Source organism: Petromyzon marinus, unplaced genomic scaffold, assembly GCF_048934315.1.
Source record: "Petromyzon marinus isolate PM22_M1 ecotype Great Lakes invasive population unplaced genomic scaffold, UKy_Petmar_22M1.pri1.0 PM_G_Scaffold_50, whole genome shotgun sequence".
Lineage (NCBI taxonomy): Eukaryota > Metazoa > Chordata > Hyperoartia > Petromyzontiformes > Petromyzontidae > Petromyzon > Petromyzon marinus.
In genome coordinates this window covers 1,512,629-1,584,717 of record NW_027423003.1, presented here as the reverse complement: position 1 = coordinate 1,584,717, position 72,089 = coordinate 1,512,629, and the positions used below count along the sequence as shown (strand labels likewise).

Below are 72,089 nucleotides of genomic sequence, written 5' to 3'. Positions count from 1 at the left end.
AGACATTGACACACGTATTCTTGTTTCTTTCGGTAAAGTTACGTAGATAGAAGATAACAATAACAGATAATACAATTACATTAAATAAAGAGCACTTGTGTTGCGATCAAAACGACGTGACTTTTTTTGCTTTATTTACATTCATTTTTATTGTTATTTTCATTTAATTTTCTATCTACGTGACTTTACCGAAAGAACCAAGAATATTAATACCTACAGTCACCAAAGTTTTAAGTCAAAACATTCACACACGTTGACAAAGCCTCACCTTGTGTTGTTGTGGGCAGGTCGCTTCTGATAACAAGAGCGGTATAGCAGCTCAAGCGGGCTTGGCCTGGTAACAAAAGAAAATAAAAACTGCGTGAATATTTACAATAAAAAAAGTTACAAAGTGGCGAGCCGGGTGAAGACAAATTAAACTTAAGCGAGATAATTAAAGTGAACGCAACCAGGAGAGGGCAGGAGGCAAGGCCCCGCGTGGCTAGGCCCCGCGTTGTAAAGTTCCAACCTGGACATCGATTCCCATGCTCACTGCTACTCAACCGACATCCCTACGAGAGAGAGGCTCTACCTTGGTAAACAACAACCACAACCACCACAACAACCACCACCACAAGAACAATGACCACCACCACAACGATGAGAATTTCTCACCTCGGATTTCAGTGCAAGAGCGCACACGGCAGCTTCCTGTTACCTTGCGACAGCAGGAAGTAGCATGACGTCAGTGCCCTTCCACGAGCAGCTCTCTAACTGAATAAATTATGTTAATCAGGCCGGCCCACACGTAGAGGGACGGGGGCGTGGGCGCTGAACCCGTCGCAACAAACTCGCGACGGCTTTAACGGTCACATTATGTTAATGAGCCACCGGTCACTGGGCGTAGCTTTGCCCAAATAAGGATTGCCACTGGACCGATATCGGCGGTAACCCGATCGGAGGTGACGTCACGCTCAAGAGCGCGGTGGACGGGGGGAGGGGTGAATACCTTGGTGACATAACGTCACTAGCGAGGTACACCTCACCCTGGCGTTTCACGCCGATGAGGTAATTAAGAGTGGTGACGTTACAGAGTTGGAGTTTAAGTTGATTTAGATTCATTTTCCATTGCTCCCTCCCTTGGGTGTGTGAGCTCAGCAACAACGTGGACATTATTGTGTATACACTGTGTGTGTGTACACTGTGTGTACACTGTGTGTGTACACTATGTGTGTACACTGTGTATACACTGTGTGTGTACAATGTGTGTGTACATTGTGTGTACACTGTGTGTATACACTGTGTATGCTGTGTGTGTACACTGTGTGTGTACACTGTGTGTATGTGTGTACACTGTGTGTGTACACTGTGTGTATACACTGTGTGTGTGCACTGTGTGTGTGTACACTGTGTGTGTACATTGTGTGTGTACACTGTGTGTGTACACTGTGTGTGTGTACACTGTGTGTGTACATTGTGTGTGTGTGTACACTGTTTGTGTCCGCATTGAACCGAACCATCTACTTAATGACGAGAGAAAATTCACACGAAATGTCCTTTTCAATGAAGTCTTCCAGATGTAAATTGATATAAGCTTTTAATGAAGAAATAAAATCATCTAACTCAAAACACAACACAATTCAAAGATGTTTCATTTTAAAACTTCAAAACGGAGCATGGGGTACTTGCGTGAATGCGTCCTTCGTGTGCAAATGTTGTGACTTTCCTGGCCTGAGGGCCATCAATGTGTTGGACCCTTATTGGTGCACAGCGACTCAACAACAGCAGTGGGGTTTGCTTCAACCGATGGTTACGAACATCCAGACGTGAATCAGCAAGGAGCATTTCTAGTCCTTGTTAGACAAAATCTACGTCAACACGTAAGACAAAACTACAATTCGTGTTGTATAGAATGTACCTCCTCCTATACGTGTAACTTTCAAGTGGTATGCCTTGTAACTGATGAATGATCCGAGCGTGCTCCCTATTTCAAAGACAATGAGTTGCTCCAGATGCTTCATGGAACACAAAAACACCGTTTGACCTGTATCACAAGAACAACGGGTCTCACCTGAGTTCTCTGTACAGGTTACTTTCAAATACACACACACACACACTTTGTCCTAACATCACTTGTTCAATGTTTGACCCTTACAGATCAAATGTTAGAAGTATGCACAAAACCAGACAAGTATTAATTCTAAATTATTGACAGGCATATTAACAAAATTGGATTAAATTTCGATTTAAAGCTTTCGTGACTGCAATGATTCATCTTCTTTGGTTCTTTCGGTAAAGTCATGTAGAATGAGAATAAAATAATAAATTGATAAAATAAAATAATACAATAATATTCTCACGACGTTTCGGCCACAACACAAGCGGCCTTCATCAGGTGAAGGGACGAGACTGTCTGGTAGGACAGCGCAGGAGTGAAAGAGCCATGTTCAGATCACGACCTTTAAGCTGTGTGAGAGGAAACAAAGCGCCTTGTCAAAGGAATTAGCATATAATTTAGCATTGAAATGGCTGAGTGATTAGCTTGTGACAGGTCACAGAAATAGCTATGTTAAAAGTTAAAGCATACACATCCGCAGAGGCACCCCTTGACAATGGAATTAGCATAAAATTTTGCATTGAAATAGCTAAGTTAAAGCATACACATCCGCAGAGGCACCCTTGACAAAGGAATTAGCATGGAATTTAGCATTGAAATAGCTGAGTGATTAGCTTGTGACTGGTCACAGAAATAGCTATGTTAAAGTCAGAGCATACACATTCACCGAGGCACTTAGTACAAATCAAACAGAATTTAGCATTGAAATAACTAGGCCAATTTAGCATTGAAATAACTGAGTGATTAGCTAGTGACTGGTCACAGAAATGACTATGTTGAAGTCAAGGCCTACACATGAGCTATTCACAGTACTATATAGTGAACCAATAAAAAACTAAAATATAAATTACCTTAATGTTATCAATAAACTCTATATTCTCCAATCAGCTAAGCTACCAACAATAAGTTGTTATATATCACAATGCTATATGGCGAAAAAAATGGGTGGATTCTTACCCTCAACTTTAGCACCACGGATAGCTACGGGCCCCGTTCAGACGGACGAGTTCATCCATGGTCGGAACAGAGGAGGGGGAGAGAGACAACTGCGAGGCGCTATTATACTCCATGTTGTAAACCATTTCTGTTCTTAATTAATTGTATTTTACGATGACCTTCAGACCGCAGCTCTTTCGCCAGCATTGACTCTTAATACCTCTCACACCACGGTTAATGGTATGGTTTACAACATGGAGTATAATAGCGCCTCGCAGCTGTCTCTCTCCCCCTCCTCTGTTCCGACCATGGATGAACTCGTCCGTCTGAACGGGGCCCGTAGCTATCCGTGGTGCTAAAGTTGAGGGTAAGAATCCACCCATTTTTTTCGCCATATAGCATTGTGATATATAACGACTTATTGTTGGTAGCTTAGCTGATTGGAGAATATAGAGTTTATTGATAACATTAAGGTCATTTATATTTTAGTTTTTCATTGGTTCACTATATAGTACTGTGAATAGCTCAGATGTGTAGGCCTTGACTTCAACATAGTAATTTCTGTGACCAGTCACTAGCTAATCACTCAGTTATTTCAATGCTAAATTCGCTTAGTTATTTCAATGCTAAATTCTCCTGTTTGATTTGTACTAAGTGCCTCGGTGAATGTGTATGCTCTGACTTCAACGTAGCTATTTCTGTGACCAGTTACAAGCTAATCACTCAGCTATTTCAATGCTAAATTCTATGCTAATTCCTTTGTCAAGGGTGCCTCTGCGGATGTGTATGCTTTAACTTAGCTATTTCAATGCTAAATTTTATGCTAATTCCATTGTCAAGGGGTGCCTCTGCAGATGTGTATGCTTTAACTTTTAACAGCTATTTCTGTGACCAGTCACAAGCTAATCACTCAGCCATTTCAATGCTAAATTATATTCGAATTCTTTTGTCAAGGCGCTTTGTTTCCTCTCACACAGCTTAAAGGTCGTGATCTGAACGTGGCTCTTTCACTCCAGCGCTGTCCTACCAGTCTCGTCCCTTCACCTGATGAAGGCCGCTTGTGTTGTGGCCGAAACGTCGTGAGAATATTATTGTGTTATTTTATTTTATCAATTTATTATTTTATTCTCATTCTACATGACTTTACCGAAAGAACAAAAGAAAAATTGGATTACTGCAGTGAAATATACTGCATCACGTTACATCGTATTAACAAGAAGCTTTTAAAAAAAAGTTGCACAGTCTGCTTCACAGTGTATGTAAAACATACTATTGTGTCATTCAAAACGAGTAGGCCATTGCATGCTGGCGTCTGAGTGAAAATGTAGCAAATTCTAAACATTACGTACAAACTACACAACTGAGATGACGCATCAATCATCGCCCCCTATTGACAGGCTCTTTTTTCGATTTAAAGCTTTCGTGACTGCAATGATTCATCTTCTTTGGTTCTTTCGGTAAAGTCACGTAGAATGAGAATAAAATAATAAATTGATAAAATAAAATAACACAATAATATTCTCACGACGTTTCGGCCACAACACAAGCGGCCTTCATGAAGGCCGCTATTTTATTTTATCAATTTATTATTTTATTCTCATTCTACGTGACTTTACCGAAAGAACCAAAGAGGCTCTTTTTTTCGATTTAAAGCTTTCGTGACTGCAAGGATTCATCTTCTTTGGTTCTTTCGGTAAAGTCACGTAGAATCTTAGCAGCGTTCATTGCAGCTCTGTCGTCCCGACAGGTTTGTTCCTTTCACCTGAAGGCCACTTGTGTTGTGGCCGAAACGTCGTGATAATTTTTTGTGTTATTTTATTGTTTTATTTTATTATTTTATTCTCATTCTACGTGACTTTACCGAAAGAACCAAAGAAGATGACAGGCTCTTGTCCACATGCAGGCCGGTGCAGGGCCACCACCTTGTACCACACAGGGGCAGCTGCTACTTGGGGATGCTCTTCGAGCGTTTGAGATGAGATACAAAACTCCGAGTTGCTGATACGATTAAGCAAGCACCATGTAAAAGCAATTATTCTGATAACAGTGAATGCTTGGGAGCTTATTCGCTCTTGCTCCTGGTTAGAGATCTACCCAACCCACGGGCCCACAAAGACTGGCCGCTCTTACTCTGCAGGATGAACCTAGAAACTGATGTTCAACTTCACGTTCTTGTCATTAAAGGCCTGTGACAAAGGTGTATCTATTGTAGCGACATCGTCTCGGGCTTACACATCTACCGGGTCTCCACTTGACTTTGTATTGTCTAGGAGCAAGTCCACCCACACCTCCACTTCCACAAACTGCTGGGAGTTGCCTCACTCTGACTCAGTCAGAATTCTCCTCCTGCTTCACGATGTGAAGGTCCCATTTTGGAGTTGAATCTTCATCTTCACATTTTACCTTCACTTCTTCGCTCATCACTTCTTCACATTTCACCTTCACCTCTTCATATTTCACCTCGATACCTTTAAAAGTGTCCAAGCTGGGATTTTCTTCCGGTTCTTGTTTCATGAGGGATGGGCTCATTGCGGCACTTTGACTTTCACAAGCTGATTTCATACTCCGACTCCGCTCCTTGTGGATCTTCCGATGCTTTTGTGTTCTCTGGTGTTTTCGAAGATTTGATGAATCTGCAAACGGCTTCCTGCACAGAGTGCACCTGAAGGGTTTCTCTCCTGTGTGTGTTCTCTGGTGTTTTACAAGATCAGATGAATGTGCAAACGCCTTCACGCACACACTGCACTTGAAGGGTTTCTCTCCCGTGTGTGTTCTCTGGTGTGTTACAAGATTACCTGACTGTGTAAACGCCATCCCGCACATCGTGCACCTGAATGGTTTCTCTCCCGTGTGTGTTCTCTGGTGTGTTACAAGATTACATGAATCTGAAAATGTCTTCCCACACACACTGCACTTGAAGGGTTTCTCTCCCGTGTGTGTTCTCTGGTGTACTTTAAGATGTGGTGACTGTGCAAACGCCTTCCCGCACACAGTGCACTTGAAGGGTTTCTCTCCCGTGTGTGTTCTCTGGTGTGTTTTAAGAGTAGATGAATCTGAAAATGTCTTCCCACACACACTGCACTTGAAGGGTTTCTCTCCCGTATGTGTTCTCTGGTGTGTTTTAAGAGTAGATGAATCTGAAAATGTCTTCCCACACACACTGCACCTGAAGGGTTTCTCTCCTGTGTGTGTTCTCTGGTGTGTTTTAAGAGTAGATGACCATGAAAATGCCTTCCCACACACAGTGCACTTGAAGGGTTTCTCTCCTGTGTGTGTTCTCTGGTGGGTCTCAAGAACTGATGACCATGCAAATGCCTTCCCACACACAGTACATTTGAAGGGTTTCTCTCCTGTTTGAGTTCTCTGTTGCCGTGTTTAGTTTCCAGTCCGGTCCGTGCTGTATGCACGCTGGTTTCATTGTTGACTTGTCGTACGGAGCTGCTGCCTTTGCTCCATGAAACCAATTCTGCATAGGAAGCGTCAGAGGAAGCGTCAGCTGTAGACAGAAAATAAGAATATCAGTTTCGAGGCACAGAGGAATGCATATATACACAGTGACTTACACGTCTATACTTATTACTATATTCATGATGTAGTGAAAACGTTTCCCAAATTCATCACGAGAGGGGAAATGTCATAAATATGCCTGGAAGCCCTCATATCTGCAAAATGAATGTTAACCCAAAACTCCGAGCACACAATTTCGGCTGTCTGACTACAAAGGAATATTTATGAAAGCTAAATTCGGCTGACATAGCAAAGGGTGTTGAAAAAATACTATTTCTGTTGTGCAAAAATGCATTAATTAACGTTCAATTGCAACTTAGAGGTGTGAATTCAGGCTCATATGTCCTTGAATGCTGGGGATGAACAGTTCCGACTTCAGCTGCATGTGTGTGCTGTATTCACCTCCTGTTTCCATTCTTATAAAGAGTTCCAGCGGAAAACAAAAATAAACTATTGTTTTGATATAACCTCCGTGTTCAATAGAGTTAATAGACTTTACTGCAAACACAAACTTGACACTGTCACACACTGCCATGAATAAACAGGTGGCGGTGTGACCAGCACCATGCCTGGCCACCTTCATCTGCTCAACATTAATTCTTCCTCACTCCACCAAGTAATGAATCGAGGATCAATCAACATAGCCGAGGCTATCCGTGTCTCTGTCTCTCTCCCCGTGGTGAAGGTGTTCCCCTCCACACATTCAGAGTCAACAGCAGCACGAGCTTAGCGTCTTTGACCGATAGATACATTGACGCACGTATTGTTGGTTCTTTCAGAAAAGTCACATAGATAGAAAATAAAAATAACAGATTAAATTTAATAAGATAAAGACCACTTGTGTTGCGATCGAAACGTCGTGGGTTTTTTGCTTTATTTAAAAAATATATTTTTCATTTAATTTGATTGCTATTTTTATTTTATTTCATATCTACGTGACTTTACCGAAATAACCAAGAAAATTCATTCCTGCAGTCACCAAAGTTTAAAGTCAAAACATTCACACACGTTGACAAAGCCTCACCTTGCGTTGTTGTGGGCAGGTCGCTTCTGATAACAAGAGCGGTATAGCAGCTCAAGCGGGCTTGGCCTGGTAACAAAATAAAATAAAAACTGTGTGAATATTTACAATAAAACAAAGTTACAAAGTGGCGAGCCGGGTGAAGACAAATTAAACTTAAGCGAGATTATTAAAGTGAATGCAATCAGGTGAGGGCAGGAGGCAAGGCCCCGCGTGGCTAGGCCCCGCGTTGTAAAGTTCCAACCTGGACATCGATTCCCATGCTCGCTGCTACTCAACTGACATCCCTACGAGAGAGAGGCTCTACCTTGGTAAACAACAACCACCACCACCACAACGATGAGAATTTCTCACCTCGGATTTCAGTGCGAGCGCGCACACGGCAGCTTCCTGTTACCTAGCGACAGCAGGAAGTAGTATGACGTCACTTCCCTCCCACGAGCGGCTCTGTAACTAAATAAATTATGTTAATGAGGCCGGCCCATATGTCGAGCGATGGGGGCGTGGGCGCTGAACCCGTCGCAATAAACTCGCGACGGCTTTAACGAACACATTATGTTAATGAGCCACCAGTCACTGGGCGTAGCTTTGCCCAAATAAGGATTGCCACTGGAACGATATCGGCAGTGACCCGAGCGGAGGTGCCGTCACGCTCAAGAGCGCGGTGGACGGGGGAGGGGTGAATACCTTGGTGACCTGACGTCACTAGGGAGGTACACCTCACCCTGGTGTTTCACCCCGATGAGGTAATGCAGAGTGGTGACGTCACAGAGTTGGAGTTTAAGTTGATTTAGATTCATTTTCCATTGCTCCCTCCCTTGGGTGTGTGAGCTCAGCAACAACGTGGACATTATTGTGTATGCAGTGTGTGTGTGTACACTGTGTGTGTCACTGTGTCGCTGTGTGTGTCACTGTGTCACTGTGTGTGTCACTGTGCCTGGCACAAGCATCGTGACGTCACCACCACTTAGTGGCGAATGGCAGTTGTTGTTGTGTCACTATGTCATTGTGTGTGTCACTGTGTCACTGTGTGTACCCTGTGTGTACACTGTGTGTGTACAGTGTATACACTGTGTGTGCACACTGTGTGTGTGTACACTGTGTGTCTACACTGTGTGTGTGTACATTGTATGTGTACATTGTGTGTGTACAGTGTGTGTACACTGTGTGTACACTGTGTGTGTGTACACTGTGTGTGTGTACACTGTGTGTACACTGTGTGTGTACACTATGTGTACACTGTGTGTGTGTGTACACTGTGTGTACACTGTGTGTCTACACTGTGTGTACACTGTGTGTGTCTACACTGTGTGTACACTGTGTGTGTGTGTACACTGTGTGTCCGCATTGAACCGAACCCCCGGCAAGGCCATCCACTTAATGACGAGAGAAAATTCACACGAAATGTCCTTTTCAATGAAGTCTTCCAGATGTAAATTGATACAAGCTTTTAATGAGGAAATAAAATAATCTAATTGAAAACACAACACAATTCAAAGATGTTTCATTTTAAAGCTTCAAAACGGAGCATGGGGTGCTTGCGTGAATGCGTCCTTCGTGTGCAAATGTTGTGACTTTCCTGGCCTGAAGGCCGTCAATGTGTTAGACCATTAAATGGTGCACAGCGTCTCAACAACAGCAGTGGGGTTTGCTTCAACCGATAGGTAACGAACATCCAGACGTCAATCAGCAAGGAGCATTTATAGTCTTAGACAAAATCTACGTCAACACGTAAGACAAAACTACAATTCGTGTTGTAGAGAATGTACCTCCTCCTATACGTGTAACTTTTAAGTGGTATGCCTTGTAACTGATGAATGATCCGAGCGTGCTCCCTATTTCAAAGACGATGAGTTGCTCCAGAGGCAGACGCTTCGTGAAACACAAAAGTACCCTTTGACCTGTATCACAAGAACAACGGGTCTCACCTGAGTTCTCTGTACAGGTTACTTCCAAACACACACACACTTTGTCCTAACATCACTTATTCAATGTGTGACCCTCAGACAAAATGTTACATGCACGCGCACAATCAGACAAGTATTCATTCTAAATTATTGACCGGCATATTAACAAAATTGAATTACTGCAGCGAAATTGACTGCATCACGTTACATCGTATTAACAATAAGTTATTTTACAAATACGCACCGTCTGCTTAACAGTGTATGTACAACGTACTATTGTTGCGTCATTCAAAACGAATAGGCCATTGCATGCTGGCGTCTGGGTCAAAATGTAGCAAATTCTAAATACGCTACAAATAATAGATGACGGCGTTTCGATGGCAACACAAGCACTCGTCATCAGGTGGGACAAGCACAGCAGCAAGAAGAAGAAACTGCTGGAGTAGGCGCCTACTACTTCAGCAGTTTCTCTTGCTGTGGTTGTCCCACCTGATGACGATTGCTTGTGTTGTGATCTAAACGCCGTGACCTGTTATGTTTCTACCCACGTGGTGACTTTACCGAAATAACTCAAGAGTTTGGATTCCTGCAGTCACGAAAGCTTCGAATCAAGATTGCCTACAAACTACATAACTGAGATGACGCATCAATCATCGCCCCCTACTGACAGGCTCTTGGTCACATGCAGGACGGTGCAGGGCCACCACCTTGTGCCACACAGGGGCAGCTGCTACTTGGGGATGCTCTTCGAGTGTTTCAGACGAGGTACGACACAAAACTGTGAGTTGCCGAGGCGGTTAAGCAAGCACCGTGTAAATGCAATTATTATAACATAGAGAATTTCGATTTAAAGCTTTCGTGACTGCAATGATTCATCTTCTTTGGTTCTTTCGGTAAAGTCACGTAGAATGATAATAAAATAATAAATTGATAAAATAAAATAACACAATAATATTCTCACGACGTTTCGGCCACAACACAAGCGGCCTTCATCAGGTGAAGGGGGCGAGACTGTCTGGTAGGACAGCGCTGGAGTGAAAGAGCCACGTTCAGATATGGCCTTTAAGCTGTGTGAGAGGAACAAAGCGCCTTGACAAAGGAATTAGCATATCATTTAGCATTGAAATGGCTGAATGATTAACTTGTGACTGGTCACAGAAATAGCTATGTTAAAAGTTAAAGCATACACACCCGCAGAGGCACCCATTGTTAAAGGAATTAGCATAGAATTTAGCATTGAAATAGCTAAGTTAAGGCATACACATCCGCAGAGGCACCCCTTGACAATGGAATTAGCATACAATTTAGCATTGAGATAGCTGAGTGATTAGCTTGTACCTGCTGCAGAAATAGAGCTTGTACCTGCTGTAGAAATAGCTACGTTAAAGTCAGAGCATACACATTCACCGAGGCCCTTAGTACAAATCAAACAGGAGAATTTAGCATTGAAATAACTAGGCGAATCCAGCATTGAAACAACTGATTGATTAGCTAGTGACTGGTCACAGAAATGACTACACATCTGAGCTATTCACAGTACTATATAGTGAACCAATAAAAACTAAAATATAAATTACCTTCATGTTCATATTCTTAGTTTTTTCGGTAAAGTCACGTTGAAGAGAAACAACAAAATAACAAAATATATATAAAACAATAAAAAATTCTCACGACGTTTCGACCATAACTCAAACGGTCATCATCAGGTGTGTCGGTTTGCATAAATTTATTTTGAAAACGGCATATCTATTTATTTATTTATATAAAAAAATAACGTTTGCGTCACGCGCAACGATTGGCAGTTTGCCAGGACTAGTCCATCTATTTTTTTAAAAGAGGAGGGGGGAGACGAAATTTGTTTTTATGTATGCTGTCTGAAAGCCACTGTAAGCGTGAACAATCAATCAAGAACTGAAATGATTTATCAAATCTTTCCAATGATTGCTAAGATAGAATCCATCTTCTCGGTTGAAATTGTCTCTGTGCTTGTATATGTGGATAGCCTCATGAACGAATCTCTCATGGAAGCCAGATGGCTTACAAAGAACCTCCGTCTTGGAAAAGTCAATGGCATGTGAGCCTACTGAATTAGAACAATGATCTGCTACGGCCGAGGTGTTGGTCCTACCGTGTTTAAGGTCTGCTTTATGTTCACGAATGCGGTCCGAGATATGGCGTTTGGTTTCTCCAATGTAACTACTACCACAGAGGCAACTTAGTTTGTAGACACCAGGGTATTGTATGTCCGGAATCACATCTTTTACAGACGGAACCAGATCACGGATTTTATGTAATGTGTTGAAACGGACCTGGATCTTGTGTTTATTCAAGATTTTGGAGATCTTTTTTGTGATCCCAGCAATGTAGGGTAAAGTGATGGTTTTGAAAGGCTCCTCAAGAGGGTTTTTCTTCATGGTTTGAGTGATAGCTTTGCGGATTGTATAGTCGGAGTAACCATTAGCCCTAAGAGCTTGGTGTACGTGCTTGAGTTCACTGCTTATGTGTTCCTGGTCGGATATGCATTGGGCTCTATGATACAGAGTCTTGATGAGAGAATTCTTCTGTGATGGATGGTGGTGGGAATCCGGTTTCAGATAAGCATCCGTATGGGTAGCTTTCCTGTAGACAGAGTGGCTCATTGAACCATCAGGTCTCTTTTTAATTAGGACATCCAAAAAAGGTATCTTGCCATCTATTTCGACTTCCATGGTAAATCTGATGGCTGGGTGTATGGAATTGATGTGGTCGAAGAATTGGTCTAGAGCAGGCCGGCCATGTGGCCAGATGACAAAAGTGTCATCCACGTACCTCTTCCATAAGGTTGGGCGCAGAGTGGCAGTCTGGATGGCGTCAGTCTCAAATTTCTCCATGAAAATGTTAGCTATAACTGGAGAAAGGGGGGAGCCCATTGGGGTGCCCTCAGTTTGTTTGTAGAAAGTTCCATTCCAAGTGAAGTATGTATTGGTTAAACAGTGTCTCACCAGGGGGGGTACCTCAGTGTTTAGTCCTTGATGAACCAAGTCTTCAATGATTGCAATGGTGTCAGGTACAGGAACCTTGGTGAATAAGGAAACTACATCAAAACTGACAAGCAGGTCGTCTGGGGACAGGGAAATACCCTTGATTGTTGATACCAGGTGAGTAGAATTTTGTACCGCAGAGGTAGTTTTTCCAGTGAAAGGACGCAGGATTTCAGACAAAAAACGAGCTAGTTTGTAGGTGGGGGAGCTGATAGTAGAGACTATGGGACGAAGAGGTGTATCAACTTTATGTATTTTTGGTAAGCCGTATAATCTTGGTGGCCTGGCAGCAGAAGGTTTCAACGAAAACTGTTTAGATTGATCAATTAATGCGGTTGAATCAGAAATTATTTTGTTGGTTTGTGTGACGAGGCTGTTGGTGGGATCTCTTTTTATTTTTGTATAACTACCATCGTCGAGTAATTCTTTAATTTTGTTGTTGTATTCTATTTTATCCATGATAACAGTAGCGTTGCCTTTGTCAGCTGAGAGAACTACAATATCATTCCTCTTTTTTAATTTATATGATTCAAAACGCTCATCTTTGCTGAGGTTGCTAGCTGGCATCTTAGCGTTTTTGAGGGTTGCAGCGATTTCAGATCTTGCTACGTCTGCAGCGATGTGACCCAGGCCCCTGAGAGCAACGTCTACTTGGGCAATTATATCATTAACTGGTATGTGTTTAGGTGTGACTGCAAAGTTTAGACCTTTAGCTAAAACGGATTTCAGACCATCGGAAATAGAACTGTTACTGCGATTAATTACGACTTTATTAACGTCTAACTTTTTGGTGTATGGGTCCGGTCTTTTGTTGAAGAGGAGGTTAAATTTGGAAATCAGGTTTTCCTTACATTTGGTCGACATAGTAGCAGCTGAAGAGGCAGTCATATTGTCTACATGTTCCCAATCCGATGTGGACATTATTGCCGTCAATGATAAGTGTGATTTGTAGAGTGTCTTGTCTAACTGATCTAGTTCTGTGCGTATAAGTCTGATTTTTTCTGAGATAAGAGCTAAGCTAGTTTTGAAAAGAATTCGTTTCGCATTAGAAGAAGTTACAGTAGCAGAGGTGAGTGTAAATGCGATTGGTATTACCCCAGAGTCGCGGCATCTCTTCAGGAAGGTGAGAGACTCGATCAGCTGAGCTTTCTTATCCCGGAGTTTGTTGAACGATCTTAAAGTTATGTGAAAACCCTCCCCGTAGAGGCGATTAAATTTTGATTTAAAGCTTTCGTGACTGCAGTAATTCATATTCTTAGTTTTTTCGGTAAAGTCACGTTGAAGAGAAACAACAAAATAACAAAATATATATAAAACAATAAAAAATTCTCACGACGTTTCGACCATAACTCAAACGGTCATCATCTGGTGTGTCGGTTTGCATAAATTTATTTTGAAAACGGCATATTTATTTATTTATTTATATAAAAAAATAACGTTTGCGTCACGCGCAACGATTGGCAGTTTGCCAGGACTAGTCCATCTATTTTTGAAAAGAGACTTATACGCACAGAACTAGATCAGTTAGACAAGACACTCTACAAATCACACTTATCATTGACGGCAATAATGTCCACATCGGATTGGGAACATGTAGACAATATGACTGCCTCTTCAGCTGCTACTATGTCGACCAAATGTAAGGAAAACCTGATTTCCAAATTTAACCTCCTCTTCAACAAAAGACCGGACCCATACACCAAAAAGTTAGACGTTAATAAAGTCGTAATTAATCGCAGTAACAGTTCTATTTCCGATGGTCTGAAATCCGTTTTAGCTAAAGGTCTAAACTTTGCAGTCACACCTAAACACATACCAGTTAATGATATAATTGCCCAAGTAGACGTTGCTCTCAGGGGCCTGGGTCACATCGCTGCAGACGTAGCAAGATCTGAAATCGCTGCAACCCTCAAAAACGCTAAGATGCCAGCTAGCAACCTCAGCAAAGATGAGCGTTTTGAATCATATAAATTAAAAAAGAGGAATGATATTGTAGTTCTCTCAGCTGACAAAGGCAACGCTACTGTTATCATGGATAAAATAGAATACAACAACAAAATTAAAGAATTACTCGACGATGGTAGTTATACAAAAATAAAAAGAGATCCCACCAACAGCCTCGTCACACAAACCAACAAAATAATTTCTGATTCAACCGCATTAATTGATCAATCTAAACAGTTTTCGTTGAAACCTTCTGCTGCCAGGCCACCAAGATTATACGGCTTACCAAAAATACATAAAGTTGATACACCTCTTCGTCCCATAGTCTCTACTATCAGCTCCCCCACCTACAAACTAGCTCGTTTTTTGTCTGAAATCCTGCGTCCTTTCACTGGAAAAACTACCTCTGCGGTACAAAATTCTACTCACCTGGTATCAACAATCAAGGGTATTTCCCTGTCCCCAGACGACCTGCTTGTCAGTTTTGATGTAGTTTCCTTATTCACCAAGGTTCCTGTACCTGACACCATTGCAATCATTGAAGACTTGGTTCATCAAGGACTAAACACTGAGGTACCCCCCCTGGTGAGACACTGTTTAACCAATACATACTTCACTTGGAATGGAACTTTCTACAAACAAACTGAGGGCACCCCAATGGGCTCCCCCCTTTCTCCAGTTATAGCTAACATTTTCATGGAGAAATTTGAGACTGACGCCATCCAGACTGCCACTCTGCGCCCAACCTTATGGAAGAGGTACGTGGATGACACTTTTGTCATCTGGCCACATGGCCGGCCTGCTCTAGACCAATTCTTCGACCACATCAATTCCATACACCCAGCCATCAGATTTACCATGGAAGTCGAAATAGATGGCAAGATACCTTTTTTGGATGTCCTAATTAAAAAGAGACCTGATGGTTCAATGAGCCACTCTGTCTACAGGAAAGCTACCCATACGGATGCTTATCTGAAACCGGATTCCCACCACCATCCATCACAGAAGAATTCTCTCATCAAGACTCTGTATCATAGAGCCCAATGCATATCCGACCAGGAACACATAAGCAGTGAACTCAAGCACGTACACCAAGCTCTTAGGGCTAATGGTTACTCCGACTATACAATCCGCAAAGCTATCACTCAAACCATGAAGAAAAACCCTCTTGAGGAGCCTTTCAAAACCATCACTTTACCCTACATTGCTGGGATCACAAAAAAGATCTCCAAAATCTTGAATAAACACAAGATCCAGGTCCGTTTCAACACATTACATAAAATCCGTGATCTGGTTCCGTCTGTAAAAGATGTGATTCCGGACATACAATACCCTGGTGTCTACAAACTAAGTTGCCTCTGTGGTAGTAGTTACATTGGAGAAACCAAACGCCATATCTCGGACCGCATTCGTGAACATAAAGCAGACCTTAAACACGGTAGGACCAACACCTCGGCCGTAGCAGATCATTGTTCTAATTCAGTAGGCTCACATGCCATTGACTTTTCCAAGACGGAGGTTCTTTGTAAGCCATCTGGCTTCCATGAGAGATTCGTTCATGAGGCTATCCACATATACAAGCACAGAGACAATTTCAACCGAGAAGATGGATTCTATCTTAGCAATCATTGGAAAGATTTGATAAATCATTTCAGTTCTTGATTGATTGTTCACGCTTACAGTGGCTTTCAGACAGCATACATAAAAACAAATTTCGTCTCACCCCTCCTCTTTTCAAAAAATAGATGGACTAGTCCTGGCAAACTGCCAATCGTTGCGCGTGACGCAAACGTTATTTTTTTATATAAATAAATAAATAAATATGCCGTTTTCAAAATAAATGTATGCAAACCGACACACCTGATGATGACCGTTTGAGTTATGGTCGAAACGTCGTGAGAATTTTTTATTGTTTTATATATATTTTGTTATTTTGTTGTTTCTCTTCAACATGACTTTACCGAAAAAACTAAGAATATGAATTACTGCAGTCACGAAAGCTTTAAATCAAAATTTATACCTTCATGTTATCAATAAACTCTATATTCTCCAATCAGCTAAGCTACCAACAATAAGTCGTTATATATCACAATGCTATATGGCGAAAAAATGGGTGGATTCTTACCCTCAAATTTCAGCACCACGGATAGCTACGGGCCCCGTTCAGACGGACGAGTTCGTCCATGGTCGGAACAGAGGAGGGGGAGAGAGACAGCTGCGAGGCCCTAGTATGCTCCATGTTGTAAAACTATACCATTAACCGTGGTGTGAGAGGTATTAAGAGGCAATGCTGGCGAAAGAGCTGCGGTCTGAAGGTCATCGTAAAAATACAATTAATTAAGAACAGAAATGATTTAAAACATCTTTCCAGTGGTTACTAAGCCTGAATCCATCTTCTCGGTTGAAATTGTCTCTGTGCTTGTATATGTGAATGGCCTCATGAACGAATCTCTCATGGTAGCCGGTTGGTTTGCAAGGAACCTCCGTCTTGGAGAAGTCAATGTCATGTGAGCCCACTGAATTATAACAGTGATCTGCCACGGCAGAGAAGTTCGTCCTACCGTGTTTCAAGTCTGCTTTGTGTTCGCGGATGCGGTCCGAGATATGTCTTTTGGTTTCTCCAATGTAGCTACTACCACAGAGGCACTTTAGTTTGTAAACGCCCGGGTACTGTATGTCTGGAACAGCATCTTTTACAGATGGAACTAAATCACGGATTTTATGTACTGTGTTGAATCGGACCTGGATCTTGTGTTTGTTCAGGATTTTGGAGATCTTTTTAGTGACCCCTGCAATGTAGGGTAAGGTGATGGTTTTGAGTGGCTCCACAAGAGGATCCTTCTTCATGACTGGAGTGATGGCTTTGCGGATTGTGTAGTCGGAGTAGCCATTAGCCCTGAGAGCCTGGTGTACGTGCTTGAGTTCACTGGTAATGTGTTCCTGGTCGGAAATGCATTGGGCTCTATGGTATAGAGTCTTGATGAGGGAGTTCTTCTGGGATGGATGGTGGTGGGAATCCGGTTTCAAGTAAGCATCTGTATGGGTAGCTTTCCTGTAGACAGAGTGGCTCATTGAACCATCATGTCTTCTTTTAATTAAGACATCCGTTAAAGCCGTCGCGAGTTTATTGCGACGGGTTCAGCGCCCACGCCCCCATCCCTCGACATATGGGCCGGCCTCATTAACATAATTTATTCAGTTACAGAGCCGCTCGTGGGAGAGAAGTGACGTCATACTACTTCCTGCTGTCGCTAGGTAACAGGAAGCTGCCGTGTGTGCGCTTGCACTGAAATCCGAGGTGAGAAATTCTCATCGTGGTGGTGGTGGTCGTTGTGGTCGTGGTGGTTGTTGTTGTTGTTTACCAAGGTAGAGCCTCGCTCTCTCTCGTAGGGATGTCAGTTGAGTAGCAGCGAGCATGGGAATCGATGTCCAGGTTGGAACTTTACAACGCGGGGCCTAGCCACGCGGGGCCTTGCCTCCTGCCCTTGCCTGATTGCATTCACTTTAATTATCTCGCTTAAGTTCAATTTGTCTTCACCCGGCTCGCCACTTTGTAACTTTGTTTTATTGTAAATATTCACGCAGTTTTTATTTTCTTTTGTTAGCAGGCCAAGCCCGCTTGAGCTGCTATACCGCTCTTGTTATCAGAAGCGACCTGCCCACAACAACACAAGGTGAGGCTTTGTCAACGTGTGTGAATGTTTTGACTTAAAACTTTGATGACTGTAGGAATTAATATTCATGGTTCTTTTGGTAAAGTCACGTAGATAGAAAATAAGATAAAAATAACAATAAAATAAATGAATAATTCCAAATAAAGCAAAACAACTCACGTCGTTTTGATCGCAACACAAGTGGTGTTTATTTAATGTAATTGTATTATCAGTTATTGTTATTTTCTATCTACGTAACTTTACCGAAATCAACAAGAATACGTGTGTCAATGTCTATCGGTCAAAGACACTAAACGGAGTGACGCGCAAAATCCAAATATACAGCAGGCGTCAGGGTCGGAATCGAACCCACAACTTCCTGTATACCAGGTGAGGTAGTTAACATCTCACCACGGAGAGAGACACGCAAACTCCAGTTAGCCTCGGTTGTGTTCGTTGATCCTCAATTAATTACTTGGTGTAGTGAGGAAGCATTAATACCGAGCAAATGAAGGTGGCCAGGCGTGATTCTAGACACGCCACCGCCTGTTTACCCAGTGACAGTGTACAGTTTGTGTTTGCAGTAACGTCTATTAACTCTGTTGAACACGGAGGTTATAGCGTAACAGTAGTTTATTTTTGTTTTCCTCTGGAACTCTTTATAAGAATGGAAACAGGAGGTGAACACAGCACACACATTCAGCTGAAGTCAGAACTGTTCATCCCCAGCATTCAAGGACATCTGAGCCTGGATTCACACCTCTGCAAATAGTATTGTTTTCAACACCCTTTGCTATGTCAGCTGAATTTGGCTCTCATAAATATTCCTTTTGTAGACAGACAGCCGAAATTGTGTGCTCGGAGTTTTGGGTGAACATTAATTTTGAAGATACGAGGACTTCCAGGCATGTTTATGACCATTTGCCCTCTCATTGTGTGCCATAACAGCCCTGTGATGAATTTGGGAAACGTTTTTACTACATCCTGAATATATGAATAAGTATAGACATGTAAGTCACATGTGACTATATATGCATTCCTCTGTGCCTCGATACTGTCGTGTAGATGGTGTGGATATTATTTTTTTCTGTCTGCAGCTGACGCTGGTCTGATGGAGCAAAGGCAGTCAGCACAGCAGCTCGGTACTACAAGGCTCCAATGCGACCGGTGTGCATACAGCACGGATCGGACTGGAAATTTGACACGGCACGAGAGAACTCACACAGGAGAGAAACCCTTCAAATGTACTGTGTGTGGGAAGGCGTTTGCATGTTCATCTGTTGTTAAAACACACCAGAGAACACACACGGGAGAGAAACCCTTCAAGTGCAGTGTGTGTGAGAGGGCGTTTGCACAGTCATCTATTGTTAAAAAACACCAGAGAACACACACGGGAGAGAAACCCTTCAAGTGCACTGTGTGTGGGAAGGCGTTTGCAGATTCATCAAATCTTCAAGTACACCAAAGAACACACACGGGAGAGAAACCCTTCAAGTGCACTCCGTGCGGGATAACTTTTTCACAGCAACAACATCTTCAAGTACACCAGAAAACACAGAAGCATCAGAAGATTCACAAGGAGTGGAGTCTGAAATCAGCTTGTGAAAGTCAAAGTGCCATCATGAGCCCATCCCTCATGAAACAAGAACCGGAAGAAAATCCCAGCTTGGACACGATTAAAGGTATCGAAGTGAAATATGAAGAGGTGATGGTGAAGAGAGAAGAAGTGATGGTGAAGAGCGAAGACGTGAAGGTAAAATGTGAAGGTGAAGATTCAACTCCAAAATGGGACCTTCACATCGTGAAGCAGGAGGAGAATTCTGACTGTGAGGCAGAGCGAGGCAACTCCCAGCAGTTTGTGGAAGTGGAGGTGTGGGTGGACTTCCTCCGAGACAATACAAAGTCAAGTGGAGACCCGGTAGATGTGTAAGCCAGAGACGATGTCGCTCCAATAGATGCACCTTTGTCACAGGCCTTTAATGACAAGAACGTGAAGTTGAACACTTTGTGGGCCCATGGGTTGGGTAGATCTGTAACCAGGAGCGAGAGACAATAAGCTCCCAAGCATTCACTATGTTATAACAATTGCATTTACACGGTGCTTGCTTAACCGCCTCAGCAACTCAAAGTTTCGTGTCGTACCTTGTCTGAAACACTCGAAGAGCATCCCCAAGTAGCAGCTGCCCCTGTGTGGCACAAGGTCGTGGCCCTGCACCAGCCTGCATGTAGACAAGAGCCTGTCAGTAGGGGGCAATGATTGATGCGTCATCTCAGTTGTGTAGTTTGTAGGCAATCTGGATTCGAAGCTTTCGTAACTGCAGGAATCCACACTCTTGAGTTATTTCGGTAAAGTCACCACGTGGGTAGAAACAAAACAGATCACGGCATTTAGATCACAACACAAGCAATCGTCATCAGGTGGGACAACCACAGCAAGAGGAACTGCTGAAGTAGTAGGCGCCTACTCCAGCAGTTTCTTCTTATTGCTGCTGTGCTTGTCCCACCTGATGACGATTGCTTGTGTTGCCATCAAAACGCCGTGATTTATTATTTGTAGCGTAATGTTTAGAATTTGCTACATTTTGACCCAGACGCCAGCATGCAACGGCCTACTCGTTTTGAATGACGCAACAATAGTACGTTGTACATACACTGTTAAGCAGACGGTGCGTATTTGTAAAATAACTTCTTGTTAATACGATGTAACGTGATGCAGTCAATTTCGCTGCAGTAATTCAATGTTAATATGCCCGTCAATAATTTAGAATTAATACTTGTCTGATTGTGCGCGTACATGTAACATTTTGTCTGAGGGTCACACATTGAATAAGTGATGTTAGGACAAAGTGTGTGTGTGTTTTGGAAGTAACCTGTACAGAGAACTCGGGTGAGACCCGTTGTTCTTGTGATACAGGTCAAAGGGTACTTTTGTGTTTCACGAAGCGTCTGCCTCTGGAGCAACTCATTGTCTTTGAAATAGGTAGCACGCTCGGATCATTCATCAGTTACAAGGCATACCACTTGAAAGTTACACGTATAGGAGGAGGTACATTCTCTACAACACGAATTGTAGTTTTGTCTTACGTGTTGACGTGGATTTTGTCTAACTGGGACTAGAAGTGCTCCTTGCTGATTGACGTCTGGATGTTCGTACCTATCACTTGAAGCAAACCCCACTGCGGTTGTTGAGACATTGTGCACCAATAAGGGTCCAACACATTGACGGCCTTCAGGCCAGGAAAGTCACAACATTTGCACACGAAGGACGCATTCACGCAAATACCCCATGCTCCGTTTTGAAGTTTTAAAATGAAACATCTTTGAATTGTGTTGTGTTTTGAATTAGATGATTTTATTTCTTCATTAAAAGCTTGTATCAATTTACATGTGGAAGACTTCATTGAAAAGGACATTTCGTGTGAATTTTCTCTCGTCGTTAAGTGGATGGCCTTGCAGGGGGTTCGGTTCAATGTGGACACAAACAGTGTACACACACAGTTTATACACAGTGTACACACAGTGTATACACACAGTGTACACACACACAGTGTACACACACACAGTATATACACTGTACACACACAGTGCACACACACACAGTGTACACACACACAGTGTACACACAGTACACACACACACAGTGTACACACACAGTGTATACACAGTGTACACACACAGTGTACACACACACAGTGTACACACACAGTGTATACACAGTGTACACACACAGTGTACACACACACAGTGTATACACACAGTGTACACAAACACAGTGTACACACACACAGTGTACACAAACAGTGACACAGCGACACACAGTGACAAAAACAAAGATACAAAGATCCCCCATATAGCCTTAGACTATAGGAGCAAGTGCTGTTAGCGAGCACCTATGAAGGCCTGAACGGTACACGAGGGGGTGGGTCCCCAGCACCACGCCCGACCGCCTTTGTCTCCCTAGTGGCAATGTTTACACACCGCACCAGGTACTCATTTTAGGCTGAGTCGACCTAGGGGAAGCCCGGGACCGGTTCAGAAAATCGTCACTGGTGTTGGCCGTGAGCGGGAATCGAACCCAGGTCGCCAGGTTCATAGCGCAGCGCGCTAACCGCTACACTATCGCTCCCCACACACAGTGACACAGCGACACACACACAGTGACACAGAGTACACACACACAGTGTACACAGAGTGACACACAGTGACACACAGTACACACACACAGTGTACACACACACAGTGTACACACACAGTGTACACACACACAGTGACACACAGTGTACACACACACAGTGTACACAAACAGTGACACAGCGACACACATAGTGACACACGTGGTGTCAATAAAGTTACAGACACCACGTGGTGTCAATAAAGTTACAGGAACCGCGTGGTGTCACTAAAGTTACAGCCACCACGTGGTGTCAGTAAAGTTTACAGCCACCACGTGGTGTCAATAAAGTTACAGCCACCACGTGGTGTCAATAAAGTTACAGCGGCCTAGAGGGGCGGACCGCGAAGCCTCGGCGAAAACTTCGTGCCGGTAAAACCCCTCACACCCCCTAGGCAGGGATCCCCTTGACCCCTCACACCCCCTAGGTAGGGATCCCCTTGACCCCTCACACCCCTAGGCAGGGATCCCCTTGACCCCTCACACCCCTAGGCAGGGATCCCCTTGACCCCTCACACTCCTAGGCAGGGATCCCCTTGACCCCTCACACCCCTAGGCAGGGATCCCCCTGACCCCTCACACCCCCTAGGCAGGGATCTCCTTGACCCCTCACACCCCCTAGGCAGGGATCCCCCTATGGGTAGTGTTGAGTCTATGGGACAGTGCTGAGTCTATGGTGCAGTGTTGAGTCTATGGTGCAGTGTTGAGTCTATGGTGCAGTGTTGAGTCTATGGTGCAGTTTTGAGTCAGTGGGCAGTGTTGAGTCTATGGTGCGGTGTTGAGTCTATGGTGCAGTGTTGAGTCAGTGGGCAGTGTTGAGTCTATGGTGCGGTGTTGAGTCTATGGTGCAGTGTTGAGTCAGTGGGCAGTGTTGAGTCTATGGTGCGGTGTTGAGTCTATGGTGCAGTGCTGAGTCTATGGTGCAGTGTTGAGTCTATGGTGCGGTGTTGAGTCTATGGTGCAGTGCTGAGTCTATGGTACAGTGTTGAGTCTATGGTGCAGTGTTGAGTCTATGGTGCAGTGTTGAGTCTATGGGTAGCAGTGTTGAGTCTATGGTGCAGTGTTGAGTCTATGGTGCAGTGTTGAGTCTATGGTGCAGTGTTGAGTCTATGGGCAGTGTTGAGTCTATGGTGCGGTGTTGAGTCAGTGGGCAAACATACAAAATCAGCAGGGGATCAAATACTTTTTTCCCTCACTGTAGTAGAGACGAAGGGACAAAGGGGTGTATCTACTTGATGTATTTTTGGTAAGCCGTATAATCTTGGTGGCCTGGCAGCAGAAGGTTTCAAAGATAACTGTTTGGTTTGATCAATTAATGTGGTTGAATCAGAAATGATTTTGGTTTGTATGACGAGGCTGTTGGTGGGATCTCTTTTTATTTTTGTATAGCTACCATCATTGAGTAATTCTTGAATTTTGTTGTTATATTCTATTTTATCCATGATGACAGTGGCGTTGACCTTGTCGGCTGAGAGGATGACAATGTAATCCCTCTTTTTTTAATTCATATAATAATCAAATTTGATTATTTTTATTTATTTATTCTTATTTAAATATAATCAAATTTGCTTAGTTAAATTTTAAACGAAATGTTATATATTTATTATTTGAAATAATCAAATGTGATTATTTGTAAGTTTTATTTATTATTACTTTAAAATATTAAAATTAGGTTATAAAGAAAGGCGAAATTATTAATTAAATATTTCTGCCTTTATTTATTATGTAAAAGTGATCGAAATTGGGCAATTATTTTCATATTTATTCATTATTATTTAATAATCCAATTTGATTATTTTAACATATAATGTATATTTGTTTATTATTTAATAATAATTACATTTCATTATTTTAGTTTATACATTTTTATTTATTTATGCTTATTTTAAAAATAATCAAATTTGTTTTTTTTAATTTATTCTTATTTAAAAGTAATCAAATTAGATTATTTTTAAGTTATTTTTATTTATTTATAATGATTTTACAATAATCAAATTTGAGTACTTTTATGTATCATTTTTATTATTATTTATTTAATATTATAAAAATATAATCAAATTTAATTGTAGTCCGAGTCCGACCTAGGGGGAGGCCCACGACTGCTTCAAATCTCCGTCGCCGGCCCCAGTCGGCCGAGAGAGGCGTCACGTGACGAGTGGCTGTGGGGTCACACCAAGCCGCGCGAACATCGCCAGAGGACACATCGATCCGAGAATCGATGTCACGCGTTGGAATCGCCCCGCCGCCGCCGCCCGCTGCTGCCGCTGACGCTCGGCGATCCGCGCAGTCGTCGATTTTAGCGACAGGATCGCGAATCGATTCCCTCCGGCGCTCCACGCCATCACGACGATGTTGACCACCGCCGCCTCCGCCGCCCGGCACGCGGCCAAGCGCCTGGGAGTCAATGGCGAAGGCAACGACCGCGTCCAGGCGGGCGCGATGGTGAGCGTCAGTGACGAGCGACTTGACGAGGTGTTTTTATAACGAGAAGATGTTTATTTTACTCCTCGCCCAGAGCCTCGTTGTGAGGCCTGGGCCAGAGGCTTCACTCAGGCGACGTGCCACCACCACCACCAGCCGTGTTTATATTATTTAACGTGATTGTTTAGCTTTGTAACTCGCAGATTCCAGTGCCGTTGCGAAGAGCTTCTCGTTGTTGGTGTTGGGGATGGACCACGCGGACCACAGCATCGCTAGGCTCTGCTTACGTTCAGTAAAACGCGTTTTGGTAAACGTGGATTTCGTGTTCGTTAACACTTTGGGCTATTTCCAGTGTAATTTTTTTATACGGCGTTTTCTCTTCTAAGGGTGTGTATTCTCTTTGCACTGAACTAAAATAATAAAAAAATATGAAACAATAAAAACATTACTCATTGTTTTTTTCGGTAAAGTCACGTATGTAGAAATACAATAAAATTATATTAAAACAGAAAACAATCACGACGTTTCGATCACAACGCAAGCGATCTTCATCAGGTGTCAAGAACAAATCACGGAGGTAAATACAGCAAAAGATGAGAGACGAGAATTCAACAAACCTGAAACAACATTACGTGAAGCACATCCAGTCAGGCCAACGACACAGTTAGACACTTCCTGGCGGACCACGAATAAAAACATTGCCTACCAGGAGAGATTCGTTCATGAGGCTATCCACATATACAAGCACAGAGACAATTTCAACCGAGAAGATGGATTCTGGCTTAGCAATCATTGGAAGGATTTGATAAACCATTTCGGGTCTTAATTGTTCACGCTTACGGTGGCTTTCAGACCGCATCCATTATTTTCGTCTCCCCCCTCCTCTTTTCAGAACATAGATGGACTCGTCCATCTGAACAAACTCTCAAATCGCTCTCCGTGGTGCTGACGTTAAAAAAACGCCACTTTTATTCAAATTTTCTTGCTGTGGTTTTCACACCTGACGATGATTGCTTCTTGTGTTGCAGTCAAAACGTCGTGAGAATTGTATTGTTTTATATTTTTATTATTTTATTGTTTCCCTTCTACGTGGTGACTTTACCGGAAGAACCAAGAATATTAATCCCTGCAGTCACGAAAGCTTTAAATCAAAAGTTAAAATACTAATTAAGTTAAAATACCGATGTGTTAAATGTCCCACGCGATGGCGTCGTGGGGTAGCTCTTCGACCCTCCCCAATGTGATTAAAAACTTTGCGGAATAATAAAACTTTACAGCGTCTACAAAAGCGCACCTGGCGGTGGGGGATGCGAGTTCCAGAGTTTGAAACTCGAGGGCCGTTTAGATTTAAAGTTAAACTCGCGAACGTTCTTAGCAATTACTGAAATGATGGCACTGAGCTATGGACATTTTTTGCCAAACGGATGCAGATTTAAAAACCCCTTTAATGCAAGTGTCTGCATCTGCTCCGATATCACTTGCCGGCGATGTTAGCCGTGGCTTTATTTTGGTGATTTTGAAAAAGTTTTATGGTTTGGCCATGTTTGTTTTGTTGTAGTATGGAGTTAGACTGATGGCCTTAATCTAAGTTGTCTTGTGGTTGTTGTTGTTAGACTTGGATCCCACTGGGATTTTTGCACACAGCGTTGGTGTACGGTGCTATTTCAAGGATTATTTTGCTGTTTTTTCCTGGATTTTCTGTTTGCACAGTCAAATAATCACTGTAAGATGTTTTTCTTGTTCATGTTTTTGTTTGTTGCGGTTGCACCCGATTCAAGAGCCGAATGGCTCACAGGGCTATACCAAATAAATGAAACTGAAAACTGTCTTCTCGGTATAGGAGGAAACAACAGCTTTGCACAATAGTCGTGTTGAGTTTGCTTCCTTGCCGACGTGCACAGGACACGTTTGAGGACCCACACAAGCCCCCACCGTCGGCTGTGGTTCACGTGCGGGGACTCTTGGACACAGCCCTCGAGTCGGACCTCGTGGAGGCCGTGCGGCACTTTGGCCTAGTCAGGTGACCAGTCGGTGGTGACCGTTGCCCGCATGGGGAAGGAAGCTGTATTATTATTATTGTTGTTTACCGAAAACACCAAAGATTAATTCCTGCAGTCACGAAAGCTTTGAACCAAGTTTAAACCGCCTCTACGGGGAGGTATAAGGTCTGTATCTTTGTGTCTGTCTTTGTGTTGTCTTGTGTTGTCTGTGTGTTGTCTCTGCTTGTGTATCTGCCTTTGTGTCTGTGCTTGGATTTGTTTCTCTGTGCTGTCTCTGCCTGTGTGTCGGTCTTGGTGCTTCCGAATGTTTGCTGCCGTGCTCCACTTTGCTCTATGCATACCTCATGCTAAAATGTCCCATTGTCTCTCAGCCTTGCCTTCTCATGCTAATATGTCCCATTGTCTCTCAGCCTTGCCTTCTCTGCCTATTTAAGGCGACTTCACTGTGTGCTTGTACCTGTGCTGGTCCGCTCTACTTGAATGTCTATGTGTGTGTGTGCCATCTGTATCTTAAATTTCATACTTAACTTGCAATTTAGCAATCTTTGAAATAACGTAATCAACCAGGCTTTGCGTTAATTGTGTTTTGACCGACCGTCTGTGTTGCTTTATTTGGTTTCCAAATTCTGCTAAACTCTTGTTTGTTTGGTATGCTTCTCTCTCTGTGTCCCCTATTGTGTCGGTGTTAGTTCCCCCCTACTTGGGTGTCTGTATATACATCTGAGGTTATGTGTCTCCCCTCTCTCGTAAATTTAGCTCTTCTGTACCTGATGATGGCTGCTTGTGTTGCAACCGAAACGTCGTACGCTATTATGTTATTTTATTATTTCTTATTTATACGTGACTTTACCGAAAAAAACAAAGATTATTGTTATTATAGTTGTTATTATTATTGGTGTTATTATTGTTATTATTATTGTTGTTATTATTGTTGTTATTGTTATTATTGTTGTGGTGGTGGTGTTTGCGGACGTGGAGTGAACTTGGACCTTGGAAATTCGAATATTACCGATTTTCGCTTCGACAACTCAAGAAATTGCATAACACGAAAATACTCGATGGTTCTTAAGCACGGGGTGGGAGATGCCCTTTCTGGGGGCGCAAGACATGCCAGATTATTTTTAACAAGGTAAATCATCGAAACACATTGAGCACGGGCACGTAAGCACCGCTACTTTGTTCCATCAAACCTCTAAATTAATAAACATTGTACGTTTTAAAAAAAATATTGAGAACCAAAGGGGGGGTGGCAAGGCTGCAGGTTAAAGCTCAAGAACCACTTCCGTAAATAAAAAGCCGTGGCCGCGTGTGGCGGTGGACGAGAGGGCGCGGTGTTGCCCACGTCACGGCGTGATCGGCGACGCCGTGCGTGGCTTACTCGGGGCCTTTACAGCCTGAAGTGACCAAACAAAAACTGCTTCATCTTCTTTGGGGTTCTTTCGGTAAAGTCACCACCGCGTAGAATGAGAATAAAATAATAAATTAATAAAACTTAAAATAACACGATAAAATTCTCACGACGTTTCGGGCTACAACACAAGCGGCCTTCATCAGGTGAAGGGACGAGACTGCCAAACTGAAATGGGACAGTCTCGTCCCTTCACCTGATGAAGGCCACTTGTGTTGTGGCCGAAACGTCGTGAGAATTGTGTTATTTTATTGTATTATTTTATTCTCATTCTACGTGTTGGTGACTTTACCGAAAGAACCAAAGAAGATTAATCCTTGCAGTCACGAAAGCTTTAAATCGAAACAAAAAACCGTTTGTTTTTCAATTTTTCCAAGTCACGAATTCCCTCCGAATTAAAGTGCCGCTGCTGCTTTTGTTGTGCCGTCTGACAAAAGCGGCACACGTTCAAATGTGATTAGTAACCGTGTTAAAAATTAATATCTTGTATTGAAATGGTGCACACATACCTTGTTTATGTACGTTTGAAGAGGCTTCCTTTATCAGGTGATACATCGACAGAAGAAGACTACATTACCCTCAAGATGTATTCTAAATCTAATTATATTGTTACAGTACATTCAATTCCAACGCACTACACTGCCAAACTGAAATGGGACGTGGCATCTAACCTGCATCCAACCAGTCTCCACTCCGTTGCATGCATTGAAACATTTCTTGAGATCAAATGAGGTGACTTGGAGCAGACCAACCTCGTGTTTAACATCAACAACAGGCACGCATTTTAAAGTCGGCCACATCTTTGAATAACGGCACTCGTTTGAATCGCTCCCTCCGTGCAGCTACGTGGTGATGATGCCCAAGACGCGGCAGGCGCTGGTGGAGTTTGAAGACCCGGAGAGCTCCCGCAGCTGCGTCGACTACTCGTCCACGGGCTCCGTCTACGTGTGCGGGCAGCCGGCCTATTTTAACTTCTCTACCAGCCAGAAGCTTTGGCGCCCTGGCGTCCCGGGGGATAACGGCAACAGCAACCACGTCCTGCTCTTCACCATCCTCAACCCCATCTACCCCATCACCACGGTGGGCATTGTTACGCTCACAGCAGCTGGACATTCACTCGTGAATAATTTGTCGGGTGTGCCATGCGCACACGCGCGCACACACACGTGTGTTTCATTTTTACGAGTGAAATTATGTCCGTTTTGGATTACAGTGAATGGCTTTGCTAAGGAAATTACATCGATCCTTTGGTTCATTTGAGGCAATTGAAGTCGTGTTTTTTGTTTGTGCTTTGAAGTCTACCAATGGCATTGAATAAAAAAAATATATATAGACCTAATGTTGATTTTGGAAAGCGTTGATGTCCTGTATGGCTCGATCTTAAAAATTCACTGGAAAAAAAGCTTTTCAAATTTACTTGGTAATGCGTGCAAAATCACCTCGCTGCGTTTGTGTGCTCCATGTGGTCCTGCAGGATGTGCTTTACAACATTTGCAAACCATTTGGGCCTCTGCAACGCATTGTGATCTTCAGGAAGAATGGCCTGCAGGCCTTTGTGGAATATCCTTTCAACGAGATGCATAACCGTAACGACATGTCCGCCATTCACGTAATTTTACGTGTTATTTTGGAGATGCTAAATGTATTGTTTTTAAAATGAAATGGTCGTGTTTTCCTTAATTTTTGGCCACGTTTGTTTCGGTTGAGAGCGCCGAGAGAGCGAACTCATCTCTGAATGGAGCAGACATCTATTCGGGCTGCTGTACTCTTATAGTGGACTATGCGAGGGCAAGTACAACCGATACTTTGTACATTCACAAGTGTGTGCACCACAACCTGGGTTTTTTCACCCGCAGACCAAAGATTAATTTAATATTCTGAATTGACCACTTTGGTGAGCAAATAATGCTGAATACACACGGCAATTCATTGCCAGATGAGGGCTTCCGCACTCGACGCCTGTTGTGGGGTTATTTGACTTGTGTGCGGGGTAAAGGAGTGTAGCATATTTTGTGGCAGCATAGAAATACAATGCACCCAGTGGGTTTTACAGCTGCCCACCACACAGCCGCACAACCTACAACAACCCATTGTGCATGACGGTCATCCTTGCCGTTGTCTAAAGTCAAACTTTTCCTAATTGATATTACCGTGAGGGTGGTTCTCATCTGAGCCAGTGCCCTGAGCCAGTTAGTGGAAAATTCGCATCCAGTGGGAAGGGTAGAGTTGGTTTTTAATTCAATTTTATTTGGTGACGGGTGATTAACATTCAGCCATAGGCTGCTTTGCGAGACCTGCAGAGTACTTGAGGGGAGATGTTACATTGTTAGCAGGAAATAAAATTACAGAACAGTAATAACGAATGCATCATTTTCATAACGGGGTTATGGCACTTCAACATTTTTGAGGTATACGATCAAGGCTAACGCTTCACAGTACACGAGGAACACCGCGAATAAATAATACCAAGTTAGGCAAAGCATGCCAAACTTATGTGCAATTAAACAAGTTTGGAATTTAAATAGGCCACCGAGGGTTAGCAATTTTTATCTGCAAACACGAAGGGAGCTTGTTCCAACGAAGAGGGATAATCAACACGTGATCTTAAAAAAAAAACGGTGGCAGAATGGCCACTGTTTCCCACAACTCCGATAAGCACGCTTTTATTTCGATTTAAAGCTTTCGTGACTGCAAAACCAAAGAAGAAGCACGCTTTTGCTACGTACGGCGCGAAAGTTTAGCTTACCGTTGACTTCCTACATGTGGCAGCTTTTATTCATTCATCTCCCAGGAGGTGAAGGGTTGCGTTAAGTACCTCGGTTTCACCGCAAGTTGCATGCCGTAATTGTCTCGGGGGTAATGACTTGCTTAATAATTATTATGCTTGTACATTTTAAATGGTTCTAAAGTTTCGATTTAAAGCTTTCGTGACTGCAAGGATTCATCTTCTTTGGTTCTTTCAGGTAAAGTCACCACCACGTAGAATGAGAATAAAATAATAAAATAACACAATAAAATTCTCACGACGTTTCGGCCACAACACAAGGTCGGGACGACAGGTTTCTTCCTGATTTAAAACTTTCGTGACTGCAGTAATTCATATTCTTAGTTTTTTCGGTAAAGTCACGTTGAAGAGAAACAACAAAATAACAAAATATATATAAAACAATAAAAAATTCTCACGACGTTTCGACCATAACTCAAACGGTCATCATCAGGTGTGTCGGTTTGCATGATCAGGTGTGTCGGTTTGCATGCAAACCGACACACCTGATGATGACCGTTTGAGTTATGGTCGAAACGTCGTGAGAATTTTTTATTGTTTTATATATATTTTGTTATTTTGTTGTTTCTCTTCAACGTGACTTTACCGAAAAAACTAAGAATATAGGTTTCTTCCTTTCACCTGAAGAAGGCCACTTGTGTTGTGGCGAAACGTCGTGAGACTTTTATTGTTTTAGTTTATTATTTTATCCTCATTCTACGTGATGACTTTACCGAAAGAACCAAAGAAGGTTCTAAAGTTATATAATTTTTTTCCGAGCATCTATGCCCTATATGCTGGCCACGAATAATGTTTATCTTTTCCCCCTGCTGTGTCCTCTTTACAGGCGACGCGTCTGAATGTGTTTAAAAATGACTCTGAGACCTGGGACTTCACCAACCCTGGCCTCAAGCAAGGTAAGACCAATATTGAGCATATCAGAGCCGCGCTCTCTCGACAGCTGGTGGTGGTGAGCCCTCGGTGTGTGGGGGGGGGGGGGTGACGTTTTTAACGCAAGGGGTGGGGGGTGTGCACGGCGTGATGAAACAGGCATTGACTATTTCTGTACGCAGCCGGCTTTGCCGTGTTATACTTGAAGATCCGTGGCCAAGTAGAGGGGGAAGTTTGGAGCGTTCTCAAGAGGATAATGCAGCTTCTGCACTTGAGATTTTGGTTGCAGAAAAATGTCACACCTGCAGACACTTGGTTGTCTTGAAGCACATTGGTGTACTGTTTACAATCTACAGAACTTGTCTTCTTTGGTTCTTTCGGTAAAGTCACGTAGAATGAGAATAAAATAATAAATTGATAAAATAAAATAACACAATAATATTCTCACGACGTTTCGGCCACAACACAAGCGGCCTTCATCAGGTGAAGGGGGCGAGACTGTCTGGTAGGACAGCGCTGGAGTGAGAGAGCCACGTTCAGATCACGGCTTTTAAGCTGTGTGAGAGGAACAAAGAGACTTGACAAAGGAATTAGCATAAAATTTAGCATTGAAATGGCTGAATGATTAGCTTGTGACTGGTCACAGAAATAGCTATGTTAAAAGTTAAAGCATACACATCCGCAGAGGCACCCATTGTTAAAAGGAATTAGCATAGAATTTAGCATTGAAATAGCTAAGTTAAGGCATACACATCCGCAGAGGCACCCCTTGACAATGGGATTAGCATAGAATTTAGCATTGAAATGGCTGAGTGATTCGCTTGTAACTGCTACAGAAATAGTTACGTTGAAGTCAGAGCATACACATTCACCGAGGCACTTAGTACAAATCAAACAGGAGAATTTAGCATTGAAATAACTAGGCGAATTTAGCATTGAAATAACTGGGTGATTTGCTAGTGACTGGTCACAGAAATGACTACACATCTGAGCTATTCACAGTACTATATAGTGAACCAATAAAAACTAAAATATAAATTACCTTCATGTTATCAATAAACTCTATATTCTCCAATCAGCTAAGCTACCAACCATAAGTCGTTATATATCACAATGCTATATGGCGAAAAAATGGGTGGATTCTTACCCTCAAATTTCCGTACCACGGATAGCTACGGGCCCCGTTCAGACGGACGAGTTCGTCCATGGTCGGAACAGAGGAGGGGGAGAGAGACAGCTGCGAAGCCCTAGTATACTCCATGTTGTAAACCATACCATTAACCGTGGTGTGAGAGGTATTAAGAGGCAATGCTGGCGAAAGAGCTGCGGTCTGAAGGTCATCGTAAAATTACAATTAATTAAGAACAGAAATGATTTAACACATCTTTCCAGTGGTTACTAAGCCTGAATCCATCTTCTCGGTTGAAATTGTCTCTGTGCTTGTATATGTGAATGGCCTCATGAACGAATCTCTCATGGTAGCCAGTTGGTTTGCAAAGAACCTCCGTCTTGGAGAAGTCAATGTCATGTGAGCCCACTGAATTGTAACAGTGATCTGCCACGGCAGAGGAGTTCGTCTTACCGTGTTTCAAGTCTGCTTTATGTTCGCGGATGCGGTCCGAGATATGTCTTTTGGTTTCTCCAATGTAGCTACTACCACAGAGGCACTTTAGTTTGTAAACGCCCGGGTACTGTATGTCTGGAAGAGCATCTTTTACAGATGGAACTAAATCATGGATTTTGTGTACTGTGTTGAATCGGACCTGGATCTTGTGTTTATTCAGGATTTTGGAGATCTTTTTAGTGACCCCTGCAATGTAGGGTAAGGTGATGGTTTTGAGTGGCTCCACAAGAGGATCCTTCTTCATGACTGGAGTGATGGCTTTGCGGATTGTGTAGTCGGAGTAGCCATTAGCCCTGAGAGCCTGGTGTACGTGCTTGAGTTCACTGGTAATGTGTTCCTGGTCGGAAATGCATTGGGCTCTATGGTATAGAGCAGGGGTCGGGAACCTTTTTGACTAAGAGAGCCATGAAAGCAAAAAATTTGGAAATTTATTTCAGTGAGAGCCATATAATATATTTTAAAAGTGAATTCAACTAAATGTCAGTATAATAAGCCTCTGAATTTATTCTTTTAAATAATGTTGTTATAACACTCACCATTAATGCGACTTTTGGTGCTGCATGGATTTGCTGATGTCTTTGTAGTCGGGTTGGTACCTTGTAGTCGGGTTGGTACTTGGTGAGGTTAAGCTTCATGCAAGCGTTGAGGCTTTCATCCGTTAAACGTGATCGTAGGTTGGACTTGATGTTTTTAAGATGTGAGAATGACTTCTCACATGCATACGTAGATCCAAACATGGTCAATACAGCAATACTCACACGCTGCAGTGTGTGGTATGTGACAGGAAGCGCGTTCCAAGTTTTGAGAATCAGCTGGTCTTCGGGTTGGAGTTTTTTCATTTCTGTCCACATGTGCTTGCTCGCCAACTCCGCTTTCTGTCGTGTGATTCTTTCCAAATCTTCATTCAGTGACTTGAACTTATTCACCCACATGTCTGAGGCCTTCAGGTCAGCCACTTCTGCTTCAAAATCTCTGACGGAGACACCAGGGATGTAATTCAGGTCGGCTGTGTTCAGTGAACACTCGTTTGGATGGGTGATGAACTTAAAAAGACGAGTGTGCTCACGAAATTCTCCAAAGCGTGCTTTGAAGGACTGTAGGAGACTGGATGTGCAGCCAGCTAGCTGGTGGAGATCAAGGTTTTGAATGGGCTCACTTGCTGTGCATGCATCTTTAAATTGGCTCAGTTTTTCAAAATGTAGTAAACGACCTGTTTCAAGATCCGTGATGAAAAGCTCCAGCTTGTTTTCAAAAGCAAATACAGCTTGTTGAAGGGATAACACTGTATTTCCAATGCCTTGCATTTTCACGTTGAGCTGGTTCAGATGTTCAGTCAGATCTACGAGATAGTAAAACTTGAGGAGCCACTCGGTGTCGGCTAGCTCAGGATGCCCGACGCCTTTCATTTCAAGGAAAGTCCGGATTTCGTTCAGGCAAGCCGCAAAACGGCTAAGCACCTTCCCTCTTGACAACCAACGCACATTGCTGTGCAAAAGCAGACCAGGATAGTTATTTACAACTTCATCCAGCAGTGTTTTAAACTGGCGATCATTTAAGGCTCGGGCAACAATAAAGTTGATCACACGAATGACCAGCGACATCACTTCGCCAAACTGCCTGTCACACATCTGAGCACAAAGTGCCTCCTGGTGTATAATGCAATGGAAACTTAGGATGGGTCTATTTTCATGTTCACGGAGAAGCGCCACAAATCCTTTGTTTTTCCCCACCATACACGGAGCACCATCAGTACACACTGAGAGAAGTTTATCCATAGGTAGACTTTTTTCTTGAGCAAACTCCATGAAAGACTTGAATAAATCCTCACCTCTTGTAGACCCTTTTAATGGCAGAACAGCAAGACTTTCTTCGCGCAGTGTGTCACCAACAGCATATCTTGCAATCACGCTGAACTGCGACAAATGGCTCACGTCTGTTGACTCATCCAAAGCCAGAGAAAAGAACGGCGCTGCATTTATGTCCTTCACTTGCGTTTCCTCCACTTTGTTTGCCATCACGATGGTACGATCATGAACAGTTCTTGCCGACAGAGGCATGTCTTGTATCCGTTTGATTATCTTGTCTTTGTTCGGAAGATCATCAAAAAGTTCATTGGCTACATCCAGCATGAACGTTTTAGCATACTCGCCATCTGTGAATGGTTTTCCATTCCTCACTATTGCTAAAGAACCAGCAAAGCTAGCCGAATTATAGTCACCTTGCCGGGTCCATACGCGGAGTTGCTGCTGGCTAGCTTGCACCCTGCTCAGAAGCTCTTGGCACGCTTTCTTTCTGCTGTCTCCCGCAGGGTATTTTGATGCAAAGGTAGCGTGGCGCGTGCCGAAGTTCCGCTTTACATTCGACCGTTTCAACGATGTAATTTTGTCATTGCAAATTAGACACACCGCAGAACCCGCTCTCTCCACAAAGGCGAATTCTTCGGTCCATTCGTCCTGAAATGTACGATACTCGTCGTCTTTTTTTCTTTTCGCCATCTTCTTCGTCGAAGGGTTAGCTTTGAGCTAATGACCGAGCAGACGCAGTCTCAGACTGATTCAAAAGGGGGCGTTTACCTGTTTTACCCAGCAACGGCAAACGTAGGCCAGTATCATCCAATTAAAATAATGGACAATTGCTCCTGCAGCCCTGAACAGGACATGCGCAGTGAAAAATCGATGGATGGATTAAAACAAGTGAGAATATTTTGTTTTATCTGCGAGCCATATGCAATCATCAAAAGAGCCACATCTGGCTCGCAAGCCATAGGTTCCCGACCCCTGGTATAGAGTCTTGATGAGGCAGTTCTTCTGGGATGGATGGTGGTGGGAATCCGGTTTCAAGTAAGCATCTGTATGGGTAGCTTTCCTGTAGACAGAGTGGCTCATTGAACCATCATGTCTCCTTTTAATTAAGACATCCAGAAAGGGTAGTTTGCCATCTTTTTCGACCTCCATGGTAAATCTGATGGCTGGGTGTATGGAATTGATGTGGTCGCGGAATTGGTCTAGAGCAGGCTGGCCATGTGGCCAGATGACAAAGGTGTCATCAACGTACCTCTTCCATAAGGTCGGGCGTAGAGTGGCAGTCTGGATGGCGTCAGTTTCAAATTTTTCCATGAATACGTTGGCTACAACCGGAGATAGGGGGGAGCCCATTGGGGTGCCCTCAGTTTGTTTGTAGAAAGTTCCATTCCAGGTGAAGTATGTGTTGGTTAAGCAATGTCTCACCAGGGGGGGTACATCAGTATGCAGTCCTTGATGAACCAGGTCTTCAATGATAGCGATGGTGTCAGGTACTGGGACTTTGGTGAACAAGGACACCACATCAAAACTGACAAGCAGGTCGTTTGGGGACAGGGAAATGTCTTTGATTGTCGATACCAGGTGAGTAGAATTTAGTACCGCAGAGGTGGTTTTTCCAGTGAAAGGTCGCAGTATATCAGCCAGAAAACGTGCCAGTTTGTAGGTGGGGGAGCTGATAGTAGAGACGATGGGACGAAGGGGTGTATCTTCTTTGTGTATCTTTGGAAGGCCATATAATCTTGGTGGTCTGGCAGCAGAGGGTTTCAACAAGAACTGTTTGTTCTCATCAATTAATGCTGTTGAATCAGAGATAATTTTGTTCGTTTTTGTGACCAGGCTGTTGGTGGGATCTCTTTTTATTTTTGTATAGCTGCCATCGTTGAGTAGTTCTTGAATTTTGTTGTTATATTCTGTTTTGTCCATGATGACAGTGGCATTGCCTTTGTCGGCTGAGAGAACGACAATATCATCCCTCTTTTTTAATTGAGATAATTCAAAACGTTCGTCTTTGCTGATGTTGCTAGGTGGCAACTTAGCGTTTTTGAGGGTTGCAGCGATTTCAGATCTTGCTACGTCTGCAGAGATGTGACTCAAGCCCTTGAGTGCAACGTCGACATGGGCAATGATATCATTAACCGGTAAGTGTCTCGGTGTGACAGCAAAGTTTAGACCTTTAGCTAAAACGGATTTCAGACCATCAGAAATGGAACTGTTACTGCGATTAATTACGACTTTGTTGACGTCTATCTTTTCGGTGTGTGGATCCGATTTTTTGCTGGAGAGGTGATTGAATTTGGAAATCAAATTGTCCCTACATTTGTTCGACATAGTGGCAGCCGAAGAGGTAGTCATTGTCTACATGTTCCCAATCCGATGTAGACATTGTTGCTGTCAATTTTAAGTGTGATTTGTAGAGTGTCTTGTCTAACTGATCGAGTTCGGTGCGTGTAAGTCTGATTTTTTCCGAGATAAGAGCGAAGCTAGTTCTAGCTAGAATTCGTTTTGCATTGAGAGAAGTTGCAACAGCAGAGGTTAGTGTAAATGCGGTTGGTATTACCTTAGAGTCGCGGCATCTCTTCAGAAAGGTGAGTGACTCGATTAGTTGACCGCATCCGCGAACATAAAGCAGACTTGAAATACGGTAAGACGAACTGCTCTGCCGTGGCAGATCACTGTTACAATTCAGTGGGCTCACATGACATTGACTTCTCCAAGACGGAGGTTCTTTGCAAACCAACTGGCTACCATGAGAGATTCGTTCATGAGGCCATTCACATATACAAGCACAGAGACAATTTCAATCGAGAAGATGGATTCAGGCTTAGTAACCACTGGAAAGAACCAAAGAAGATGAATCATTGCAGTCACGAAAGCTTTAAATCGAAATTTAACCGCCTCTACGGGGAGGGATTCCACACATCCTTAAGATCATTCAACAGACTTCGGGATAAGAAGGCTCAACTAATCGAGTCTCTCACCTTTCTGAAGAGATGCCGCAACTCTAAGGTAATACCAACCGCATTTACACTAACCTCTGCTGTTGCAACTTCTCTCAATGCAAAACGAATTCTAGCTAGAACTAGCTTCGCTCTTATCTCGGAAAAAATCAGACTTACACGAACCGAACTCGATCAGTTAGACAAGACACTCTACAAATCACACTTAAAATTGACAGCAACAATGTCTACATCGGATTGGGAACATGTAGACAATGACTACCTCTTCGGCTGCCACTATGTCGAACAAATGTAGGGACAATTTGATTTCCAAATTCAATCACCTCTCCAGCAAAAAATCGGATCCACACACCGAAAAGATAGACGTCAACAAAGTCGTAATTAATCGCAGTAACAGTTCCATTTCTGATGGTCTGAAATCCGTTTTAGCTAAAGGTCTAAACTTTGCTGTCACACCGAGACACTTACCGGTTAATGATATCATTGCCCATGTCGACGTTGCACTCAAGGGCTTGAGTCACATCTCTGCAGACGTAGCAAGATCTGAAATCGCTGCAACCCTCAAAAACGCTAAGTTGCCACCTAGCAACATCAGCAAAGACGAACGTTTTGAATTATCTCAATTAAAAAAGAGGGATGATATTGTCGTTCTCTCAGCCGACAAAGGCAATGCCACTGTCATCATGGACAAAACAGAATATAACAACAAAATTCAAGAACTACTCAACGATGGCAGCTATACAAAAATAAAAAGAGATCCCACCAACAGCCTGGTCACAAAAACGAACAAAATTATCTCTGATTCAACAGCATTAATTGATGAGAACAAACAGTTCTTGTTGAAACCCTCTGCTGCCAGACCACCAAGATTATATGGCCTTCCAAAGATACACAAAGAAGATACACCCCTTCGTCCCATCGTCTCTACTATCAGCTCCCCCACCTACAAACTGGCACGTTTTCTGGCTGATATACTGCGACCTTTCACTGGAAAAACCACCTCTGCGGTACTAAATTCTACTCACCTGGTATCGACAATCAAAGACATTTCCCTGTCCCCAAACGACCTGCTTGTCAGTTTTGATGTGGTGTCCTTGTTCACCAAAGTCCCAGTACCTGACACCATCGCTATCATTGAAGACCTGGTTCATCAAGGACTGCATACTGATGTACCCCCCCTGGTGAGACATTGCTTAACCAACACATACTTCACCTGGAATGGAACTTTCTACAAACAAACTGAGGGCACCCCAATGGGCTCCCCCCTATCTCCGGTTGTAGCCAACGTATTCATGGAAAAATTTGAAATTGACGCCATCCAGACTGCCACTCTACGCCCGACCTTATGGAAGAGGTACGTTGATGACACCTTTGTCATCTGGCCACATGGCCAGCCTGCTCTAGACCAATTCCGCGACCACATCAATTCCATACACCCAGCCATCAGATTTACCATGGAGGTCGAAAAAGATGGCAAACTACCCTTTCTGGATGTCTTAATTAAAAGGAGACATGATGGTTCAATGAGCCACTCTGTCTACAGGAAAGCTACCCATACAGATGCTTACTTGAAACCGGATTCCCACCACCATCCATCCCAGAAGAACTGCCTCATCAAGACTCTATACCATAGAGCCCAATGCATTTCCGACCAGGAACACATTACCAGTGAACTCAAGCACGTACACCAGGCTCTCAGGGCTAATGGCTACTCCGACTACACAATCCGCAAAGCCATCACTCCAGTCATGAAGAAGGATCCTCTTGTGGAGCCACTCAAAACCATCACCTTACCCTACATTTCAGGGGTCACTAAAAAGATCTCCAAAATCCTGAATAAACACAAGATCCAGGTCCGATTCAACACAGTACACAAAATCCGTGATTTAGTTCCATCTGTAAAAGATGCTCTTCCAGACATACAGTACCCGGGCGTTTACAAACTAAAGTGCCTCTGTGGTAGTAGCTACATTGGAGAAACCAAAAGACATATCTCGGACCGCATCCGCGAACATAAAGCAGACTTGAAACACGGTAAGACGAACTCCTCTGCCGTGGCAGATCACTGTTACAATTCAGTGGGCTCACATGACATTGACTTCTCCAAGACGGAGGTTCTTTGCAAACCAACTGGCTACCATGAGAGATTCGTTCATGAGGCCATTCACATATACAAGCACAGAGACAATTTCAACCGAGAAGATGGATTCAGGCTTAGTAACCACTGGAAAGATGTGTTAAATCATTTCTGTTCTTAATTAATTGTAATTTTACGATGACCTTCAGACCGCAGCTCTTTCGCCAGCATTGCCTCTTAATACCTCTCACACCACGGTTAATGGTATGGTTTACAACATGGAGTATACTAGGGCTTCGCAGCTGTCTCTCTCCCCCTCCTCTGTTCCGACCATGGACGAACTCGTCCGTCTGAACGGGGCCCGTAGCTATCCGTGGTACGGAAATTTGAGGGTAAGAATCCACCCATTTTTTCGCCATATAGCATTGTGATATATAACGACTTATGGTTGGTAGCTTAGCTGATTGGAGAATATAGAGTTTATTGATAACATGAAGATAATTTATATTTTAGTTTTTATTGGTTCACTATATAGTACTGTGAATAGCTCAGATGTGTAGTCATTTCTGTGACCAGTCACTAGCAAATCACCCAGTTATTTCAATGCTAAATTCGCCTAGTTATTTCAATGCTAAATTCTCCTGTTTGATTTGTACTAAGTGCCTCGGTGAATGTGTATGCTCTGACTTCAACGTAACTATTTCTGTAGCAGTTACAAGCGAATCACTCAGCCATTTCAATGCTAAATTCTATGCTAATCCCATTGTCAAGGGGTGCCTCTGCGGATGTGTATGCCTTAACTTAGCTATTTCAATGCTAAATTCTATGCTAATTCCTTTTAACAATGGGTGCCTCTGCGGATGTGTATGCTTTAACTTTTAACATAGCTATTTCTGTGACCAGTCACAAGCTAATCATTCAGCCATTTCAATGCTAAATTTTATGCTAATTCCTTCGTCAAGGCTCTTTGTTCCTCTCACACAGCTTAAAAGCCGTGATCTGAACGTGGCTCTCTCACTCCAGCACTGTCCTACCAGACAGTCTCGCCCCCTTCACCTGATGAAGGCCGCTTGTGTTGTGGCCGAAACGTCATGAGAATATTATTGTGTTATTTTATCAATGTATTATTTTATTCTCATTCTACGTGACTTTACCGAAAGAACCAAAGAAGATGAATCATTGCAGTCACGAAAGCTTTAAATCGAAAAATCTACAGAACTTGGTCGATGTCACAGGAAGTTATTTGAAACGCCACTCCCCTCTTCTGTATCAAACATGCAATCACTGCAATTGTGTAGAGCTGGTCAAGGTTATTTTCGTTTATACCTATCTTCTCCATATATATAAAAGGCAAAGTTGTGATTGTGTGTGTCTGTTCAAAATGTTTAGCGTACTTCCCGACATGCAACAAACTGGAAATTTGCCATGTGGGTACTTTCCAGACTGTACACCGTGCAAACATTATAAAAATACACTTTTTTTCTGGGGGGTGGGGGGGAGCTCAATAATGCACTTATTTTTTGTACGGCAAGTGAGCTGTGACGTCAAATCTGTCACGTGACCCGTAGTGTAGCGGTTAGCGTTACGCTGCGCTATGAACCCGGCGACCCAAGTTCGATTCCTGCTCACCGCCACCGCCGGTGACGATTATTTTAACCGGTCCTGGGCCTCCCCTAGGTCGACTCAGCCTCAAACGACTAACTGCTGTGGTGTGTGAACATCGCTACTGGGGAGACAAAGACGGCCGGGCGTGGTGGATCCAAGTCCCGGGCGAAGCCGGGTAGTAACAGCTAGCGCAACATATAACTAAATAATCTTTGTGTTTTTTTAGCCCATGCTAAGCTTGCGTAGTTTACTCTGGGCAGATTGGTTTTAAACTCGTGCCCGTGTACTTTGTTTTTCTAGTTTACCCTTCAGAACAATGTGGCAGTATAAGTGAATGTTGTGAAGAACAGGATTCACAAGGAGGCATGTGGCTGCTGGAGTGTTCAATAATCCATTGGATTCATTTTTATGTTACCATTAAAGCTGTTGCCCTGGTACTGGACATGCGATAGACATTGCCATTAAGTTGGTGGCGTTTTAGATTTTGATCAGCTTTGAAGATTTTCCCAACGTCAAGTGCATGTGGCCCATAGGCGGGTACTCGGTTGTTCGGGGTGTATCAAGGCTGGGCATTATAACACTTCAGTGTAAAACCTTGCATTGCGAGCATAATTCGTTCCGGGAACGTGTTTGTAATCCAAAGCGCTCGTACATCAAAGCACTCGTCTATCAGTTGTGTGATCACGTGACTCACGGCAGTACAAAGTGTGTCTACACGTACACTGCTCGTATTGCAAGACCTCGCTCGTTTATCAAGTTAATATTTATTTACAATTTTAGCTCGTCTTGCAAAACACTTGCAGACCAAGTTACTCGCAATCCAAGGTTTTACTTTTATATTTAGATTTACCAGGGTGTGTGTCTGTTGGATCAGAAGTAGGTGCCAACTTTCACTGGCATATTTGAGGTGGACATTGCACGTTGCGTTTTTATATTTTGTAGGGTTGAGAAACCTTGACTGCATTATGTGGTGTCTGGATACTAAGCGGAGAAGCTTAGAGGATGTCAGAAAAGCCGATATTTACGATTGAAAATATCACTTATTATAAAGTAACCCTTTTAATTTGGTACGATTGAGCCTGAACAGGAAAATGTATCTTTGTCCCGAGTACATTGTGCGTACGCACAGATATTAGTTTCCGAAGAGGTAAGTCTCGCCACTTTATCAAGGGAGCTTCAGGGACACGGTGCGGTTTGATTTTATCGCCAAATTTCCGTAAACGCTTCGAAGAGTATTTTCCTCACTCCAAACATCAACGCTACAAGGAGCATCTGCGAGCATTGCCGCACACAGAAGCACACGGAGGCAATTTGCAAGCAACACACGAGCAATCAAGCGCCCGGCAGCCAACAGCCACCGACGTGAACGGCGACGACACGAACGGCGACATTGGCGACATCCTCGTCGGCACTTGGGAGGCACCGGGGACCAAGCAACCAACACGCCGCCGCCGCTGTGACACGCACGGCCGACCCGCGCCCCCCACGCCTGCAGCGCCACGTCACAGAACACTCGGCGCAGCACGCCGCATCCGCTGCACCGCAACCGCCAAGTGCCGCTTGGCAGAGGCCATCGGATAACCCGCGTCCAGCCGCAGGCACCGGGGGGACACGGCGCTGACAGACCGGCAAAGTACCGGCATCGCCGCGAAGAAGCCGGGAACGACAAAAGCCCGCATTCACCGCGAACGGGACTTGGAAATAAACCGAACGGAACGCGTGCCGATGCGTTTGGGGCTTAAAATCGCTCCGTTGGTGAGAATTTACCTCGACGCTCGTACGTTTAGACTGCCTTGCTAAAGTTTTGTTTGCAAACGAGGCTTTTTACATTGCAGATGCCAGACACAACGCATTTCGCATCGGTTTATAAGCGGCGATCTTTTTCATTTTAAAGGTTTGTAAGGCCCCGTCGCCCACTTCAATTGTCCCAATTTTAAGCCCCAAACCAAAAAGGGTCGCCGGAGAGCGAGAGGTGCGGTGGCACGGACAACGCGGGGGGGTCCATTTGTGCCGAGCGTGACTGCTGTTGGCGCAGGAAAGAAGGCGCCGGCCTTTCTGTTGCATCCTCCTCGCGATGGGTCGTCAGCCGCCGCCCGACTCTGGGCAACTTTGTGTTCCCGTCGAAGCGTAGACTGGGTAAGAAACGAGCGGGCATCGCAGGCGGCAACCACGGATACTCGCTGACGCCGCACCTCGGAACAATTTGTCGCGTGCATCTGTACACCTCCAATAAAAAAAATTTCTTCTTCTTGCGATGAGCGTTTCTTTACGCGCTGTATTTTGTATGGTGCTCGTTATTTATGTTGCGCCGTGTGAAATCTGCATTTTAAAAATACCGCCGATTGTTTTTATCGACAGACGCAGCGCGCCGCCTTGTGGAATGTGCCCGGAATTTCTTAATGTGTTGGTAGTGTGAATGTTCTGGGTGCAGAATGATTTTTTTGGATTGTCATATTTTGTGCAGCAGTGAGCGCTTATGTTTCCCGTGGGTGAATTTGGTGATCGTTTTTTTGTTTGTTTTCAGAGGACAATGCAGTGATGCCAGCGAAGCAAACGTCTCTCCTTGGCGACCATCCCAAAGCACACGCTTGCGGTGGTGGCGACTGTGGAGGTAATCCCCTTGTTGCGAATGCTATAATTTCGGTTTCCTTCAGCTTGCTGTCAGATTGAAAGAACCTGCTGCCTGTTGAGAACATTTCTTATTTGGAATTAGTGTTAAGGTGCATCCTAAAAACCTTTTTTTGCGGTTAACAATTGCAACGTACGAGTTGCTTTGTGTTTTAAAGAGACGATATTTCCAACAGTTATCAGATGTATTGGGTATTTAAAACAAGCTATGCTGAATAAGAGCTCTAGCTTGGTGGGCCTCAACCTAAAATAAAAACTAGTTTAGTCTATTCCCTAGGCAACTGAGTCTTCTGGACCAATGTTTTCCAGTGTCTCCAAGGGGTAGAGTGGTGAATCCTGGGTTACCTGATCTTATAGGAAAGGGCACACGTGTGTGTAAGATGATGGCTGTGGTAAATCTGTTTTTCAGAGAAGTTTAGAGAGTTTCAGCTAGTTCACGATGCGTTTCCCCCTCTTGTGTGTTTGCGTCACAGGCCACCAGCAGCCACCGCCACCGGGCCTCGACTACGGACCTGGCGGCGACGGCATGGGCATGGGCGGTGGGGGAGGAATGGGCATGGGAGGAATGGGCATGGGCAACCTGGGTGGGCCCCAGGGCCAGCACGTGCAGGCCATGATGAACCAGCAGGCCGGCAACAAGGTCCTCATGGTGTACGGCTTGGATGCCGAACGCTTCAACTGCGACCGCGTGTTTAACATCCTCTGCCTCTTCGGCGACGTGGAGAAGGTGCCTTCGCTGGGTGTTGCGCGCGCCTGCTTTGAAATGAGTCCCCGTTTTTTTCCTTCCAAAGGTTCAACCGCGGTGCAACGCGTACGCACGCGTGTGGTGCACGTCGTGCGCTCATCGTGTTATATAAAGTGGGAGATTCACACGACCAAATTTGTTCACCGGTTGACAACATACACATTTGCTCTTTTTTCTTTACAAAAATGTACCCAATGCGAAGTGTTCTTTGTGCATGTTTTCTAATGGCCCCTCAGCCAACACTTCACATTTCAACGATGCGTTACAACGAAACTTGTAGATATTTTCGTACAAGATTGCGCGATGCTGAACCGTGTTACGGGTTGTTATTCTTGTAGGTTAAGTTCCTGAAGAGCAAGCCGGGAGCCGCCATGGTCGAGATGGGAGATCAGTACGCCGTGCACAGGGCGGTTTTTCACCTCAATATGTCTCAGATCTTTGGAAATAAAATCAACCTCTGGTGAGCCGTTTTGTTCCCGTGTTAAAATGGTAAATGTAACTCGTCATATCCTGTTAATGTAATTGGATACTGCTTTCCCTTTAGAGAAGACAACTTTAGTAAATATTTAGTGCAAGTGGCTAAATTTTAGGACGGTGAAAAAGAGAGCTGATAAATACCGTGAACGAAACACTTGTCACAGCTCACGAGGACCCCGATGACTTGCTGTCCAGAGCCTTTTTTGAAGTGGCGAAACGTGAAATTTGGATTCTAGATTTGAAGCTTTACGGAGAGGGCCTTTATTGAAATAGCGAACGTGAAATTTGGATTCTAGATTTGAAGCTCTACGGGGAGGGTTTTCACCTATCTGTTAGAGCAGGGGTCGGGAACCTTTTTGACTAAGAGAGCCATGAAAGCAAAAAATTTGGAAATTTATTTCAGTGAGAGCCATATAATATATTTTAAAAGTGAATTCAACTAAATGTCAGTATAATAAGCCTCTGAATTTATTCTTTTAAATAATGTTGTTATAACACTCACCATTAATGCGACTTCTGGTGCTGCATGGATTTGCTGATGTCTTTGTAGTCGGGTTGGTACTTGGTGAGGTTAAGCTTCATGCAAGCGTTGAGGCTTTCATCCGTTAAACGTGATCGTAGGTTGGACTTGATGTTTTTAAGATGTGAGAATGACTGCTCACATGCATACGTAGATCCAAACATGGTCAATACAGCAATACTCACACGCTGCAGTGTGTGGTATGTGACAGGAAGCGCGTTCCAAGTTTTGAGAATCAGCTGGTCTTCGGGTTGGAGTTTTTTCATTTCTGTCCACATGTGCTTGCTCGCCAACTCCGCTTTCTGTCGTGTGATTCTTTCCAAATCTTCATTCAGTGACTTGAACTTATTCACCCACATGTCTGAGGCCTTCAGGTCAGCCACTTCTGCTTCAAAATCTCTGACGGAGACACCAGGGATGTAATTCAGGTCGGCTGTGTTCAGTGAACACTCGTTTGGATGGGTGATGAACTTAAAAAGACGAGTGTGCTCACGAAATTCTCCAAAGCGTGCTTTGAAGGACTGTAGGAGACTGGATGTGCAGCCAGCTAGCTGGTGGAGATCAAGGTTTTGAATGGGCTCACTTGCTGTGCATGCATCTTTAAATTGGCTCAGTTTTTCAAAATGTAGTAAACGACCTGTTTCAAGATCCGTGATGAAAAGCTCCAGCTTGTTTTCAAAAGCAAATACAGCTTGTTGAAGGGATAACACTGTATTTCCAATGCCTTGCATTTTCACGTTGAGCTGGTTCAGATGTTCAGTCAGATCTACGAGATAGTAAAACTTGAGGAGCCACTCGGTGTCGGCTAGCTCAGGATGCCCGACGCCTTTCATTTCAAGGAAAGTCCGGATTTCGTTCAGGCAAGCCGCAAAACGGCTAAGCACCTTCCCTCTTGACAACCAACGCACATTGCTGTGCAAAAGCAGACCAGGATAGTTATTTACAACTTCATCCAGCAGTGTTTTAAACTGGCGATCATTTAAGGCTCGGGCAACAATAAAGTTGATCACACGAATGACCAGCGACATCACTTCGCCAAACTGCCTGTCACACATCTGAGCACAAAGTGCCTCCTGGTGTATAATGCAATGGAAACTTAGGATGGGTCTATTTTCATGTTCACGGAGAAGCGCCACAAATCCTTTGTTTTTCCCCACCATACACGGAGCACCATCAGTACACACTGAGAGAAGTTTATCCATAGGTAGATTTTTTTCTTGAGCAAACTCCATGAAAGACTTGAATAAATCCTCACCTCTTGTGGACCCTTTTAATGGCAGAACAGCAAGACTTTCTTCACGCAGTGTGTCACCAACAGCATATCTTGCAATCACGCTGAACTGCGACAAATGGCTCACGTCTGTTGACTCATCCAAAGCCAGAGAAAAGAACGGCGCTGCATTTATGTCCTTCACTTGCGTTTCCTCCACTTTGTTTGCCATCACGATGGTACGATCATGAACAGTTCTTGCCGACAGAGGCATGTCTTGTATCCGTTTGATTATCTTGTCTTTGTTCGGAAGATCATCAAAAAGTTCATTGGCTACATCCAGCATGAACGTTTTAGCATACTCGCCATCTGTGAATGGTTTTCCGTTCCTCACTATTGCTAAAGAACCAGCAAAGCTAGCCGAATTATAGTCACCTTGCCGGGTCCATACGCGGAGTTGCTGCTGGCTAGCTTGCACCCTGCTCAGAAGCTCTTGGCACGCTTTCTTTCTGCTGTCTCCCGCAGGGTATTTTGATGCAAAGGTAGCGTGGCGCGTGTCGAAGTGCCGCTTTACATTCGACCGTTTCAACGATGTAATTTTGTCATTGCAAATTAGACACACCGCAGAACCCGCTCTCTCCACAAAGGCGAATTCTTCGGTCCATTCGTCCTGAAATGTACGATACTCGTCGTCTTTTTTTCTTTTCGCCATCTTCTTCGTCGAAGGGTTAGCTTTGAGCTAATGACCGAGCAGACGCAGTCTCAGACTGATTCAAAAGGGGGCGTTTACCTGTTTTACCCAGCAACGGCAAACGTAGGCCAGTATCATCCAATTAAAATAATGGACAATTGCTCCTGCAGCCCTGAACAGGACATGCGCAGTGAAAAATCGATGGATGGATTAAAACAAGTGAGAATATTTTGTTTTATCTGCGAGCCATATGCAATCATCAAAAGAGCCACATCTGGCTCGCGAGCCATAGGTTCCCGACCCCTGTGTTAGAGCTTTCAACAGACAACGGGACAAGAAGTCAAAGCTCATCGAGACGCTGACCTTCCTCAAAAGATGCCGCGACAACAAGCTTAAAGGACTCGACCTGGGCTTTGCTGTCTTCACTCCAACGCTGTCCTCTGGACAGCCCGGTCCCTTCACCTGATGAAGGCCACTTGTGTTGTGGCCGAAACGTCGTGATTTTTTGTTATTTTATTTTTACCTACGTGACTTTACCGAATAGAACCAAAGAGCACTTGAAATTTGGAACATGATAAAATAAATAAAAACAGTTTCTTCGCGCTATTCCCTCCCTTCCGCCCTCGTCTCGGCAGCGCGTCGAGGCAGCGGTCGATTGCGCCGGGCCAGGCGTTCGAGCTGCCGGACGGCACCGACAGCTACAGGGACTACGCAGGTTCTCGCAACCACCGCTACGCCGACAGCGAGAAGGCGGCGAAGAACCGCAACCAGCGTCCCACCGCGGTGCTGCACTTCTTCAACGCGCCCACGGACATCACGGCCGAGATGTTCGCGCAGGTCCGTGCCCCCGCCGCCCCTTCAGCCTGCTGCCAGCAGCGCAGAAGGGGAGCGCGTTCGGTTTCTTTAAAAGTTTTCCCAGGTGAAGCTTTTATAAATATTCAAGTCCAAAGTTTGCACGTGAAACAATCGTGGGTTTTTAAGATGAGCCTATTGATGTTGTGGAGTTTGTGGTGGCCCATGACACGTTTCCTGTGACGGGACAAATGTAAAATGGTGTAATGTAGTTTCCTTTCAGCGGTTAAAACATAAGATGTATAAATAATGCAATCGATGTTCCAAAGGGACTTTTTTGTTACAGACTAGACAACACCTCGCGTTAATTTGTCCTGTTTAATACATTACGATTCATATTCATTTGTATTCGAAAGGTTTACATTTCAGTCTTTGGACATTGTTTCTGCAAATGGTTGCATTCCCCCTGAGTCTATGCTTGGTGTTCACAATAATCTGAGCACTTTGAAAGACTGCTCCAAAGCTGGCGAATGTAAATTTAAAAATGGACAACGGGATTTGTGCCTGCAATTAAAATGACATCTCCCGAATGCTTTACCGGTGCACGTTAACTGTTACCAACTATAACGTGAACGCCGCCCGTTCTGTCCCCGCAGCTGTGCGACGAAATGTCGATTGCGAGGCCCCGCTCTTTCAAAGTGTTTTCTGGAAAAAGTAAGTCCCGCAAAGTATGTTTATTATTTATCTTACGTGTCATGGCACAGAATAAATCGTGTACTGTATTCTCCATGCAATCGTCGCTTGATTTACAGCACGACACCAGATGATCTGCAACGTGTGCTATGAGGCCATGCTCAAGAAACCCTGTGAAAAATTCTCTCCCGAGAGCAGTCCTTGCTATTCACTCGTGCCCAAGCTGACTGAAGCGTGTTAGCGTAGCCAAGGCATCGGACTGAAGCCTTCCTGCTGCAGAAATTCACCGACGACTGACACCACCCTTTAAACACGGCTTCTTTAGGTAAAGTCACGTAGAAGGGAAACAACAAAATAATAAATATATACAAACACAGACAATTTCAACCGAGAAGATGGATTCTGGCTTAGCAATCATTGGAAGGATTTGATAAACCATTTCGGGTCTTAATTGATTGTTCACGCTTACGGTGGCTTTCAGACCGCATCCATTATTTTCGTCTCCCCCCTCCTCTTTTCAGAACATAGATGGACTCGTCCATCTGAACAACTGCCAAATCGCTCTCCGTGGTGCTAACGTTAAAAATAACCGCCACTTTTTTAAAATGTTCTTGCTGTGGTTTTCACACCTGATGATGATTGCTTGTGTTGCAGTCGAAACGTCGTGAGAATTTTATTGTTTTATATTTTTATTATTTTATTGTTTCCCTTCTAACGTGGTGGTGACTTTACCGAAAGAACCAAGGATATGAATCCCTGCAGTCACGAAAGCTTTAAATCAAAATGGCGAAGGGTGTTGCGTTTTACACGACCCAAATTACTCTATGAGCGACGGTCCGTCCACGTGTCCAGCCGATAGGAGCGTGTCCGGCCTGATGGAGTGGGAGACCAAGAACGATGCCATGGAGGCTCTGGCGTGCATTAACCATCACCCCCTGAAGAACGCAAGTAAGTTGTGGGGTGTTGGCCATTTGTGTTGGTGCGATGACATTGAAGCGGTGCTGCATTATCGGCAAATCTTTGGTCGTACGCTCTGTTGAGCACCTAATGTTCAGATTTGGGGGGGGCGCTTGTTATTACCATAGCACCATCTGTGTACACTGGCTGCCTAGCAGCCTTGGGTGAAATTGCAGGAAGCGAAAGCAGTTGTAGATTGTTGTATTATATATTAACAGGTTGTTATTTATGGGCGATTTGGATTTCGTTGTTGTTGTTTGCATATACAGAATGGAATTGAAAGTTGACATAGCCAAGCACTTTCACTTATCACAACTCAACGTTATCTTAGCTCCCTGAACGATTTTGTTAACATCAACAAAGACCCTCCTAAGAATCGCTTCATTGTTTTAAGTTTTTGTGTGCTCCAGTGAAGACGTCATGTGGCTCCCCTGTTTTTATTTTCTCAGATGTTCCATACCTCTACACCCTCAAACTGTGCTTCTCCACTGCCCAGCCTTCATAGAAGACAACTCAACATGTTTCATGCCATATTGAACGTCGGTGTCAACATCATTGTCACTTTGTGTAATATTTGTGAATGTCCCATCACTCTTGTTGAAAGTTAACCGTGGGTATAGGTCGAAAGTGCAATTTGACGCGTTTACATTTTAGTTGTCATTTTTTGGAGGATTAATTTAGATTTCTATATTGACTGCACCGAAAGATTTTAAAGGTCGCAGTGGAAATGAAGAATGTTGAAATTAAAATAATTATGATTAGTCTCCTTAACCTGCCGAGTTTGTCTGCCGTGTGCATTGCTATTTTGTCCATGAGCCCCAAACCAGATTTCACTTGGCAGTCCTCGGGTGCCGTAACTTTAGCGGCTCCAATTAATTTACAATTTGGGGGGGTTCTCAACTTGCTCATAGCCAAAGTTTTTGCTCCCACCACGAGTGATGCTCCTTTCTTGCTGTAGCCCATGGCACTAATATTGCCCATTTAATTTCATAACGGAGAGCTCTGAAATAAATGCCAAAGAGACCCTTTTGGGGGGGGGCTGGTAAAAATATACCCCGACTCATTGAAAATCCCATTGAAAAACATGGGTTGGCATTCTGTACAGTGCGTGTTTTTAGCAGGTTAATACGCTTGCAAATATAAACCCCAAGAGAAAATAGAACCGTGTTTGAAAATAAAAGCATGGAGAGATGCATGTTTGACATCGAACTGGAATCGATTGAACATGAGCGTGGAGACATGAAGGAAGTTGGGCATAGGGTAGGTGAGTGACTGAGTGAATGAGTGACTGAGTGTGTGGGTGGCTAGGTGAGTGACTGTGTGTGTGGCTAGGTGAGTGACTGAGTGTGTGGGTGGCTAGGTGAGTGACTGTGTGTGTGGCTAGGTGAGTGACTGAGTGTGTGGGTGGCTAGGTGAGTGACTGTGTGTGGCTAGGTGAGTGACTGAGTGAATGAGTGACTGTCTATGTGGGTGGCTAGGTGAGTGACTGCGTGAATGAGTGACTGTGTGGGTGGCTAGGTGAGTGTCTGGGTGGCTAGGTGAGTGACTGAATGACTAAGTGTCTGTATGGATGGCTAGGTGAGTGAATGAGTGACTGAGTGTGTGGGTGGCTAGGTGAGTGACTGAGTGTGTGGGTGGCTAGGTGAGTGACTGAGTGAATGAGTGACTGTGTGTGTGGCTAGGTGAGTGAGTGACTGAGTGTGTGGGTGGCTAGGTGAGTGACTGTGTGTGTGGCTAGGTGAGTGACTGAGTGTGTGGGTGGCTAGGTGAGTGACTGTGTGGCTAGGTGAGTGAATGAGTGACTGTCTATGTGGGTGGCTAGGTGAGTGACTGCGTGAATGAGTGACTGAGTGTGTGGGTGGCTAGGTGACTGAGTGTGTGGGTGGCTAGGTGAGTGAATGAGTGACTGTGTGGGTGGCTAGGTGAGTGACTGAGTGACTGAGTGTGTGGGTGGCTAGGTGAGTGAGTGAATGAGGGACTGTGTGGGTGGCTAGGTGAGTGAATGAGTGGCTAGATGAGTGACTGAATGACTTAAGTGTCTGTATGGTTGGCTAGGTGAGTTACTGAGTGAATGAGTGACTGAGTGTGTGGGTGGCTAGGTGACTGAGTGTGTGGGTGGCTAGGTGAGTGAATGAGTGACTGTGTGGGTGGCTAGGTGAGTGACTGAGTGACTGAGTGTGTGGGTGGCTAGGTGAGTGAGTGAATGAGTGACTGTGTGGGTGGCTAGGTGAGTGAATGAGTGACTGTGTGGGTGGCTAGGTGAGTGACTGTGGGTGGCTAGGTGAGTGACTGAATGAGTGACTAAGTGTCTGTGTGGGTGGCTAAGTGAGTGACTGAGTGAGTGTGTGGGTGGCTAGGTGAGTGAGTGTGTGGGTGGCTAGGTGAGTGACTGTGTGGGTGGCTAGGTGAGTCACTGAGTGAATAAGTGACTGTGTCTGTAGGTGGCTAGGTGAGTGAATGAGTGACTGTCTATGTGGGTGGCTAGGTGAGTGACTGCGTGAATGAGTGTGTGGGTGGCTAGGTGAGTGTCTGGGTGGCTAGATGAGTGACTGAATGACTAAGTGTCTGTATGGTTGGCTAGGTGAGTGACTGAGTGAAAGAGTGACTGTGTGGGTGGCTAGGTGAGTGACTGAGTGAGTGACTGAGTGTGTGGGTGGCTATGTGAGTGACTGAGTGAATGAGTGACTGTGTGAGTGTCTAGATGAGTGACTGAGTGAATGAGTGACTGAGTGTGTGGGTGGCTAGGTGAGTGACTGAGTGAATGAGTGACTGTGTGGGTGGCTAGGTGAGTGCGTGAATGAGTGACTGTGTGGGTGGCTAGGTGAGTGACTGTGGGTGGCTAGGTGAGTGACTGAATGAGTGACTAAGTGTCTGTGTGGGTGGCTAAGTGAGTGACTGAGTGAATGAGTGAGTGTGTGGGTGGCTAGGTGAGTGAGTGTGTGGGTGGCTAGGTGAGTGACTGTGTGGGTGGCTAGGTGAGTCACTGAGTGAATAAGTGACTGTGTCTGTAGGTGGCTAGGTGAGTGACTGAGTGAATGAGTGTCTTTGTGGGTGGCTAAGTGAGTGACTGAGTGAATGAGTGACTGAGTGTGTGGGTGGGTAGGTGAGTGAATGAGTGACTGTGGGTGGCTAGGTGAGTGAGTGACTGTGTGGGTGGCTAGGTGAGTGAATGAGTGACAGTGTCTGTGTGGGTGCGTAGGTGAGTGTGTGTCTGTGTGGGTGGCTAGGTGAGTGAGTGACTGAATGTGTGGGTGGCTAGGTGAGTGAGTGAATGAGTGACTTGAGTGTCTGTGTGGGTGGCTAGGTGAGTGACTGTGTCTGTGTGGGTGGCTAGGTGAGTGAGTGACTGAGTGTGTGGGTGGCTAGGTGAGTGAGTGACTGAGTGTGTGGGTGGCTAGGTGAGTGACTGTGTCTGTGTGGGTGGCTAGGTGAGTGAGTGACTGAGTGTGTGGGTGGCTAGGTGAGTGGGTGACTGAGTGTGTGGGTGGCTAGGTGAGTGACTGTGTGGGTGGCTAGGTGAGTGAGTGACTGTGTGCGTGGCTAGGTGACTGTGTGGGTGGCTAGGTGAGTGAGTGACTGTGTGGGTAGCTAGGTGAGTGAGTGAATGAGTGAGTGTGTGGGTGGCTAGGTGAGTGAGTGTGTGGCTAGGTGAGTGACTGTGTGTGTGGGTGGCTAGGTGAGTGAGTGACTGAGTGTGTGGGTGGCTAGGTGAGTGAGTGAATGAGTGACTGAGTGGGTGGGTGGCTAGGTGAGTGAGTGACTGTGGGTGGCTAGGTGAGTGAGTGACTGTGTGTGTGGCTAGGTGAGTGAGTGACTGAGTGTGTGGGTGGCTAGGTGAGTGACTGTGTGTGTGGCTAGGTGAGTGACTGAGTGTGTGGGTGGCTAGGTGAGTGACTGTGTGGCTAGGTGAGTGAATGAGTGACTGTCTATGTGGGTGGCTAGGTGAGTGACTGCGTGAATGAGTGACTGTGTGGGTGGCTAGGTGAGTGTCTGGGTGGCTAGATGAGTGACTGAATGACTAAGTGTCTGTATGGTTGGCTAGGTGAGTGACTGAGTGAATGAGTGACTGAGTGTGTGGGTGGCTAGGTGACTGAGTGTGTGGGTGGCTAGGTGAGTGAATGAGTGACTGTGTGGGTGGCTAGGTGAGTGACTGAGTGACTGAGTGTGTGGGTGGCTAGGTGAGTGAGTGAATGAGTGACTGTGTGGGTGGCTAGGTGAGTGACTGAGTGAATGAGTGACTGTGTGGGTGGCTAGGTGAGTGACTGTGGGTGGCTAGGTGAGTGACTGAATGAGTGACTAAGTGTCTGTGTGGGTGGCTAAGTGAGTGACTGAGTGAATGAGTGAGTGTGTGGGTGGCTAGGTGAGTGAGTGTGTGGGTGGCTAGGTGAGTGACTGTGTGGGTGGCTAGGTGAGTCACTGAGTGAATAAGTGACTGTGTCTGTAGGTGGCTAGGTGAGTGAATGAGTGACTGTCTATGTGGGTGGCTAGGTGAGTGACTGCGTGAATGAGTTTGTGGGTGGCTAGGTGAGTGTCTGGGTGGCTAGATGAGTGACTGAATGACTAAGTGTCTGTATGGTTGGCTAGGTGAGTGACTGAGTGAAAGAGTGACTGAGTGTGTGGGTGGCTAGGTGACTGAGTGTGTGGGTGGCTAGGTGAGTGACTGAGTGAATGAGTGACTGTGTGGGTGGCTAGGTGAGTGACTGAGTGAATGAGTGACTGAGTGTGTGGGTGGCTAGGTGAGTGACTGAGTGAATGAGTGACTGTGTGAGTGTCTAGATGAGTGACTGAGTGAATGAGTGACTGAGTGTGTGGGTGGCTAGGTGAGTGACTGAGTGAATGAGTGACTGTGTGGGTGGCTAGGTGAGTGCGTGAATGAGTGACTGTGTGGGTGGCTAGGTGAGTGACTGTGGGTGGTTAGGTGAGTGACTGAATGAGTGACTAAGTGTCTGTGTGGGTGGCTAAGTGAGTGACTGAGTGAATGAGTGAGTGTGTGGGTGGCTAGGTGAGTGAGTGTGTGGGTGGCTAGGTGAGTGACTGTGTGGGTGGCTAGGTGAGTCACTGAGTGAATAAGTGACTGTGTCTGTAGGTGGCTAGGTGAGTGACTGAGTGAATGAGTGTCTTTGTGGGTGGCTAAGTGAGTGACTGAGTGAATGAGTGACTGAGTGTGTGGGTGGGTAGGTGAGTGTGTGAATGAGTGTGTGGGTGGCTAGATGAATGAGTGACTGAGTGTGTGGGTGGCTAGGTGAGTGACTGAGTGTGTGGGTGGCTAGGTGAGTGAATGAGTGACTGTGGGTGGCTAGGTGAGTGAGTGACTGTGTGGGTGGCTAGGTGAGTGAATGAGTGACAGTGTCTGTGTGGGTGCGTAGGTGAGTGTGTGTCTGTGTGGGTGGCTAGGTGAGTGAGTGACTGAATGTGTGGGTGGCTAGGTGAGTGAGTGAATGAGTGACTTGAGTGTCTGTGTGGGTGGCTAGTTGAGTGACTGTGTCTGTGTGGGTGGCTAGGTGAGTGAGTGACTGAGTGTGTGGGTGGCTAGGTGAGTGGGTGACTGAGTGTGTGGGTGGCTAGGTGAGTGACTGTGTGGGTGGCTAGGTGAGTGAGTGAGTGTGTGGGTGGCTAGGTGAGTGAGTGACTGTGTGCGTGGCTAGGTGACTGTGTGGGTGGCTAGGTGAGTGAGTGACTGTGTGGGTAGCTAGGTGAGTGAGTGAATGAGTGAGTGTGTGGGTGGCTAGGTGAGTGAGTGTGTGTCTAGGTGAGTGACTGTGTGTGTGGGTGGCTAGGTGAGTGAGTGACTGAGTGTGTGGGTGGCTAGGTGAGTGAGTGAATGAGTGACTGAGTGTGTGGGTGGCTAGGTGAGTGAGTGAGTGACTGTGGGTGGCTAGGTGAGTGAGTGAATGAGTGACTGTGTGTGTGTGGCTAGGTGAGTGAGTGACTGAGTGTGTGGGTGGCTAGGTGAGTGACTGTGTGGGTGGCTAGGTGAGTGACTGAGTGTGTGGGTGGCTAGGCGAGTGACTGTGTGTCTGTGTGGGTGGCTAGGTGAGTGAGTGACTGTGGGTGGCTAGGTGAGTGAGTGAATGAGTGACTGTGTGTGTGTGGCTAGGTGAGTGAGTGACTGAGTGTGTGGGTGGCTAGGTGAGTGACTGTGTGTGGGTGGCTAGGTGAGTGAGTGACTGAGTGTGTGGGTGGCTAGGTGAGTGAGTGACTGAGTGTGTGGGTGGCTAGGTGAGTGTGTGTCTGTGTGGGTGGCTTATCAGGGACGGGTCCCGTGTGGCCAGTGGTCGAGACCTGTACCTTGGCTGGGTCAGGTCAGACTAGCCTCCCCTAGGACCCCCTTAGCCGGAGGACCCCGAGACCCTAGCCCAGGAATAGGGCGAGTTAGACCGAAGCCGTACCTCCTCAGCTAGCAGCGGGTGAAGGGGCCGTTACCCCTTCAAGTAGAAGGCTGCATTGTATTGTTAAGCACCTTTGTAATAAATAAGCGTTGCCTCTACCGATTTGTCTCTACGCCGTCTTAAAGAACCCACTACACATGTACAGGCATAGCTCTTACGTCTTTAACCATTGAACTTGTTTTAAATATATAAAATGCTCTAAACATTTATCATGTGCACAGTATCGTAATTAAGGCGGGTACTGATACCCCAATGAAGTGCTCATATTTGGTCAGAGGAAAACTAATGCTCATTCGGTAATGCATCTCCATTGGAAGCACGTTATCAGAATCAGAAAGGGTTTTATTCGCCATGTAAGTTCACACCGACACGGAATTTACTTTGGCAGGATGGTGCATACATTCAACATATAGGAATCTAAAATCTTAAATAAGTTTTAAACAAGTCTTACTATAATAAGGGTTAAAAGTCTAACACTAAGGGGCTGAAGTATATAAAATTAAATAAATATCGAATATAAAATAGCTTTAAGATATAATTTAAAAATACAAATAGGGAAACATAGTTAATATCAGCAACGTGTCGTTATGTAGATCAAATGTTAAAAACAGTGTTAGCCCTTGGCCTTGTTTAACAGGCCAGCAGCAGATGGGAAGAAACTGTTTTTATGGCGTGAGGTTTTGGTCCTGATGGACCGAAGCCTTCTGCCGGAGGGGAGTAGCTGAAAGAGAGAGTGTCCAGGGTGGGAGAAATCGGCCATAATCTTCCTCGCTCGCCTCATAGACCTTGTCGTGTGCAGGTCCTCGAGGGTCGGTAGATTGCAGGCAATTACCTTCTCAGCAGTGTGGATGATACGCTGCAGTCTGCTCTTGTCCTTGGCAGTGGCAGCAGCGTACCAGACGGTTATGGAGGAGGTGAGGATGGATTCAATGATCGCTGTATAGAATTGCACCATCATTGTCTTTGGCAGGTTGAATTTCTTCAGCTGCCGTAGAAAGTACATCCTCTGTTGAGCTTTCTTGGTGAGGGAGCTGATGTTCAATTCCCACTTGAGGTCCCGGGAGAGAATAGTGCCCAGGAAGCGGAAGGACTCTACAATTTTGACTGGGGAGTCTAACAGGGTGATGGGGGTGAGTGGTGCTGTATTCTTCCTGAAGTCCACAACCATCTCAACTGTCTTTAGAGCATTTAGCTCTAAGTTGTTCTGGCTACACCAGGTCACCAGATTGTCAGCTTCCCACCTATAGTCAGACTCATCCCCACCAGAGATCAGCCCAATGAGGGTGGTGTCATCCGCAAACTTCAATAGTTTGACGAACAGATGATTGGAGGTGCAGCTGTTAGTATACAGGGAGAAGAGCAGAGGGGAAAGGACGCAGCCCTGAGGAGTTCCGGTGCTGATGGACCTGGAGCCAGAGACTTGTGTTCCCAGCTTAACGCACTGCTTCCTGTCAGACAGGAAGTCTGTGATCCATTTACAGGTGGTGTATGGCACGTTCAGCTGGAAGAGCTTGTCCTGAAGCAGGGCAGGGATGATGGTGTTGAAGGCAGAGCTGAAGTCCACAAACAGGATCCTGGCGTAGGATGCTGGGGCGTCCAGATGCTGTAGGGTGAAGTGGAGGGCCATGTTAACTGCATCATCCACAGACCTGTTGGCTCTGTAGGCAAACTGAAGGGGGTCCAGGAGAGGGTCTGTGATGGCTTTGAGGTGTGCCAGGACCAGGCGCTCAAAAGACTTCATTACCACAGATGTAAGGGCGACCGGTCTGTAATCATTTAGTCCTGTTGGCCTTAGCTTTTTGGGCACAGGGATGATGGTGGAGGACTTGAGACAGGCTGGTACATGGCATGTCTCCAGGGAGGTGTTAAAGATGTTGGTGAACACCGGAGACAGCTGGTCAGCGCAGTGCCTGAGGGTGGCTGGAGAGACAGAGTCCGGCCCGGCTGCTTTGCGTGGATTCTGCCTCTTGAAAAGTCTATTAACTTCTCCCTCCTGAAAGGAGATAGTCGTCTCTGTAGTATTGGTGGGGGATGGGGCCTCTTGGGTTGGAAGGGGTGGTTCAGGACAGTCCAATTGTCTTTCAAATCTACAGTAGAACTCGTTCAGGTCGTTGGCTAGGTGGGAGTCGTTAGTGGTATGGGGGGCTCTGGGTTTGTAGTTGGTGATCTGCCTGAGCCCTCTCCAGACAGAAGCAGCGTCGTTTGTAGAGAACTGGTGTTTTAGTCTCTCTGAGTACAGTCGTTTAGCCTCTCTCACCGCTTTGCTAAACCTGTTCTTCGACTCCTTGAATCTGTCTCTATCTCCACTCCTAAACGCTTCCTCCTTCTCCAACCTCAACCTTCTGAGCTTTGCTGAGAACCAGGGCTTATTGTTGTTAAAGTTCACCCTGGTACGTGTTGGGATACAGCAGTCCTCACAGAAGCTGATGTAGGACGTCACAGCCTCTGTGAGTTCATCCAGACTATTGGTAGCAGTCGTGAACATATCCCAGTCAGTACAGTCTAAGCACGCCCGCAAATCTTCCACAGCCTCACTGGTCCACTGTTTAGATGTCCTCACAGCAGGTTTACAGAGTTTTAGTTTCTGCCTGTATGCAGGAATCAGGTGGACCATGGCATGGTCAGAGTGTCCTAGTGCTGCTCGGGGGACGGCGTGGTAGGCTCTACTGACTGTAGTGTAGCAGTGATCCAGAGTGTTCCCTTCTCTGGTTGGGCATTTAATGAATTGTATGTATTTGGGGAGTTCGTGGCTGAGATTACCTTTGTTAAAGTCGCCAAGTACGATAACCAACGAATCTGGATTTGCTCGCTCCACACTCAGAATCTGATCGGCGAGCATGCGTTGGGCCTCTTTAACCTGAGGACAAGGCGGCAAATAAACTCCGACCAAAATGAGCGACGCGAACTCGCGAGGCGAGTAAAACGGTTTACAGGTTATAAAAATTGATTCAAGGATTGGAGAACAATGTTGCAGAATCACTGTGACATCTACACACCAGCCACTGTTAATGTAAAAACAAATACCACCGCCTTTCGTCTTGCCGGAGAGTGCTATGTCACGATCCGATCTTACAAGATGGAATCCTGCTAGTTGTAGCGAAGTGTCCGGAATCAAATCACACAGCCATGTTTCCGTGAAGCACAATGCAGAAGCTGAAAGAAAGTCTTTGTTTTTTACCATCAGTAGCTGAAGTTCATCCATTTTGTTGTACAGTGAACGTACGTTGGAGAGGAAAAAGCTCGGAAGCACTGTTCGGATCCCGCGTCTGCGTAGCCGTACTAGAGCCCCCGACCGTTTACCCCTTGGGCGGCGTTTCGTTGCTTGAGCAAAGCCTAGCGCGGCATTGACTAGAATGCCTACTAATTCTGCCGCTGGAAGCAGAAAAGTAGGAATTAAATCCACAGGAGTTGTTTCCCTGATATTTAAAAGTTCGTCTCTTGTTAGAGAACTCCGAAAATCTTGGCAAAACACTGAATTGACAGACAAAACAAGACAAAACAGGGCGCACCGACCGGCTGAGGCTACCATCATCAGCGCCATCTTCGCACCAGCACGGGTGTGCTGAACAGCAGGACTCTCTCACCAGCACTGGTGTGTTGAACAGTAGGCCCCTCTCACCAGCATGGGAGTGGTGAACAGCAGGCCCCTCTCACCAACACGGGTGTGATGAACAGTAGGCCTCTCTCACCAGCATGGGAGTGAACAGCAGGCCCCTCTCACCCACACGGGGGTGATGAACAGCACGCCCCTCACACCAGCACGGGTGTGATGAATAGTAGGCCTCTCTCACCAGCACGGGTGTGATGAACAGCAGGCCCCTCTCACCAGCACGGGTGTGTTGAACAGCAGGCCCCTCTCACCAGCACGGGTGTGTTGAACAGCAGGCCCCTCTCACCAGCACGGGTGTGTTGAACAGCAGGCCCCTCTCACCAGCACGGGTGTGTTGAACAGCAGGCCCCTCTCACCAGCACGGGTGTGCTGAACAGCAGGCCCCTCAACACGGGTGTGCTGAACAGTAGGCCTCTCTCACCAGCACCGGTGTGCTGAACAACAGGCCCCTCTCACCAACACGGATGTGATGAACAACAGGCCCCTCTCACCAACACGGATGTGATGAACAGCAGGCCCCTCTCACCAGCACGGGTGTGCTGAACAGCAGGCCCCTCAACACGTGTGAGCTGAACAGCAGGCCTCTCTCACCAGCACGGGTGTGCTGAACAGCAGGCCCCTCTCACCAGCACGGGTGTGCTGAAAAGCAGGCCCCTCTCACCAGCACGGGTGTGTTGAACAGCAGGCCTCTCTCACCAGCAAGGGTGTGCTGAACAGCAGGCCCCTCAACACGGGTGTACTGAACAGCAGGCCTCTCTCACCAGCACGGGTGTGATGAACAGCAGGCCCCAAAACAGCAGGCCTCTCTCACCAGCACGGGTGTGATGAACAGCAGGCCTCTCTCACCAGCACGAGTGTGTTGAACAGCAAGCCCCTCTCAAGACAAAACAAGACAAAACAGGGCGCACCAACCGGCCGAGGCTGCCATCATCGGCGCCATCTTGACCTCCTACAGCGCTGTTTCATGAAGTGTTCCGTTTATTAAGAACGCATCCTGAGCGCCATAAGTGGCTCGCATATAACTGAAGGCCGCCTGGGATCAAACTTACAAAATAAGCGGATGAGAGCAGGTTGGTGCGCTTTTGGAAAATGTAACTTGATAATGAAACGCAAGACCCAATCTAGATGTGACTCACTTGCAGCACTCCACTGCCCCTACTCCACCCCCTCCACTCTTTATCTCTCCTCCCTGGCTCCTCACCCCCTCTCTTACCTACATAGCCTCTTGTCACAGCAGCCCTTTTGCCCACTTCAGCAATTGTTTTCTTGCTGTGGTTGTCCCACCTGACGGCGGACGCTTGTTGTGTTGCGCCCGAAACGTCGCGGATTTAATTTATTTTATACCTACTACGTGACTTTACCTAAAGAGCCAAAGAGCGAGGCCCAATGTTTAGAGAGTTCAAGGGTATGTAAAGCAAGGCCAAAGGCACGTAGAGGCACAACCATAAGATAACATAACACGTTCTCCTGCGGAGGGAGCTGGTAGTAGGAACGTTGAGTTGCTCGGTCAATGGCCAGGGTCAACAACGGCGGCACCACCACGTGGTGTGTTCAGCACAATATGCCCGACTGTGAGGGCGGGCACAAGCCGGCGTGAGTAGGTTAAACGTTGAGTTTTATAAGGGCACCACGGGGTGACCAGCCCTTCCCCACTCAGCCCCTCCCTCCCCACCCTCCCCACCCAGCCCCTCCCTCCCCACCCTCCCCACCCAGCCCCTCCCCTCCCCACCCTCTCCACCCAGCCCCACCCCTCCCATTTTTGGATGCACGACGGACGGACACAACAATAATCCCCTGTGGGCTGGTGGTGTAATAACCAGGAGGTTCCTACCAGTATTAACTTTATAACCAAGTGTAAGCCCAGAGTCTCGATGTATTTTATTTCAGTGAGCACTGGGTCAGCACTCATGAAACATCACGAAAGCACAGCAAGTACAAAGCAATTTTAAAAGCAGTTGCAGTAACAGCTAAGAATATATTAGAATACATTTCACAACATTTTACAATTAACATTGCCGAAAAGGTCTAACTAAAATCTGAAAACTCATACTATCTATGCAACAAATCTGAAAAGCGCTCAAATTTATAACATCCAATTATGGAATTAATAGCTTATTAAAAACCAATAAAATCCTAAGGTTGGGGGTTGACTCAGCCTATGAGACCTCAAGGGCCAATTCAATTAGTACCACTAAGTAGGGAAGTAAACAGTGGTTGTCCTATGGGTCGACTCACACCCATCATTGAAATGTGACATTTCTAACACTGGATAAGGGCTGTAAACACAACATCATTGCACATTTGAGCAGGAAAGCAACTTTCACTTGACAATTATAAAAACTGAGTGGGCCAGGATCATGTTTAGATGTTATACAAATGTGATATAATTCCACGTGTGGAGGAGCGTTGTGCGTGAAGGATTAGCCAACAATTTGTATTTCAGTTTTGGAACCTGGCATATGAATGTTTCAAGTGCTGGCCTCGTGTAAGACCCCTGCCAAACACGCACATCTGCACCTCCACAAATGGTGGAGTCCTCCGGCTCGATTCCTCTATAGGGTTTTTTTTCCTCTGCCAGTTTTCTCCCATTACTCTGCACCTCATTAGGCTCAAGTGAAGCCTCAATCCGGTACGAACTCAGAACATGGCATGGCCAATATGAACCCTGATGACAATCGCCGCTTGTGCTGCGATTGAAACGTCGTAGGTTTTATTTTTATTCATTTCCTTTTATTATTATTTCTATTTTACGTGACATTACCAACAAATCCGTTGTTAATCCGCCATGGGCGTTGTGAACTTCCAACGTTGCTTTTTCTCTCTGTAAATAAACACCCCAGGGCTCATGTCTGACACGACCATTACTGACGCCCTCTAGGGCCTCTGTTGTAATTGCATGATTGAGTCCAGGGCTTGCCACGAGGTGGCGAGGGCTACCTCTTGTTGTCGAGCTTGTTGCAGCACCGTCGCCATTTCCCCAAACTGCATGGTCAAGCGGATATTGTAGCCTTCGTGACGTGACATGATGGAGGAGCGGATAGTATCGCACACCTGTGACACCTACAGTGGGGGGAGGGGGGGGCGAAAGGGCAATTTTACAAGCAATAATGGAGAGAAATGTTTTCAATTCCTCATATGATCGTGTTTTGTTTTCGTGGAACTGAACACATTTAAAGGAACATTTTGCATCGGCTTGAAACATTCAGGCTGGCCTGCCTCCAATCCACCCTGCTGTGTTGTGAGGAACTCACATGTTCTTGAAAGATCTGGAGAAAGTCACACCAGTGACTTCCTCAATGAGGCTAGACTGTGTGTTAGCTGGGTCACATAGCCCACATGCCCAGCCACCGCATGCCCAATCAGTTTCTGTCTAGCCAGATAGAAGGGACTGAATGGTCATGGTACAAGCTACAGAACACAGGGGCTGCTGTGGTACAGGAGAATATAAAGCTGATTGGACTTGCCAAGGATTGGTAACAGCGTTGTCAAGATCGGCCTCTGTGGAGGAGGCTCATGAAGGATGCTACTGGGCAGTTGGAGGTAGTCGCTCTGCAAGCATCAATGTAGGGTGGAGGAGCGACGCTCAAGAGTGGAGCAGTGGGCGGCTAAAGCACACAAGTTGGCACAGTGGGGATCACAGGCCGTGCATCTGCCATTTACCTCGGTCAGATAACCCACAATGATCTGGGCCTGTCCAATGACCTCTTGCCTTCGAAACGAGCACCATGGATTCAAAGGCGCAAGCTATTTGGTGACATTACCACCAGTTAGTGGCGGAGCGGTGAATGGCGGCTGTTGTTTTTCTTCAGATTTTTTATTTGATAATTTCTGTACTTTCTTTGTTGCTTACTCTTTTGTCAACCTTGGACTCGGGGGATCGATTTTGAATAATGAGACTATCCTGGTCCCTTGAGTTCTCACCTCGTTAAACATTTATTTGAACTAAACTTGAGGGAAACGCACATTGTCACGGTAAGTAAATGCGCAACCGGTGGGCTGTAAGTCAAATGCTCTTGGAGTGTCCCACTGAGTGTTTTTTTGTTGTTAAATAGCTGGAGATAAGAGATGACAGCCAAGCTCCCCCAAGACAGAGATGACGTGCGTGATGTCACGTGGCCTAATAGCCAACGTGAGGGGGCAAAGTACGGCGCGTTGGGCTTTTTAATCCGGCCCGCCGAACTTGTCCAAATATTATTATTATTAAATTAAATTTTACCTTTCGCCTGTAATGCCCCCGTTTCCCCATTCGATGGCGCACTTTGACCGCGAGTTACGACACGTTTTTGTATTTCATATTCTTAGCTCTTTCGGTAAAGTCACGTTGAAGGGAAACAATAAAATAATAAAATATATATTTAAAAATAAATTAATTCATGCAAACCGACACACCTGATGACAACCGTTTGTGTTATGGTCGAAACGTCGTGAGAATTTTTATTGTTATATACATTTTATTATTTTGTTGTTTCCCTTCAACGTGACCTTACCGAAAGAGCTAAGAATATGAATTACTGAAGTCACGAAAGCTTTAAATCAAAATTTATGTTTTTGCATTGCTTATGTTCGTGCAATTTGTTAAATTGCTTTGCTAAATAAATGCTTTGCTACCTGTTAAAGGCCAAATCCTTTCACATGATTTTTAACACGCCATTTATATTTAGTTCACACAAACACTCCATCCATCTGTTCCTGGCCCGGCCCCTCTGTCAAATTTTAGAACCCACTGTGGCCCGTGAGTCAAAACATTTGCCCACCCCTGGCCTAGCTGGTAAAAAAAACGAGTTTGTTGCTACGTGGGTTCCATGAGCGACCACTGGGTATCTGAAGAGCGCACCTCAAGAAAGGTGACTTCTAAGATCTCAACGGAAGTTGCTTACCCAAATGTACAAAAGGGAGATCAGTCATCAGATTTGAGTCTGTTTTTTTTTAAAGATACAGCATTTCTTTCACATGTAATCATCATTGATGATTTTTGCCAACCGTTTCCTGAAAATGGAACCTCGTACATTTTGGTCTGAAGGCTCCCCGTCAGGTTCAGTGTTACAACTCTGAGGCTTGTTTCATAATCCTTCGCACAGTTTCAAAGCCAGAATGAGGGCGCCTAAGGACCCAGGCGTTAAGCCCCAGAGGCTCAAGAGAGCCAGATTAAGGCTACCCTGGGTCGTAGTAACATCCTCTCACCTCGAATAATAGTGAATTCTGGAACTCGTTCAACATCTCCAAGTCCCTGGCGCGTTTATCGTTAATCTCCTGCACCAGTGCTTCCAGCTCGTTTGTCAGATCGTCAGAGGTGGGCCTGCCTGAGGGGGTTGAGAGCAGGGTCACGGCTTCCTCGGCGGCTGGAGATAATTGGGTGGAAGGGTCATAGTTGGTGTTGGAATCGTACCTGGTGTTGGGATTGTGACAGGTGGGAGAGAAAATGAACGAGGCACAATGTGATCGTGAATTTCTGTACGGGGAGAATACGATCCAACTAGGGAGCACAATGTCCAATAGTGCAAAACTTTTGGAGATTATACTCCCTGAAAAGTTAAATATACTTCACAAAATGTATACTCCCTGGTCAGGAATACATCTTTTTTTGTATTGCCTAACCGTCGTCTATTACTTTCTATGGCCTTAATGACCACGATCGCCATCATAACCATCCCCATCACGTGCACCATCGTCATGAACATCATCACCATCACGATCACCACCATCATCACGATCACCACCATCATCACGATCACGACCATCACCCTCACGATCACCACCACACTCACAATCACCACCACCAGCGTCACAATCAACACCATCACCACGACCCTCACGGTCACCACCCTCACAATCACCATAACGATCCCCAACCATCACTACCATCATCATGATCACCACCAACCCCATCACGATAACCACCATCACTACCACCCTCACAATAACTACCCTCACGATCACCACCCTCACTACCACCCTCACAATCACCATAACGATCCCCAACCATCACTACCATCATCATGATCACCACCAACCCCATCACGATAACCACCCTCACAATAACCACCCTCACGATCACCACCATTACCACAATCATTACGATCACCACCCATCACGATCACCACCCATCACTACCACCCTCACAATCACCACCAGCACCAACCCCATCACGATCACCACAGAGCCATCACCGGCTGTCAGAAGCGGCCTTGCTGCTGCTGCCACCACGGCCAAGTTCGTCACCTGACGTGTCCATGGCGAGGCTCTCCCACTGGCGTCCTTCACCCACAAAGACAAACACCGTCACCATCAAGATTCCCTCTCGATGGCGCAGCTGTCAACCCCTCATCAGTTGCCCCTACCTTACTACGGGACAATTCAGAACTTAATAAAGCATTAAAGCTTTCGTGACTGCATAAAATTACTCATTGGTTTTTTCGGTAAAGTCACGTATGTAGAAATACAATAAAATTATATAAAAACAAAAAACAATCACATTCTTAACTCTTTCGGTAAAGTCACGTTGAAGGGAAACAATAAAATAATAAAATATATATAAAATATATAAACAATATTGTTTCCCTTCAACGTGACTTTACCAAAAGAGCTAAGAATATGAATTACTGCAGTCACGAAAGCTTTAAATCAAAACAATCACGACGTTTCGATCACAACGCAAGCGATCTTCATCAGGTGGTATGTGCAATCCAAAGGTTGAACACGAAATGTAACACTCTTCTGAAATTCGTGGTCCGCCTGGAAGTGTCTAACTGTGTCGTTGGCCTGACTGGATGTGCTTCACAATGATTTTTCAGGTTTGTTGAATTCTCGTCTCTCATCTTTTTGCTGTATTTACCTCCGCGATTTGTTCTTGACACCTGATGAAGATCGCTTGCGTTGTGATCGAAACGTCGTGATTGTGGTTTTTTTGTTTTAATATAATTTTATTGTATTTCTACATACGTGACTTTACCGACAAAACCAATGAGTAATTCAGAACTTATTGATCACTCCTCGGTGCCCCTTATACATCTCAACGTTCATACTACAAAGTCCCATCACGAGTGAGAAACACAAAACATCATGCTAGTCTCCCGGTGAGAGGTTGAGGAGCGATTTGCTTGACCATACTTCACAACGCTGGCCAATGTGTACTGACCATACTTCACCACGCTGGTCAATGTGACCTGACCATACTTCACCACGCTGGTCAATGTATACTGACCATACTTCACCACGCTGGTCAATGCGACCTGACCATACTTCACCACGCTGGTCAATGTGGACTGACCATACTTCACCACGCTGGTCAATGTTTACTGACCACACTTCACCACGCTGGTCAATGTGTACTGACCATACTTCACCACGCTGGTCAATGTGTACTGACCATACTTCACCACGCTGGTCAATGTGTACTGACCATACTTCACCACGCTGGTCAATGTGTACTGACTATACTTCACCACTCTGGTCAATGTGTACTGACCATACTTCACCACGCTGGTCAATGTGTACTGACCATACTTCACCAGGCTGGTCAATGTGTACTGACCATACTTTACCACCCTGGTCAATGTGACCTGACCGTACTTCACCACGCTGGTCAATGCGACCTGACGATACTTCACCACGCTGGTCAATGTGGACTGACCATACTTCACCACGCTGGTCAATGTGGACTGACCATACTTCACCACCCTGGTCAATGTGTACTGACCATACTTCACCACCCTGGTCAATGTGTACTGACCATACTTCACCACCCTGGTCAATGTGTACTGACCATACTTCACCACCCTGGTCAATGTGTACTGACCATACTTCACCACGCTGGTCAATGCGACCTGAACATACTTCACCACCCTGGTCAATGTGTACTGACCATACTTCACCACGCTGGTCAATGTTTACTGACCACACTTCACCACGCTGGTCAATGTGTACTGACCATACTTCACCACGCTGGTCAATGTGTATTGACCATACTTCACCACGCTGGTCAATGTGTACTGACCATACTTCACCAGGCTGGTCAATGTGTACTGACCATACTTCACCACCCTGGTCAATGTGACCTGACCGTACTTCACCACGCTGGTCAATGCGACCTGACCATACTTCACCATGCTGGTCAATGTGGACTGACCATACTTCACCACGCTGGTCAATGTGGACTGACCATACTTCGACACGCTGGTCAATGTGTACTGACCATATTTCACCACGCTGGTCAATGTGTACTGACCATACTTCACCACCCTGGTCAATGTGTACTGACCATACTTCACCACGCTGGTCAATGTGGACTGACTATACTTCACCACGCTGGTCAATGTGTACTGACCATACTTCACCACGCTGGTCAATGTATACTGACCATACTTCACCACGCTGGTCAATGTGTACTGACCATAATTCACCACCCTGGTCAATGTGGACTGACCATACTTCACCACGCTGGTCAATGTGGACTGACCATACTTCACCACCCTGGTCAATGTGGACTGACCATACTTCACCACGCTGGTCAATGTGTACTGACCATACTTCACCACGCTGGTCAATGTGTACTGACCATACTTCACCACCCTGGTCAATGTGTACTGACCATACTTCACCACGCTGGCCAATGTGGACTGACCATACTTCACCACGCTGGTCAATGTGTACTGACCATACTTCACCACGCTGGTCAATGTGTACTGACCATACTTCACCACGCTGGTCAATGCGACCTGACCATACTTCACCACGCTGGTCAATGTGGACTGACCATACTTCACCACGCTGGTCAATGTGACCTGACCATACTTCACCACGCTGGTCAATGTGTACTGACCATACTTCACCACCCTGGTCAATGTGTACTGACCATACTTCACCACGCTGGTCAATGTGGACTGACCATACTTCACCACGCTGGTCAATGTGTACTGACCATACTTCACCACGCTGGTCAATGTGTACTGACCATACTTCACCACGCTGGTCAATGCGACCTGACCATACGTCACCACGCTGGTCAATGTGTACTGACCATACTTCACCACGCTGGTCAATGCGACCTGACCATACTTCACCACGCTGGTCAATGTGGACTGACCATACTTCACCACGCTGGTCAATGTGTACTGACCATACTTCACCACGCTGGTCAATGTGTACTGACCATACTTCACCACCCTGGTCAATGTGTACTGACCATACTTCACCACCCTGGTCAATGTGTACTGACCATACTTCACCACGCTGGTCAATGCGACCTGACCATACTTCACCACGCTGGTCAATGTGTACTGACCATACTTCACCACTCTGGTCAATGTGTACTGACCATACTTCACGCTGGTCAAAGTGACCTGACCATACTTCACCACGCTGGTCAATGGGAACTGACCATACTTCACCACGCTGGTCAATGTGTACTGACCATACTTCACCACGCTGGTCAATGTGTACTGACCATACTTCACCACGCTGGTCAATGTGTACTGACCATACTTCACCACGCTGGTCAATGTGTACTGACCATACTTCACCACGCTGGTCAATGTGAACTGACCATACTTCACCACGCTGGTCAATGTGTACTGACCATACTTCACCACGCTGGTCAATGTGAACTGACCATACTTCACCACGCTGGTCAATGTGTACTGACCATACTTCACCACGCTGGTCAATGTGGACTGACCATACTTCACCACCCTGGTCAATGTGGACTGACCATACTTCACCACGCTGGTCAATGTGTACTGACCATACTTCACCATGCTGGTCAATGTGTACTGACCATACTTCACCACGCTGGTCAATGTGTACTGACCATACTTCACCATGCTGGTCAATGTGACCTGACCATACTTCACCACGCTGGTCAATGTGTACTGACCATACTTCACCACGCTGGTCAATGTGTACTGACCGTACTTCACCACGCTGGTCAATGTGTACTGACCATACTTCACCACTCTGGTCAATGCGACCTGACCATACTTCACCACTCTGGTCAATGTGACCTGACCATACTTCACCACGCTGGTCAATGTGTACTGACCATACTTCACCACGCTGGTCAATGTGTACTGACCATACTTCACCACGCTGGTCAATGTGTACTGACCATACTTCACCACCATGGTCAATGTGGACTGACAATACTTCACCACACTGGTCAATGTGTACTGACCATACTTCACCACCCTGGTCAACGTGTACTGACCATACTTCACCACTCTGGTCAATGTGACCTGACCATACTTCACCACCCTGGTCAATGTGTACTGACCATACTTCACCACGCTGGTCAATGTGACCTGATCATACTTCACCACGCTGGTCAATGTGACCTGACCATACTTCACCACCCTGGTCAATGTGTACTGACCATACTTCACCACTCTGGTCAATGTGACCTGACCATACTTCACCACCCTGGTCAATGTGTACTGACCATACTTACCACCCTGGTCAATGTGTACTGACCATACTTCACCACGCTTGTCAATGTGTACTGACCATACTTCACCACCCTGGTCAATGTGACCTGACCATACTTCACCACGCTGGTCAATGTGACCTGACCATACTTCACCACCCTGGTCAATGTGGACCGACCATACTTCATCACGCTGGTCAATGTGTACTGACCATACTTCACCACCTTGGTCAATGTGACCTGACCATACTTCACCACGCTGGTCAATGTGTACTGACCATACTTCACCACGCTGGTCAATGTGTACTGACCATACTTCACCACCCCGGTCAATGTGTACTGACCATACTTCACCACGCTGGTCAATGTGTATTGACCATACTTCACCACCCTGGTCAATGTGTACTGACCATACTTCACCACCCTGGTCAATGCGTGCTGACCATACTTCACCACTCTGGTCAATGTGTACTGACCATACTTCACCACCATGGTCAATGTGAACTGACCATACTTCACCACGCTGGTCAATGTGTACTGGCCATACTTCACCACGCTGGTCAATGTGTACTGACCATACTTCACCAGGCTGGTCAATGTGACCTGACCGCACTTCACCACGCTGGTCAATGCGACCTGACCATACTTCACCACGCTGGTCAATGTGGACTGACCATACTTCACCACGCTGGTCAATGTGTACTGACCATACTTCACCACGCTGGTCAATGTGGACTGACCATACTTCACCACGCTGGTCAATGTGTACTGACCATACTTCACCACGCTGGTCAATGCGACCTGACCATACTTCACCACGCTGGTCAATGTGTACTGACCATACTTCACCACCCTGGTCAATGTGTACTGACCATACTTCACCACCCTGGTCAATGTGTACTGACCATACTTCACCACGCTGGTCAATGCGACCTGACCATACTTCACCACGCTGGTCGATGTGTACTGACCATACTTCACCACTCTGGTCAATGTGTACTGACCATACTTCACCACGCTGGTCAATGTGTACTGACCATACTTCACCACTCTGGTCAATGTGTACTGACCATACTTCACCACGCTGGTCAATGTGTACTGACCATACTTCACGCTGGTCAATGTGACCTGACCATACTTCACCACGCTGGTCAATG

General features: G+C 45.4%; 1 protein-coding gene across 7 annotated transcripts; it reads left to right on the top strand.

Annotated features, from left to right (window-relative positions):
* The first annotated feature begins 22,528 nt into the window (after nt 1–22,528).
* Nucleotides 22,529–51,725, top strand: LOC142917442 (heterogeneous nuclear ribonucleoprotein L-like). Of its 7 annotated transcripts, none has more exons than XM_076062114.1 (14): nt 22,529–22,626; nt 24,324–24,696; nt 26,577–26,695; nt 28,926–29,163; nt 29,558–29,643; nt 29,775–29,871; nt 31,695–31,764; nt 44,328–44,414; nt 44,905–45,158; nt 45,515–45,636; nt 48,710–48,911; nt 49,523–49,580; nt 50,412–50,507; nt 50,966–51,725. In XM_076062114.1, the coding sequence occupies exons 2-14, from the start codon at nt 24,604–24,606 to the stop codon at nt 51,019–51,021; spliced, it is 1,578 nt and encodes a 525-aa protein (XP_075918229.1). In that variant the 5' UTR covers nt 22,529–22,626; nt 24,324–24,603; the 3' UTR covers nt 51,022–51,725. The 7 variants fall into 7 exon arrangements, with proteins under 7 accessions (XP_075918229.1, XP_075918228.1, XP_075918231.1 ...); XM_076062113.1 differs by having other exon boundaries at nt 24,324–24,726; XM_076062116.1 differs by lacking the exon at nt 26,577–26,695 and having other exon boundaries at nt 28,948–29,163.
* Nucleotides 51,726–72,089: the final 20,364 nt, after the last annotated feature.

Bases quoted from the DNA above. Each gene is read 5' to 3' on its own strand.
- LOC142917442 (XM_076062113.1), top strand. From the start codon at position 24,604: ATGTTGACCACCGCCGCCTCCGCCGCCCGGCACGCGGCCAAGCGCCTG. The intron at 29,164-29,557 runs GTGGGCATTGTT...GTGGTCCTGCAG, and splicing joins CCATCTACCCCATCACCACG to GATGTGCTTTACAACATTTG. The intron at 45,637-48,709 runs GTGAGCCGTTTT...TCGTCTCGGCAG, and splicing joins GGAAATAAAATCAACCTCTG to CGCGTCGAGGCAGCGGTCGA.